At 42.5% G+C, this 72,089-nt stretch overlaps 1 protein-coding gene across 1 annotated transcript; it reads right to left on the bottom strand.

The window, feature by feature from the left end:
* Positions 1 to 26,560: 26,560 nt before the first annotated feature.
* Positions 26,561 to 65,605, bottom strand: pudp (pseudouridine 5'-phosphatase). The gene is made up of 4 exons (XM_024798749.2): positions 65,347 to 65,605; positions 64,648 to 64,866; positions 60,696 to 60,925; positions 26,561 to 27,861 (listed from the first exon to the last, which is right to left on the bottom strand). Exons 1-4 carry the CDS (start codon positions 65,408 to 65,410, stop codon positions 27,685 to 27,687), a joined length of 690 nt encoding a protein of 229 aa, XP_024654517.2. The 5' UTR covers positions 65,411 to 65,605; the 3' UTR covers positions 26,561 to 27,684.
* Between the last annotated feature and the right edge of the window lie 6,484 nt (positions 65,606 to 72,089).

Genomic DNA, 72,089 nt, shown 5'->3' with positions numbered 1-72,089 from the left:
AGATTTAAATAATCACAGTCAGAAGATAGGAGTTCAGTAAAATAATTGAGCTCATCTGGTCTCAGCCAAGTTTCCGTTAGGAGCATGAGATCCAAATTGCGGTAAGTAAAAAAGTCCTTTAAAATAAAGGTTTTATTAGCTAACGAGCGGACATTAGCAAGGCTAATCCTTAGTGAAGTCCAAGGCTTAGTAGTGGAAATAGGCGCCCGTTGAAGCGTCCGTAGGTTCTGGAAGTTTACTCCTCTCCGACGATGTCGCGGAGGTCGCAGGCATGGGTTTATTGTAGTAATCCCAGCGACAGGAACCAAACAGAGGTAGATTATGGTTGGGGAGGTCCAGTGTTTCACGTAGTCAAATCTGGCTGCCTAAAAGTATTGATCATTCCAGGGACGTAAGAAGGCAACCTTCAGTCTCACCAGTCGACCGCTTCGCCTTCCCTGGCGCCGGCAGCGCCTGGGTTGTAGGCCAAATTTTAATAATATGTATGCATTAAGTCCATAGTAACTACATAAATTGCAAAAAAGTGCAATGAAATACATATAAAATTGAAAATCGTTTTTGGTTTTTGTACATATATTAGAAATGTAAGAGGCTTATCCCTCAAAACTGTAAATACAAAAAAGTTTCATAAAATAGTTTCCAGCCACAGGAAATTTATTTTGAGTGTCTTCATAGTTTTATTTTTGAGATACACTAAGTTTTATATACTGCAGGGAAAACGAAAATAAATATTATAATGCAAACTTGCAAAAAAAGACAGCATGTGCATCAAAATAAACTATTTCCAGCAGTGCAATTTGAGTTCTAAGCATCCCAGAAACTATACAGAAAAGCATAAAGTCAAACATAACTTTTAAAAACACCTGTCCCCTCCAACTACTGACCAATAACCTGCGTCAGCACCACGTGGAAGCTCCTGTCAGGCATCATAGCGGCTAAGATGAACAGGCACATGGGTCAATACATGAGCGGGGCACAGAAAGGGATGGGCAAGAATACCAGAGGCACAAAACACCAGCTACTGGCAGACCAAGCAGTCAGCCTAGACTGCAAGACTAGGCTGACCAGCCTGTGCACTGCCTGGATTGATTACAAGAAGGCCTATGACTCAATGCCCCACAGCTGGATACTGGAATGCTTAGAATTGTACAAGATCAATGGGACCCTAAGAGCCTTCATCAGGAACTCAATGGGGATGTGGCGTACAACACTAGAGGCCAACCTCAAGCCCATAGCACAAGTCACCATCAAGTGCGGGATCTACCAAGGAGATGCTCTGTCCCCACTGCTGTTCTGCATAGGCCTGAACCCCCTCAGTGAGATCATTAACAAGACTGGCTACGGATACCGACTACAGAACGGAGCAGTTGTCAGCCACCTCCTGTACATGGATGACATCAAGCTGTATGCCAAGAGTGAACGAGACATCGATTCACTGATCCACACTACCAGGCTATACAGCAATGACATTGGAATGTCGTTCGGACTGGAGAAGTGTAGTCGGATGGTAACAAAGAGAGGGAAGGTAGTCAGAACAGAGGGGATTGAACTACCAGAAGGCAACATTGCAGACATAGAGGACAGTTACAAGTACCTGGGGATCCTGCAGGCGAATGGGAACCACGAAGAGGCCGCTAGGAAAGCTGCAACCACCAAGTACCTGCAGAGGGTCAGGCAAGTCCTGAGGAGTCAGCTGAACGGTAAGAACAAGATCCGGGCCATCAACACGTACGCTCTGCCCGTGATCAGGTACCCTGCTGGGGTAATAGGCTGGCCAAAGGAGGAGATAGAAGCCACTGACATAAAGACAAGAAAGCTCCTTACCATGCATGGAGGGTTTCACCCCAAGTCCAGCACCCTGAGGCTGTACGCTAAGCGGAAGGAAGGGGGCCGGGGACTGGTGAGTGTCAGCACCACAGTCCAGGATGAGACAACGAACATCCAAGAATACATTAGGAAGATGGCCCCAACTGACCGAGTGCTCAGTGAATACCTCAGGCAGCAGAAACCCAAGAAAGAGGAGGGAGACGAGGAACCATCATGGAAGGACAGGCCCCTGCACGGTATGTACCACCGGCAGATAGAGGAGGTGGCTGATATCCAGAAATCCTACCAGTAGCTGGACAAAGCTGGACTGAAAGACAGCACAGAGGCACTAATCATGGCAGCACAAGAACAAGCTCTGAGCACAAGATCCATAGAGGCTGGGGTCTATCACACCAGGCAAGACCCCAGGTGCAGGCTGTGTAAAGATGCCCCAGAGACAATCCAGCACATAACAGCAGGGTGCAAGATGCTAGCAGGCAAGGCATACATGGAACGCCATAACCAAGTGGCCGGCATAGTGTACAGGAACATCTGTGCCGAGTATAACCTGGAAGTCCCGAGGTCAAAATGGGAGATGCCCCCAAGGGTGGTGGAGAATGACCGAGCTAAGATCCTGTGGGACTTCCAGATACAGACGGACAAAATGGTGGTGGCTAACCAACCGGACATAGTGGTGGTAGACAAACAGAAGAAGACGGCCGTAGTGATCGATGTAGCGGTTCAAATGACAGCAACATCAGGAAGAAGGAACACGAGAAGCTGGAGAAATACCAAGGGCTCAGAGAAGAGCTCGAGAGGATGTGGAGGGTGAAGGTAACGGTGGTCCCCGTGGTAATCGGAGCACTAGGTGCGGTGACTCCCAAGCTAGGCGAGTGGCTCCAGCAGATCCCGGGAATAACATCGGAGATCTCTGTCCAGAAGAGCGCAGTCCTGGGAACAGCTAAGATACTGCGCAGGACCCTCAAGCTCCCAGGCCTCTGGTAGAGGACCCGAGCTTGAAGGATAAACCGCCCGCAGGGGCGTGCTGGGTGTTTTTTTTATATATATATATATATATATACACATATATAATGTGTATATAATATACTTTTTTTTTTTTTTTTTTTTAATAAATAGGACAGGGGGAATGAATGAGAGAAAGAGGGGGAGAGAAAGAAAGAAAACCAAAGGGGAGAAGAGACGGTGAGAAGGGGGGGGAAGAGAGAGAGAAAAAAAAAAAAACTCCTGGGTCACCTGTATGGAGAAGAAAAAACAAACAAACAAAAAAAACAAACAGAGGAGACAGCAAACAACAAAGAGCAACATAATAATAGAGAAAACAAAGCACCATCACAATAAACTAGCTAGTCATAGATATCAATATTTACTAAATAATAAACGATATTGTGCAGCACGCAAGACAGACAGCACACAGTGTGCTTTGAGGCAGCAGCCAAGAAAGCTTTAGTCCGCGTCTGTGAATACCCATGTGTGCATACCTGTGTGGATCAGCATGCTTGCATTCCAAAGGTTTCTCCATGTAATGATCTGCTAGGGAGTGTGGGGGGGCCACAGCCCCGTCCTCCAGGGTGTGAAGCGGGTATGGAGGAGATCAAAACTCCAGACATCCAGAGGCCCCCAGAACACAAGAGACCATGGAAGACCAACAGAGGGGCAGCCGCGCCACTGTTCCAGTAAGAGCTGAGGAGAGTCCCAGATGAGGGCTCGCCCAGCAGCCGCGGAGCAGAAGTCAGGGGGAGTTGCAGTGACGCGCCCGTGAGCTCCGCCGGCCCCCAGCTGTGCCTGAGTGACCAAGCCCCAGGCCGAGAGGCCGGGGGCACCCCACCTCCAATATACTTTTTTTTAACTAACCCTAATCCTTCAGCTGTCTAATTAAAATCCAGTCTGTGTAAATGCCCTGTCCTATATCAAGCCCTGTTTGGCACACAGGGGAGTGGGTGGGCATAAGCTTCCCAGTCTGTGCCAACTCCCAGAGGATTTGGTTTCTGTCATGGTCTCTTGGAAAGGCTTTAATTTGATGCTGTAATAATTCCTTTTAGTAAGGCTACCACGTACTTTACCTCCTCGGGGCATGCACAGGGATTTGTAATTGGCTGTCGTTCCACTACTATTCCACTGCTGCTCCACTATATTTAACCATGCATGCCAGGAAATGCTGAATAAATGCTTCAGTGATAACATTACAGCCTTAGGTTGAGTCTATTTCTGCTTTACATCAAGTTGAAATTAAATTTACAAAAGCGAATTAAATTCAATAACTATCATCAAGACAAAGATCCAAATGTATGTGAACATGTTCATAAAATAAAAGAATAATGTTTATGAGCTTGTTACATCTATCTGTGTGATAAGTCATATTTGTTATTATCAAGTTTATGCTTGTGAAAATGTAATAGAATATTTGACATGCTGTTTCTGATTTATAAACAGGGTTTTATTTATTATTCATTTATAATGAGGAACTCAGGAGAACATAACTATAAGAAGCTAATTTACAGGTGACGTAAACATGTATCACCAACAGCTAAATGTTATGGTGTTCATGTTATGAGATTCCACCAGCAGGTCTGCAGTTTGTAGTAGGCAGGTTTAATATCAGCAGTATTAGTATAAAAAATATTTTGGCAGCTCTACTGTCATGAAAATAAGAAGATGCTGAGAGACTTAGAAGATGCAATTCTTCATATGTATTTATAAAAGAGAAAAAATCAAGTTCTCAAACACACAACACATCAAACACCATACAGATGGACAGCAGAAGACCACACCGGGTTCTCCTTTTGTCAGCTAGAAAGAGACAACTGAGGTGGTCTGTTCCACGGACTCTAAAACAGTAGATTTTTTTACCCCTGTCCTGTTTGGCACTGTCACAAGCAGAGTTATCATTATTATTGTCTCAAGGCCAAGAAAAACACCAATATATACTATTCTTTTTATTATTAACCTTTATTTTACCAGGAAAAGTCCCATTGAGATTAAAAACCTCTTTTTCAAGGGAGTCCTGGCCAAGAGGCGACAACATGTTAAAATTACAAAGTTACATACATGTTATAAGTAACAATTACATATACATATATTCTGGTCATAGTTTATTAGTTATTACAACCAGGATGGACAGAACCTGGGAATGGGAGAAGAGATGGGAAATGGGAAAGAGAAAGAAGAAGGAAAGAGGAGTTAGGAAGAGAGTTAACAGAAGGAAAGGGAAATAGAGGAGAAGAGGGATAGAAAGAGAAAAGACTCTACCACCTGTTGGAAGAAAACAAGCAGAAAGAAAACAACACAGAAGGGAAACCACATAGCAACACACATAGATGTAAGTAATATTAATAATAAATATTGAAAGCTGCCGAGCAGCACACGCGATTAATAATGCATGATATGTTTGGAGGCAGCAGTCAGCCCAGACAGTGTGTGTCTGTGAGTACCTGTTTGTACACCTGTGTGAACACCTGAGTGTGTGTGTGTGTGTGTGTGCGTGTGTGTGCGCGCTTGTATTCACAAGGTTTCTCCATGTAAGGGTCTAATAGTGGGTCTGGTGAGCCATAGCCCCATCCCCCAGGACAGGAAACAGGGATGGAGGAGAGCCAGGCCCCAGACATCTAGAGGTCCCCTATAGCACGAGAGCCAAAGGAGGACCACAGGAGGGGCAATCATGCCACCCACCTGGAAAAGAGCTAAGGGGGGCCCCAGATGGGGGGTCACCCAGCAGCCACGATGCAGAAGCCACAGGGGGCTGGAGCAACAATCCCGCCTATGCCAGAGCAGATCAAGCCCGGGCTCAGAGACCTAAGATCTGAGGCCCCTCCACACCACGGAAGGGGCTTGACAGAGCCAGGGGTAAACAGCCACCAGGAGTGAGCCAGTACACATCTGAGCACCCATGGATGGTTCCCTTTACTCAGGGGTGGAGACAAGCAGACCGCCCCCAGTCCTGCAGCAGCAGGGAGGCCCACCAGCCCAGATCTTGACCAGACAGCCAGCTTCTCCTCCCAGCCCCCCACCCCAGATGGCAAACCGAGAACAGGTGTGTGTTGAAGACCCCGCGCCTCACTCCACCCACTCAAATGTGGTGTTGATGCTGTTCTAAAATAGTAGGTAAAAAAACTTCGGTACTTCAGTGGCCTCCTCACTCATTAGATTTTAGACCAGTAAAGCAATCTTGGAATTTTTCAAGGGGAAATTTGTATGAGCAGCAGACAAATTTGCAGTGTTTGCAGGTTTCAACCTTATAAACAGGACATTTGCATAATGACTGAAACCAGCCCACTGAAGGAACAATGGGCTTGCTTTCTTGCTTTCTTATTATTTATTGTCATTGTCAAGAACAATGAAATTGTGTTTGGGGCTTCCATACAACCCAAAAAAAGAAGAAAATAATAAATACCCCTTGCCATTGCCAGTGTGTGAATGTGTGTGTGAATGGGTGAATGACTGAATGTAGTGTGAAGCGCTTTGGGGTCCTTAGGGACTAGAAAAGCGCTATACAAATGCAGGCCATTTACCATTTACCATTTAAAACCCAAGTGTACATATTTAACCCAGTGTGACTCCAATGCAATAAGACAATCCTTAGCAATAATGTTCGTAGAAATTCAGACAAAGACCTGAGAAACATGACAAAATACAACAATGCAACCCATTCAATATTATTGTACTGTGAGATATGATATCAGATATGATAGTTATCTATTTAAGAAAGAGGGGGGGGGGGGGGGGGGCAGGAGGGGGAAGAGAATAAAGATATGATGCACCAATGCAGACCAGTTCATTGCTATTAAGAAGTTGGATATGGTTATTGTCCGTGAGAGGGGGGCAGAGAGTTCAGGAGCCTCACAGCCTGTGGATACAGGCTGTTGGCCAGTCTGGATGTTCTGGCCTGTATAGACCTGTACCTTCTCCCTGAGGGCAGCAGATGGAAAAGGTGGCGCGCAGGGTGATGTTGGTCCCGCAGGATACTGTGCACCCTCCTCAGACAGCGAGTGGGGAAGATATTACTGATCTCTGGCAGACTTGTTCCAATAATTCTGCCAGCTTCTTTCACCACCCGCTGGAGTGCTTGCTGATCGGGTGGGAGGTCAGTTCCTTAATCTTAATTATGCAAATTCTCATGACCATTGATCAACAACCACTGATCAACAACCATTGATCAATGGCCATGAGTAATCGGATCAGTATTTAAGGTTTGACTCTTATCATCCACTGGAGCATAAACTGGGTGTCATCAGGACGCTACAACACAGAGCGAACACCATCCCCACAGACAGCGGCCAGGGAAGCAGAAGAACATCACACCAAGAAGGCCCTGAGTAAATGTAAAACATTGATCAATAAGGACCAGAATCTCAGCACCTCGGCGAATTTATCCAACAAATAATTAACGCAGGTCTCAAGGCACCAGCAATGTGTACCTAATAAAGTGGTTGATGAGTGCATTTGTATAGTATATGCCTGTGTGCAATTAGCATTGCCAACTGAATGCTCATAATAAAGAGTCATTTTAATGTTACCACTGACAGTGTGCTACTGGCCTTGAAATACTGTCATTAAAAACATTAATGTAATGCTGGACAGTGTTCAGGAAAGTGAGAGAACTAGAGTCCTAACTGACAAATGTACAAACTATGAAATATGTATTATTGCATGATCTGTCTGAGAAGGAAAGACAAGTGTCGTGGGATCAGCTGCAGGGGTTGATAAGGAGACATCTCTGCCATCGCTCCACTACACCAAGATGTTCCAGGATTAATGGAGTGAAAAATCAATGAAGGGTGGCTCACGGCTGATGACCCTGCAGCTACCCTACTGACACCATCCGAGGTGCAACAGGCAACACCGTTTATCTAACACGCAGAAGCCAAGTTTCTCACCATACAATAGAAAGCACCGTTAGGTAACTGTGATACTGATTTGGTGCTACATAAGTATTGTATTGAACTGAATTCAAAATCCTGCTCCTCACATACGAGGTCTTAAATAATCAGGCCCCATCTTATCTTAATGACCTTGTAGTACCATATCACCCTATTAGAGCACTTCGCTCTCGCTCTGCAGGCCTACTTGTTGTTCCTAGAGTATTTAAAAGTAGAATGGGAGGCAGAGCCTTCAGTTTTCAGGCCCCTCTTCTGTGGAACCAGCTTCCAGTTTGGATTCAGGAGACAGACACTATCTCTACTTTCAAGATTAGGCTTCAAACTTTCCTTTTTGCTAAAGCATATAGTTAGGGCTGGACCAGGTGACCCTGAATCCTCCCTTAGTTATGCTGCAATAGACGTAGGCTGGGAAAGATGCACTGAGTGTGCACTCGCCCCTTTTCACTCACCATGTGTTATACACAGCTCTACATTTATTATTATTTATTGTTAATCTCTGGCTCTCTTCCACAGCATGGCTTTGTCCTCTCTCCCTCACCTTCACCCCTAATCATGGCCGATGACTGCCCCTCCTTGCCGGAGGCATTAACCTGTTAAAAGGGAGTTTTTTCTTCCCACTGTCACCATGTCCTTGCTGATGAGGGCTGATATGATTGTTGGGGCTTCTCTCGGCTATTGTAGAGGGTTTAGCTCGCAATATTAAAGGTATTGAGGTGACTGTTGTTGTTATTTGGCACTATAAATAAAATTGAATTGAAACTGTTTTCCACTGATCCCTCACGCGTTGCCTCTTGCTTTGGTATCATGTGTGTATTGTCCCAGTATTCTCTTGTCCATTGTCTTTGTTATCCCTGTCAGGTGTGTTCCTTGTTTTCATGGAAGAGTTCATGTTTCAGATTTTTGTTCCTCACCTGCTTTTCTTTATATTTTTGTAAAAGCTTATCAATAAATCTGTTTTAAGTAAATATTTTCTTGCATATTATACATTTTCTGCAGAGAGTGCCACAGAGTTGGTGTAAAGAATCATTATTTTAGGACCAACTAGAAAATGGCTATATGAAACTTTTTGTCCAGCATGAAGTCTTGAACTTCTTTAAATGTGTTATAGTAGAAGAGACCCTGGAGATTTGCTTCTATTTCTGTCTTCGTTTTATTTGTCACAAAGGAACATTTTTTTTAAAAATAATTCAAAGTCTGTGCCATCACTGAATCTCCCCGTCCTCGCTGGGGATAATCAGAGTCTGTATACATGAACAGCGTTTCTAGGCCAGAACCTCCTGCTGCTAGCAGGCTGTTTTCTGTGGGCCTCACACTGGTTTTCTCAACACCTACTAGCTTATGATAGCATTGATAATGTGCACTGATATCATCAAGGATGATACTCCAGGATGTTTCCAGATAAATCTACATTACACTGGCCTCATCACATCTCGTGACCTCAACTCACATTTAAACAAACTTGTCTCCATCTATTAACCCACTCTAGGCACAGACAATAACATTAGAGGCAAAACTATTGCTGAGTTATGGGGTTGACAGTCAACAGAGATGTCTTGGACACTAAAAAGGTGAATAATTGAATTTATATTAATAAATCTCAAAATGCTGTAAATGCTTATTGGACTTTGAGGTTATATTTGTAGAATATAACCTGAAGAATTGTCACAGGTTATGGTGAAAAACCTACACCACTGGCCAATGTTAAAGCTTTATAAACTTTAAGTGTTCACCAGCAGAGACGGGCAGTTGTAATCTGTAATCTGTTGGGCAGCAACAGACGTGTGCAGATCTGAAATATCTACTCATCCAGGAGAGAGTGCGACCACGCAGAGTTTAAAGCTTGGAAGTAATCACATTACTTTGAGTTTGATTCTGTACAAAGTGACAAAAACATTAGCATCCACTGTTCACTCTGCGTGGGGAGTAAACGTCTTTCTACAGAGAAAAATTAAACTTCAAATCTGAGCGAGCAGCGAGCACGCTGCCACGGGAATGTGACATTCACAGAGAAACCCCCACTGACATGACCGCTGTGGGCAAACCTCCACCCGGCCCACTCCTGCTAAACAGGTGACAGTAGCTTTAAGAGTGACAGGACTCAGTGCTGCTGAATCTTTGATGTTATTTATTTTCTGCTGTGTTTTACTTGCATCTATTTCAAAGAGTGAGTGTAAATACAAAACATTATTATATTTTATCTGCTGGAATGTGCAGACAATAGGTTTAAATGTTAAACACAGTCAGAGAACGTTGCGTATAGTTTAATTTTTGCTTGATGCATAAAGTTAAAAGATTAAAACTAATAAAACAAGTTTTTAAAAATAGACTTTTCCATTTGATTACATTTTATATGATCTATTATGCAGAAAATATAGAACTGGGCTGAAAGGTCTGTTGCTTTATTACGTATTCAGGTTGTGTATCGTGGTTTTTTAAAGTAACTAATTAAAATAGTAACTAATTACTTTTGAAAATAAGTAATCAATAAAGTAACGGGATTTCTGTCTTGGAGAAATAATCAGTAATTAGTAACTAATTACTATTTTCAAGTAACTTGACCAACACTGTTCATCAGTAAAAAGCTGAGATATCAAGTAACCATTTAATTGTTGTGCATTTAAAATGTTTATGAGCGAAGGAAAAGTTTATCAGTTCAATAAAAAGTTCTCAGCAGCGGGGGTGTTTTTGCGTCAGCAGTGTCAGCTGTGTCTTTTATCAGTTTTATGGTCAAAATTCAACCTTTGAGTTTGACATTGTGAGTCCCTCCTTTCTAGTCTATAAGCATCACCAGTTATTGTTTGTTATGCGAGAGTGCTTGAAGAATCATTTAGTATTTAAAGACAAATAAAGTTTACTTGTCTCATTTCCTCCGTCCAGCAGATCTGTTGCCCACCACTGATACTTCTGTCATGCACCCTGTGTGGACAGCTAGAGGCCACTCTACTGCATATTGACTTACTCTACAAACTCAGGCATTTAATTCTAAAGCTGTCACCTTTTCTTTGTTTCTCCCCTCCTGCCAAGTTCATAAAAGCATATAAGATGAATTTCAACTACCACTTTAACACCATAACACAAGGAGTTTAGTAGAAACAACTGAGTTGTGTAATACACTTGTTGCCATGGTTTGAGAGCTGTTGACCTCTCTGCAGATGAAGCCAAATGCTTCCATTGACCTGGACACTCCCCAAAGTACCCATCTGCTGCTGACTGCCTGGCCATCTAAACCTTTCATACAGAATGTCCAAAGAGCCTTTTCTAGCCACTCGGCACAATAATAACAGTATTAGTTGATCATATTCAGGCAGCTGGAGGTACTGAGGTAATAGGCTTGTTTCTGACTGAGATCTGTATGTATGAAATTCTTTGCTTTGCTCTGACACTACAAAGCACTCTGCACTGGACAAAGCAACTGTAATGCCTGCATGGCAGGTATAGTCTGTGTCTGGTATTGGGCAAACATTCTCTCCTTTGAGGCTCCACATTTAGATCTGTAATGTTGTGTTAAAATACTGGTATTACTGACATAGAAATAGGATGTGGGGCACTGTTCTAAAAATCTGGAGGGTAGAGTTACAGGCTGGAGCCTCTGCACCATTATTTAACTTCCTGAGACGTTGGCAGGATGCAATGGCTGCAGTTTTGTCCGCCTGTACTGTACCTCCTTCCGTCCAACCGCACACTTTGAGTTCGCTATGAGCCCTTTCTGCCTCAGAGACTCCAGCACCTCAGCCGCCCACTGCACATGCTCCATCCAGGTGTTACTGTAGATGACGTCATCCAAATAGACATCGGCATATACGGTGGGTGGCTGCACCACCTGACCCGTGAGATGCTGAAATGTTTCCAGGCTCCTAACAAGCCAAATAGAAGCTTGACAAATTGGTACAACCTGTATCTAGCGGAGAAGGCAGTGTTTTCCTTAGACTCTGGAAAGAAGGTGGTGTAGCTAGTAGCCCTTGGTCAAATCCAGTACAAGCAATGCCTAGCAACCCAGAGCATGGGGTAGGTATCAAACTGAAACCTCATTCACCTTGCAGCAATCCACACAGAACCGGATAGACTCATCTGAACTATAGAGCTATACCCAGCAACGTGGGGGTTCTATTACCCCAATTTCTAGCATGGCCGCCAATTCCCTCTAAAGTATTTGTTGCACATGTTCAGGCTATCTGTAGGACCAAGAGCACACCATCCCCTGGATACCCAATTCTATAATTATAGAATTATAAATTGATTCAGTATTTAATGAATCAATATCACATTACTCAAACTAAAATCGATTTGAATCGGGGAAATCGATTTTTTATACCTACCACAATCAAGCACCACTCTGTTGCCCTGATTTCTTTCCCAGGTCCCTCACCAGGGGATGTGCTTGTGTAAACTTGCTTATTCCAGGTAAAGCTGGACTGTGCATCACATGCTGCCCATGTTTTGATGCCATATTTGGCAGGTTTGCTCGGCATATATTGACAAAATAGACACCAGCCATGAAACACAAACAAGCATTGGTCAACAGTCACATGGAGGCCTAGATCGTACAGCAGGGGTAAACCCTGTATCCACTTGTCCCACATGACCCTTATTGTCATTCAAAGTACAATATTTTCAATCGATGGTGTCATGAAGAGCTAAAATGATGACTTGATGTCCTAAACATGGCTGACTGCGTATCTGGTGGGGTGTGGAACCATTCTGATCATATTTGCAGCACTCAGTTTTTGGAGTTGGGAAAGGGACCATATTACTGGAGGGGACTGTTTCTGCTGGTGGCTGAGAGACAACAGGAGGGTCAACACTCTCGTTCTCATCAGATGAGAACTGCAAGCCACACCGCGAGAAGCATCAAATTTCTCATGGGTGCAATGTCTTCAACATTTCACAAATTACCATGAGAGAAAGGCCTATGCACATAGACTTTGACCTCATCGTGTGTAGATCCCAAAGTAAAACTCGCACAAAGGCAGAAAAATGTATTATTTTGTCAAATTTATGAAGCCGTACATGGTCCTCTTTTGTAAATCTCAATGAATGCACTTTATGGATCATATTGTTGACTTCCAGACCGATCTTAAATGGATGTACACCCTTCCTTTTTCATGACTTATAAAATTGTTGTTTTCATGTCACATAAATAAATATATCTCTGAGAAACAGTGAGAACAAAGCACAATGTCACTGAGTGTGAAGAATAAAACACATGAGACGTAAATATGTACCTGTGCATCATGGGCAGAAGAAACATGACTAAATTTGGCTACCATGCTTTTGTTTTTGACTTTTATTTTATTTTATTGGTGATTATTATTGTTTTTATTTTAAAGAAAACAACAAAACAGTCATCCTGCTGTGCCCTCCGGATTATTTCATCTGAGCAGCTCCTTTGATAGAATTGAGCGCTACAGGTTGGTGGTAAATGGGCAGCAATGTGGTCATGTGGTCATCTGGACAAGGCATCTGGAACTGTGTTGTACTTTTCCCTCCTTTATTCCTTAAAGTGAATCCCTGTAGACATGCACTAGGTGTCTGGACATCAAGGACCCATAATAGTGTTGAATTATCTGTGAACACAGTGAAAAATTCCCATTCCAAGTATGTCCATCATTGCAGGGCCAATAACACAGCATAATAGTTACCTTCTCCACTATTCAGGATTCACCAGGACATCCTCCTTGTTCCTCTGTCTTCTTCAGGCCCATGTCACTAACATCAGTGTAAACCACAAAGGGCAGGTCAACGTTTACATGTTCTCGGATGGGTGGGGCGACCAGACAGTGCAGTGCAACACTCCTGTGTCCATTTCCATTTGCTGCTCGGCGTTTTAATGTATTCAGTCATTCAGCCATTTATGAGAAATTGGGGACAAACTGGCGCTACCATCTGGCCACGCATAGGAAAATTTGGAATGTCTTGATGATGCAACTGGGAATTCAGCCACTTTCTTAGTTTTATCCAGATCCACCTGAATACCTGCAGCTGACACAATGCGACCCAGGAATTTGAGGGATGTTAAGAAAAAGTTAGCTACAGTTTTTGAAAAATAAACGGCCTGGATGTCCTCCTTCTGCTCCTATGATAAAGAATTGATGATGTCATAGGTAAGAACCGGGTTGGAAGTGCATTTTTAGACTGTTAGCCATGAGCTTAAATTGGTATAATTTCCAGGCCACAGACCTTGATTTGGCTTTTCTATCATCCTTTTCAGCACAACCTCACGTGTCTGAATTTACAGTCATGTTACACCTTGCATGTTGCACCTTAGAACACACATGCATCAACACTACATATGAGCGGGTCGAGAGAGGTTTGGAGTCTTCACACACCCCCGTTCTCTGCTTGGAGCGGGGGGCTAGGAGGAGGAGTTGGCCGTCCGACTGCGGTCTGGAGTGTGGGGCCTCACTGCTGCTGCGGAGTCGGGGCGGTCTGCCTCTCCCCACCGCAGGGAAAAGGGAAACACCACCTGGGTCTGGGTGCAGTTCCCCCCTCCAGGGGCAAGGGTACCTAGACCCGGTTTGTAGAGTACGCTTGGGGAGTGTGATCGTGTGTACAGCGTCTCTTTATGTCTGTCTCCATGTTGGTTGAGTGTGGAGTAAGTGCATATGAGAGCATGAGGGTGGGAATGGATGTTTGTGTCTGTGTGTGCCTGTATGTCTGTGTCTATATGTCAGGTTGGGTGTCAGACGCCACCTCTCTGGGGACATCTCAGGCCTAAATTGTTGTTCTTGGCAGCACGGTGGCACGGTGGTTAGCACTGTTGCCGCACAGCAAGAAGGTCCTGAGTTCAATTCCACCATCAGGCCGGGGTCTTTCTGTGTGGAGTTTGCATGTTCTCTCCGTGTTTGCGTGGGTTCCCTCCGGGTACTCCGGCTTCCTCCCACCGTCCAAAGACATGCAGCTTGTGGGGATAGGTTAATTGGATAATCCAAATTGCCACTAGGTGTGAATGTGAGTGAATGTGAGTGCGAATGGTCGTCTGTCCCTGTGTGTTGGCCCTGCGACAGACTGGCGACCTGTCCAGGGTGTACCCCGCCTCTCGCCCTATGACAGCTGGGATTGGCTCCAGTGCCCCCCGCGACCCTGAAAAAGGATAAGCGGAAGCGAATGGATGGATGTTTGAATCTTCTAAACTGACTTTAACTGAGGTAACTGCCGTTCCTTAGATCTGCTGGGTTCTTTTGTGACTTCCTGGATGATGAACTCTTGGACTAATTTCTTCTGTTATTTCAGGTATTACATTACACTTGCTTTCTGATTAGTTAATTCCTTTAATTCTACCAATGCTAAGGGTAAAAATCATACAAAATATGCAATTTTTTTAATAATGTCTCAAGAGAATACACTGCTTAAAAAAACCCTAAGAGTTGCTTATTCCATACCTGTTGAAATTTGACATTGATAAATGCTATGAAGTAGTTTCCAGTCCAGATGAACTGCCATTCCTGGATAATGATACGTCCCGGATGTTATCTTCACTATCTGATTCTAAACAAATCTTTCTAATTGTCTCTGTGGGCTAATTTTCTCTTCCCACGTTGATTTCACCTTCCTCTGTCTCTTCTTCACTGTGTTGCTAGGACAGTGTTTCTACATCTGGTGCTGTAGAAACACTGTCACGTAAAGCAGTTTCACCCCAGTTCTTTTTATTCCTCAGGCCTCCAGAGACGACACCGGAACTCAGTAGTTACCTCACCAATCCTTTATTCATCTTCACTCATGCATCTTCTAGAAGGGAGATGTACATGACCCGGCAATGCCTCTGCAAATCTCAACTTCCTTGTCTGTTACAAACAGTTTTATAGAAGCGACCCCCCTCCTGCCGGTCATAAAAAAGGGCTCCCCTCACCCAAGCTACACCGAACTTCTTTACAAAACGTGGTTATCAGGGTACAAGCACTGAGACCCCCACCCACTTATCCCTGGAAACAGACATAAAGAGACGCTGTACACACGATCACACTCCCCAAGCGTACTCTAAGCCCCGGGTCTAGGTACCCTTGCCCCTGGAGGGGGGGAACTGCACCCAGACCCAGGTGGTGTTACCCTTTTCCCTGCGGTGGGGGGAGGCAGACCGCCCCGACTCCGCAGCAGCAGGGAGGCCCCACACTCCAGACCGCAGTCGGACGGCCAACTCCTCCTCCTAGCCCCCCGCTCCAGCAGGTCGCAGAGAACGGGGGTGAGAGAAGACTCCAAACACCGAACTTCTTTACAAAACGTGGTTATCAGGGTACAAGCACTGAGACCCCCACCAACTTAACCCTTTTGGAATTCCCCCTGAGCTATAGCTTCTCTTTGTTCTATTTTCACAGCCCAAGGTGGGGAAGGGTCTCCTAAAAGTCTACTCCTAACTTTATGACACGTTTAGGCCTTTACTACATCCAGGGCAGTGTCAGTGTCTCTACAGTACTCTACATTCTATCCAACACATTTCTAAATCCTAAAATGCGCTACAAATATCTTTCGATTTGAGTCTGTGTAGCTTCAGATCCGTATCAAGGTGAACATCTTTAGCCTTTCAACTCAAACAGTCCTAGCCAGAGCAATTAGCCATACTAAAACAGGCCCACAAAGACCTGCCCACAGTAACTTTAGCCCTGAGAGTAATTCAAATAAAGCTTACATTTCAACTGATATTGAAAGTGGGGGTTTTTCAGTGAAAATATGCTTTACTGCTAACAGAAAGTGCTACCGAATTTGAGATTACTTAATTAAAATCGCTAAATTTTGTTCTGTTCCATGTTGTACTCTAATATGATCTGTGATTACCTCCATTACATGTGACTATTCAGTCACATATGAATACACTGTCTTATTCAGTTTATGCCATGTTCATATCATGACTCTTTATGATTTCAACATGATGTCTTTTTAACTCTGTACCATAGGAATATGTTTTCTTACTTTCCTTCATGACTCTGGGATTGTCACAATATACTCAATATAAAGTCATACATACTAAAGTCAGACATTCTCTGGAAATTACTGTCTACTTAGTGTTTCACTCACTCTCCCCTCACAACCTCCTGCTCACACAGACACACATCATTTAGCATAAACAGGCCACTCTATAGTGTCGTGTAGGGGTGTGTGGCAGGCAGAGAGGACCCGAAATCCAGGATTTGGCAGACTGGCTTAACTGAACTCAAACTGCTTTATTGCTGGAGCTCAGGAACAAAATACCAAGCCACAAGACACAAGCCAAAACAAAAACACTAGAACTTACCAATTACATAAGTCAGCAAACTGACATGTGTGTGCGCACATACACACAAGGAGGGAATGACAACAACGTGAGAAAGAACTGAGGGAAACTGAGGACTTAAATAGACATGAGGTTATCAAGGAAATAGACACAGCAGGGGAAAACAAGGCACAAGCAAGAAGGAAGCAAAACTAAACACAACACACATAGGACATAAGACTATCAAAATAAAACAGGAAACAGAACTTGACAGGCCAAAGTAAACAGAAAGACAAAACGGATTAAACATGGGAGATATCACAGAAACACAGAGTAGGCATGGGGAACACAGGGGGGCAGGAACCAGTGAATAACTAACCAGAGCAGAGTGAGAACATAACCTAGGCAAAGATAATAGCCGAACTGAAAACTACAACAATGCCAGACCGAAAAAATCTAACAGACAACTGAGTCCAGAAAATGCTGGCTACAAAACCCAGGATCATGACACAGAGACTCTCAGTGACAGGCCTGCATTCAAATAACTTATTCATTACACTGGTTAAACTCATACTTTTATATTCTGATCAATATTAAATATGATTAACTATCAGCAAAATCACATGTAAATTATCCGTCAGTTTGGCTTCGACGAGGCGCCTCTTTCTCCCTCATCTTATCTTTCCTGTTTGGCTTCTCATGTCCTTGTTCTGAGGCAATGTGTCGTCCAACCTGGAAATATCGAGGTCTCTATTCATGCATGTTCTTCCACTTGTTTAATTGCAAGTAATTTAACACACACACATCCAAGACACTTTGCTTGTGTGCCAGGCAGAGTTAGGCAGTAATAGTAAACAGTAAAAATATCGCGTTACTGTAATTCAATTTCCTTTTTCCAGTAACGAGTAAAGGATTACTATTGGAAAGAAAGTAATTAGATTACTGTTACTTTCAAGTAAGCAGGCTGCGTTGCTAAAAGGTGATTTTGTTTGTGAGAGTGTCTCATCATGATAATATGAGCGTGGCACGTCCGTGGTAGCAACAAACACGTGTGTAGATCAGCAACAGATAACACGGAGCGCAGTGTCCGATTTCCACTGTAGGCTCAGAGTCATTGCGACGCATCGCAGACAAAATACCGACTAAAAGCGGTGCTACGACTGCGGCCGTAATGTTGTGTCATATGCAAATCTCAGTGTGCAGGCGCCTCCCTGACTGGTGGATCCAGAGGATGGACCATACGGACTGGCTAACCAACTGGAGACAGCTTATATGATGACAGCGCCATGGACGGCCAGCCATTCATCCTCAGGTTATCCCAACCAGCAGACCTTCTGTAACATGCCCAATGCTGTTCACCTGCTACAGGAGTAAGGGTGGACTGCCTTTTTGTTTGATAATAGTTTTCTCCTGTTTTTCATACTTAGGGAGGCAAGTTGCTGTCATTTGGTTTGATTCTTTTGATTAGGTAAGTTTGGTAAATCCTCGAGACAGGCTCCTTTTGTTTGTTGCTTTGGCGTTAGGTCCACCCCAAAACTTTAACCAGCTCCTTTTGTGTCAAATAATCTTACGAATCAACCTATTGTAAATAAATCATTATCAAACTTTACCAATTGTGTGATGTGGCTGCTCGGGGTCTGACGAGGATGGATCACCCTTATTTTGTGGTCTGGCCAACCCTAGATGGGCCATAACAAGCTGCCAGAGAAAGTCATTTGCAGGATATCTTGAGAGAGAATACGACATAATGAACTCTCAAAGAGGTGGACTTTGTTTCCACCACTGCTGACATCTGGACGGTGAATAATAAAAGTTTTATGGGTGTAACAGTTCACTGGATTAATTCCAATTTACAGCGCAACAAAGCCGCCCTAGCATGCAAGAGACTTGGAGGCAGCCACACCTGTGACGTAAGTGGAGCAAGGATTGAAGAAATCCATTCATCATATGGGCTGCACAGCAGAGTCGTTGCCACTGTATCGAATAATGCATCCAACTTTGCCAAAGCATTCAGAGTATGTCAGCCCTGTGATTTGGAGTCTGAATGTGGAACTGACTTTTACTGATGTCAAAGAAGCTCTTTCAGCCACATCTGTTGATGGACAGGTTAGCCTCCCTCCACACTACAGATGTGCATCGCACACAATTAACTGATTTCAACAAGCGATGTTGACACCAAGGCTGTATGTAGGAGTAGCATTGCAAAATGCTCTGTTCTTTGGACTAAAGCTAATCGATGGACATTAGCCTCTGAACAGGTGGAGGGAGCTAAGTGTACCCACATCCACAAGGTGGAATTCCCTGTACGAGGCCATTTCCAGAACCAACACATTTACCTTGAATGAACTTAATCCCCTGTGTGTAAAACTGGGAATCAAGTGCCTTAATTGATGGAAGTACCAATTCTTGAAAGAGTACTGCACTGTGACGAAGCCCCTGACAGCAGCTCTCGACATCTTACAAGAGGATAGGTGCACATATGGGGCTTTACCACCAACACTCACAAGCCTGATGTGACCTTGACCAACACTGGTGTCAGGTGACGCTTGGTTCAAATAAAGAGGAAATGTTTACAGATGTTTTTGGAGATGAAAACACTGTGGTCCATAGAGATTTTGTGCATTTTTGTGTGTGTACAGTACTATCGAAATGTAGTTGTGCAGAGCGGAGACATACTTATTTCAGGGATTCAGTTATGACCAGCTCTTCTGATGTGCTCGCCTCAAAGCTTGATGCTCTTTTTATGAGCCAAGAGAAACTTTTACTGCATCATCATTTGCTTCCCCTTAAACTACTCACAGCTGGGTACATGTATATTACATTGTGTTCGATCTCTGTGAGACAGAGGGCTGCTGGGCTCATGGCGCTCTACTGGAATGGAAGAAGTGGGGCATCTTCTTTTGGCTACATTCTACGAGCTTTACAAAAAAACCTTTAATGCATATAATTCACTCCTAAAATGAGGAGAGAGAAACCCAAAAAGAGACTCTGAGGGTCGTTGAAATGAGATGCTGATGTTCTGGGTAGTTTGTCACTGTTCTCCTTCACAGACACACCCATGTAAACCATTCATGGCTCTCTCTTCCCTTCATGCATCATTACTGACCCGTGAGCTTCCTACAGGAAATAATCTTAAAAAAACCCAATATTAATACAGCAAAATGTGATTCTGAAGCAGAATCATTTTTCCATGCCACTTTAACAGTAACTGTGCCATACAAGTGGAAACGAGTGGAAGGTGGAATAGGTGCGATTAAAAATGAAGTCAGGAATCAGTCTCTATCATAAATAATGAGCAGAGCAGTGCAGAACCAAATTAAAAGCACACAGTATTATTAATGTATCACAGAGCAAATTTACTCACAGAAACACAATTAGGTTCCTGGACAGTGTGGCAAAAACAAGACTAGAAGACCGTGATCACTCTGACATGCTACAGCGCTACATGCTACTGATGAGATTGCAACTCATCAGTAGCATCAAAAAAGGAAGCTTTGAAGATAACAAAGCCTGGATTTAGTTGGAAGACAAACATTAGCTTATTCTGCCGTTTGACTGAGCTGCATGTATGATAACGTTCCATCACACAGGGCTTGTCTCGTCCTCTTGTCTCGACTGTGAGCATCAGCATCTTGTTCCCCTCCAGTGTCCACTTCCCCTAACGACGTTGTGCGTTGTCCCCAACATGGGCGATCAGGATAAACATGGGCAATCGTGAGGATGGTTATGGTCTTTGCAGCATCCAGTAAAGTAGATTTCTTCCCCAGAATATGATCCCTATGAGTGCCACCGTCATGGTGCAGGGTCGATGACTCAGTGTTTCTAGTTTTCTTATGTTCTCGTTTTACTTTTGTTTAGCGTCCTTGTTCTTCCTGTTTAATCCTTTGTATTTCTGGTTGTGAGTTCTTGTTTATTTAGCCTGTTTCCATCTTTCCCTCCCTTAATAGGTCACCGTGTGTGTTTAGTTCTGTCTCCGTGGTCATTCCCCATTCTCCATGGCGCAGTTTGTTACTCTCTGTGCTCCACGTTCCCTCTTTCTCCCCAGTCAGTCATGTCTCAGACATGTGACAGTAACATGTTGCTCCATGTCTCAGCAACAAGTTGAACTCTTCGTGGTTCCCGTTTTACTTTGACAGTCTCCTGTCACGTGCTCAGTGCTTTTGCTTCCTCCCTGTCTCGTTTTGTCCCAGCTGTGTTTCCCTCCTGTTTTCCATCCCCTTATTACTCCCTTGTGTGTTTAAGCCCTGTCTTTTCCTCTGTCCATGGTCGTGTTGTACAGCACATGTCACTGTGTGTCTCCCTGTGCCTTTGAGTTTGTGCCACAGCGTAATAAAATTGCCTTCCTAAGTTCATCCCTCTAAGTCTCATAGTCCTGCATTTGGGTCCTTCATGCGGCCTGCCAAGGCACTAGCCCTGACAGCCACTTCCTCCAGAGTCATTACCACATGTGATTAAGGACATAGGACAGGAGATGACTGTTAATCTGGTGATGTATCACAGACTGATGAAGTAAAATTTTTAATTCCAGTAAATTATTTTATCACTAAAATCTCTGTGTTGCTGCCTGCTTTTTTTTTCTTTTTTCTTTTCCGCCTGTCCCGTTTGGCTCTTTTTCATCAGAATTATTGTCTAAAGGCAAAGAAAGATGCCCAACGGCTTTACTTTACCAAATGGACCATCCCAGCCTCGCCATATTGGTCCATTTGATTCACCTTTGCTTTTATTGTTTATTTTATTTTCATTTGCTGAACACAGGACAGACTTGACTGGGGAAAGAAAAGGGAGAAAGAAAGAGGGGAAAAAACAGCGAGGAAGAGGGACGGGATAAAGGGCAAAAACCAACAAAACAAACAGACAAAAAATACATCGATCGATCACCTGGATCACCTGTTGAGAAAGAACAAAGAGAAAACAAGCAAAAAAAAGAGAGCAACAGAATAAACAACATCACAATGATATATGGGAATATGACAGTAAATACTAAATATTAAACATTATTGTGCAGCACATAAGATCAACAGAACACAGTGTGCTTTGAGGTAGGAGCCAAAAAGGGTGTAGTTTGTGGGTGTGATCACCCGTGTGTACACCTGTGAGCATGAATGCGTTTGTTTTTAAAAGGTTCCTTCATGTAATGATCTGCTAGAGGGTGTGGGGGGGCCACAGCCCCGTCCTCCAGGGCATGAAGCAGGTATGGAGGAGATCAAAACTCCAGACATCCAGAGGCCCCCAGAACACAAGAGACCAAGGAAGACCAACAGAGGGGCAGCCGCGCCACTGTCCCAGAAAGAGCTGAGGAGAGTCCCAGATGAGGGCTCACTCAGCAGCCGCGGAGCAGAAGCCAGGTGGGGTTGCAGTGACGCGCCCGTGAGCTCTGCCGGCAGCCAGCTGTGCCTGAGTGACCGAGCCCCAGGCCGAGAGGCCGGGGGCACCCCACCTCCGAAGTGGCCCGAGCAGCCACCAAGGAGTGAGCCGGTGTGTACCTGGACGCCCATCCACGGACACAAAGAATCACCAACGATGTCTGAGGGCGTCTGCCACTGGCAGGGGGAGTGGTGGGGGGAGATAAGCCTCCAAACCTTGGAGGGCCTGAGATGTCCCCAGAGAGGTGGCGTCTGATACCCAACCTGACATATAGACACAGACATACAGGCACAGATACAAACATCCATTCCCACCCTCATGCCGTCTGCTTTTAAGGTGAGGGCTCCATTATAAACCTCTGAAAGGTTAGGCCGGATCTGTTTAAGCATTAAAGCTAACTGTCCTGTCTAATTGATGGAAATCACTGCAGTTTGTTGCAGATCAAAGTGAAATCAGTTTAAATGAACACGTATTCTTGGTACATTTTCTGCGTACCATGACAATCTCTGTGGAGCAACCAACTGAATGAAGCACAAACTGTGCACTGCATCATCACAAGAACAAAAATGAAGCAATTTGGTGATTTAGAAAATGTTGTTTTTACATGATTCTGATCTGAGTGTCATTTTTACACAGCTGGAAAAACAGGAACATACTAAGACTACCTGCTCAATCAGTCAAACTGATTTCACTTTGATTTGCCACAAACTGCAACAGTTTCTCAGGCTGTGGGACAGGAAGCTTTAACGTTTAAATGGATCCAGTTTAAAGTTTCATAGCTTAAAACAAACAGCAGCACTGAGAGCACTCTCAGTGATAAAATAATCAACTGGATTTAAAATGTTTGTTTTACCGCTTCATGCATTAAACCACCATGTAATGATTTCCTGTAGCATTAATCTCTCGTTTGCCACAATGTTGCATTTTACTGTTACATTTTTTATGGCCTTTAAAAATTTGTAATAAGCATTTTATCATCATGATAAAAATTAAATAAAAAGAACAGAAACCACAATGCATCCAATGAAGACATAAAAATGTGTATACACAATGTACAATACCAAAAACATTTAAAAGATCTTACAATGCCATCAGGTATTTCCATGACGAACTCTTAAAGAGGCGCTTTCATTATTAGCTGTAGTAACGACAACATGACCCTGAACTAAAACACATGAATCCATAAGAAATATAGAGAAAATATCAAAGTTATGTTACACTGTAATACTTGGAATTATAGAAAAAGAAGAATGTCCAGTTCTTCGTTAAGACCTGTTGGGGCCAAAATGTCCAGAGTGAAAATCCAAGAAAGTTCAGGCTCTAAAAGTAGAGCATTGATGTCCCCTCGTCTTTTTGGAAGTGTGCATGCTCAGTGCCAATACAACAAAGACAAGACAAACTGGGATTCATATGGTTAAAAAGGTTGGCAGCTAAACCTGACTGATGATTTCTAATATGACACCTATGTTCTGAAATTGTGCTTTTCAGAGACCTGATGTTTTACCAACGAACACCAACCCACAAGGACATTTAATCATATATATCACTGTGCTGGGTTTACATGAAATCATCCCCAGATTCCACAGCATTCAGCCACAGAAGATGGCGGCCATGACTTCAGTCAAAGTGGAACATTGAATGACACAAGTGATCTTAGTACTCGTGTTTGTGTTGTATCGAGTGCTTTTTAAAAATTCTAATTGTCAGTCAAAAGATTGTTTAACACTATTTGTCACGTCTTTTTATAAAGCTTTGTCCTAAATCTGCTGTTTGCTCTTTAAAGCCACTATTAAAACTACATATGTGGTGGAAATGAGACATGGGAAGACTTTTTAAAGATGTAGGACGATATGAAAGCCCATGTGAAGGTTTTCTGTACAAGGAAAAGTAGTACCCAAGAAGTCCTTACTACCATAATTGCCTATTATTAATTGTGCATTAAAAACATTTTTGCATTCATAAATCTTCTTCCCAAAATCACCTGCTCCTGTCATCAGTTGCATTGTTTCACGAGTTGAAGCTGAATAAAACATGAGCTATATTTGCATCACTGAGGAAACACTGAGTCCCATCTTATAACCAGGCAGAGTCCCTCTCACGGTCAGAGACCTTCAGTATCTTCATTTCCATAAAATCCCTTTTGGTTTGAGTACGGTTGCACATTTTGACAACAGAATACAAAATGACATCCAGCAGAGCCACTATTACTGGATGTTGGCATTCTTATGTGCGCTAGCCTTCTTGGCAGTTTAGCCACAGCCAGTTTGTTGATGATAGGCAGGCTTGAGAGACGCTTTGGCGTGGGGTGTTGAGGGTTAAAAACTAAAAGTTCTGCTTTCTCGCACAGAGTAGAGCTATTTGTTCTGTTCACATCTTTAAAAGTAGGCTTCCTCGAGGACTGTTAACAAAAGGACTTGGCAATGTACAGAAGTAGTGCAGTGTGCTTGGATGAAACCTTTTGGATTCTGATTACTTCTGGGACAAATGAATTTAAATATTTACACTACTGCTCCTTGAGTTGATGTCCAAGGCTCCCAAAGGTTACAGCCAGCACTTCTTCCACCAAGGTGGCAACTTCTTCTCTCTTCAAATCCCATTACAGAAATATGAGTTCTTTCCAAATCTTCCAGAAAAATGCATCCCTGCTTCTTCAAAGATATGACATTCAGTAACTAAGTCCTAAAATATAGGACGGCTTGCCGGCATAATCTGATGAGCCTGCCTATCCAGTACTTTCCATATTCAGTCACAGAGAGCGTCACTGCGTGGCACACACTAAGAAGAAAAATGTTTAAATGAGGTTATCTGTACAATGTCTCTCTGCTGTCCAGTGATTTGACTTTGCCTGTGGAGAAGCTGCTTGTCTAAGTGCTGATAAAATCCGCATATAAAACCTGACACTGAAGATGAATGTGTCCCACAGCCACGCCAGCCTATCAGTGGTGAGCACAGACGACAACACGGGCCTGGGAAACGTGTCAGCGAGCTATCTCTGCGCTTCTTCCAGGCTCTCTCCTGCCCTCTTCGCTCACAGGCAGAAATGAAGTCGAAAAGGTTTGTGGCAACGATAAAAGGCGAGGGTGACTGGAAGAGATGGGAAATAGTAGAAACTCACTTTGCTGTTTGCCTGTTTTCGCTTGTTTGTTTGTGCACTGCCTCGAGCGCTCATACAGACTTTATAACAGCACTCTGTAGCCAAAAGACCTAAAGATGGCTGTGTGACAAATGCTGGATCTGAAAAAGTATTAGTCCAGAGCAGAAAACCAGGATCTTCAAACATGTATTAGAATACAAAGGCATGCTCCTCAGAAAGGCGCTGTTGGAGGATTGGTGCCAGTCAGTGCGCACTGGCCATGGCAGGAAAGAACACCACAGCCATTTAATTATACTGTGGTCTGGTGATTCTTACATTCTCATCAATGCACCTGTGAGTAGTTTCGTTAGGATGAATGTGATCAGCTTTTCCATTGATTTGCATTCACCTTTTCTTCTTACGGGATAAAACCACGCAAAACACCCCACAACATCATAGAGCCACCAGATCCCCTCACTGATATCCATAAATCCAACTTCCACGGACTCTTTCTGCAATACCTAAAATCCAGAGTTCTCTAAAGTGGGTTTAAGTGCATCCTCTATGTCAGTCTTTTTGTAGAATGCTCTTCTTTAAAATTAAATGTGATGATTGAGACATTTAAACAAAGAGAGACAAATGCAGTACTAGTGCTACATTATGTAGGTAAGTGTGCGAGAGATGATATGTGGCGTGACGGGTAAACTGAACACTGCTGGACCTACAGACCCACAAACCCCGCTGCCCATTACAGTGGATGAAACACCACGGGCCTTTTTTATTATCACCTCTCAAAGCTGTTTAGCTTTGGCAGGTGGCAGCATCTCTCATCTCTACTTTTATAGAGCACAAATACTCTGTAGTTTCTTTCATCTTGGTCTCTTTGGTAAAATGTGGGTCGTTCATATGAAGCCGTAAACAGTAAGGAGCTTTGTCTTGTACTTAATCTCCTCCCTTCAGCAGCACCGCTCTAAATCCTGCAGTGATTGTGCACACTTGGTCCTCATGATTATCGTCAGCATTTCACACGTTAACTGATGCTATATGAAATGTTTTAAATGCCTAAATAAATTAGCAATGACGCACAGCTGCTATGTGTTCATGAACTCTATGCTCTGAAAAGCTGTGCTGAGAAATGTATGCAAGTCTGAAAATAACCAATTAACTAATTAAATCTGAAATCAAAGTCAAGAAGAAAATTATTAGGGATTAGGAACGAATGCAAACGTATTATCTTCTGGGTTTGTCATAGGATTTATTTATTCATTTAAGGAAGGTGGAGAAAATGAAGTCAGGTATTTTTTTCAGGCATAATTCTTTTGGAAACAAAATGTAAAAAAACACCTTTGCCTTGCTGGAAACAAGAAATGAAGACACACAGAAAATGAAACAATCACATTTCAGGCCCAGAGACAGTGACGACTCTGTAAGCAACAAGCACAGAAGAAAAAAACAGCTGAGACGACCTTGTTGTTGAGGATGTGAGGCTATGAAAGGGGAGTCGATGGGAGTAGACTGAGGAGCTGCGGCACCAGCCTCCTCCAGCCTGCTCCAGGGTTCCCCCATTAAAGCCTGCTCTGCAAGCAGATGGAGTCAGTTCAGGAGTGAGGACGACTCACAGCCTCTTCACTGGATCACACTGAGCAGAGGAGGATTGTCTCTGACATTTCAAAAAGGCATCTTAGACGAAGTGTATGACAAGAACAACTTCAACTTCGCGATGTGTCCACATCCAGACGACCACAAAAGGTGATACTGTGTTAGAATGACAGACCTGCATCTGAAGCTTTTCCAGTGACTCCTCCGAGAAGCTACAGTTCATAATATGAGGATATATACTTCGGGATAACAGCACCGACGCTAATATTAACCATTCATTATTAAATTAAATTATCAGATTAAAAAGTCACCTAACGAATGTAAGACAATTACTTGTGCGTGTGTGTTTGTATTGTGCATCATTGAATTAAGGGCCAATGTGCCTGCTACTCTGGGTATTTTACAGGTGACAGTGAAGAACCTGAACATGGCTCAACTCAAACTGCTGATGTTTTCTTTATTAGATTTTTGTACGGTTCAAATGAGCCTTTCGATAACAGGAGTACGATAATAAGACGAGTCACATGACGTAGTTTACATCACCACCACCCTAAGCTGAACGGTTCCCTTTGGAACAAAGATTAGAACCATCAGGTTCAACTTTTTAGTAAGTAAGATGTGTAGGTGTAATACAGATTTACATTTGCAGATTTACGGTGCCCATCCATTTACTAATAGTTTACTCATTTATGAAGTTATTGTTTAACAACCAATCAATTAACAATGGTTACTAGCTTCCTGAATTACGTGCTGGGGTATGAGCCATTTCAGTCATATGCTGGCAGGCCAAAGAGCTCCGGCTCAAACTCCTCCATACTCCTTAGTCGCAGCGTAGCCTCCTGGATAAGGCTGCGGTCCAGGTTGTCATCGGGAATCGCGACCACCTGCATTCCTGCTGCCAGTGCTGCCTTTACACCATTGGGAGCATCTTCAAACACCAAGCACTGGGCAAAGACAGGAGAAAAGAAAAACAGTGATATTATCCTATATACTCACCTGGATTTCACCTCCTCAGATGGCACAAACATGAGAGAAAATTATATAATTATATAAAAGTATAATTAATTTTTTCTCTGTAGCTTGACTCTGCTTAATCCTGTCAGGTAGAATATCCATTTATTTTAAGAATAATGACCCTGATGAGCCATAATGCAGGCCAAAACTTCAAACATACTGCAGCTGCCAGTGCTCCCCCTCAACCTCCCCGTAGATTCAGTTTTATTTAGATAGCGCCAAATCACAACAGCCACAAGGTGATTTTAAGTTACAGACTCTACAATAATTTATTGCTTTTATTTCATGTCACTAAGGATTACCCAGAAGTTCTTCATCTTTTCCTATTTTATGAAAATGTGATGGTTATACAACAATATCAGGGTCCATGACAGACTCAATGGTGCTCAAGTGGTTGAGAATCTGCCTGCTGTGCTACTGTCTGTCAGAATGACCACCTTCAAACTGTGAGGAAAACGACACCGTCAGGTGGGAGCCCAGTTTAGAGGTAGTGGTAAACAAAGATCGTGGGTTTTCACTGCACTGTGGGCAGCTGCATGATGACGTGTGATGCTCAGCAGCGGTTCTGCTGAGTTAATGCACTGTGGAATCCACTATGACCAAACTGCTCTGACAGCGTCATCAGTTTCACAGTAAAGCTGATGTTTGTGCATGTCCATGGTGCAACTGCAGAGCATATACAGTGGGGCAAAAAAGTATTTAGTCAGCCACCGATTGTGCAAGTTCCCCCACCTAAAATGATGACAGAGGTCAGTAATTTGCACCAGAGGTACACTTCAACTGTGAGAGACAGAATGTGAAAAAAAAATCCATGAATCCACATGGTAGGATTTGTAAAGAATTTATTCGTAAATCAGGGTGGAAAATAAGTATTTGGTCAATAACAAAAATACAACTCAATACTTTGTAACATAACCTTTGTTGGCAATAACAGAGGTCAAACGTTTACTATAGGTCTTTACCAGGTTTGCACACACAGTAGCTGGTATTTTGGCCCATTCCTCCATGCAGATCTTCTCGAGAGCAGTGATGTTTTGGGGCTGTCGCCGAGCAACACGGACTTTCAACTCCCGCCACAGATTTTCTATGGGGTTGAGGTCTGGAGACTGGCTAGGCCACTCCAGGACTTTCAAATGCTTCTTACGGAGCCACTCCTTTGTTGCCCGGGCGGTGTGTTTTGGATCATTGTCATGTTGGAAGACCCAGCCGCGTTTCATCTTCAAAGTTCTCACTGATGGAAGGAGGTTTTGGCTCAAAATCTCACGATACATGGCCCCATTCATTCTGTCCTTAACACGGATCAGTCGTCCTGTCCCCTTGGCAGAAAAACAGCCCCATAGCATGATGTTTCCACCCCCATGCTTCACAGTAGGTATGGTGTTCTTGGGATGCAACTCAGTATTCTTCTTCCTCCGAACACGACGAGTTGAGTTTATACCAAAAAGTTCTACTTTGGTTTCATCTGACCACATGACATTCTCCCAATCCTCTGCTGTATCATCCATGTGCTCTCTGGCAAACTTCAGACGGGCCTGGACATGCACTGGCTTCAGCAGCGGAACACGTCTGGCACTGCGGGATTTGATTCCCTGCCGTTGTAGTGTGTTACTGATGGTGACCTTTGTTACTTTGGTCCCAGCTCTCTGCAGGTCATTCACCAGGTCCCCCCGTGTGGTTCTGGGATCTTTGCTCACCGTTCTCATGATCATTTTGACCCCACGGGATGAGATCTTGCGTGGAGCCCCAGATCGAGGGAGATTATCAGTGGTCTTGTATGTCTTCCATTTTCTGATGATTGCTCCCACAGTTGATTTTTTCACACCAAGCTGCTTGCCTATTGTAGATTCACTTTTCCCAGTCTGGTGCAGGTCTACAATACTTTTCCTGGTGTCCTTCGAAAGCTCTTTGGTCTTGGCCATGGCGGAGTTTGGAGTCTGGCTGTTTGAGGCTGTGGACAGGTGTCTTTTATACAGATGATGAGTTCAAACAGGTGCCATTTATACAGGTAACGAGTGGGGGACAGAAAAGCTTCTTACAGAAGACGTTACAGGTTTGTGAGAGCCAGAGATTTTCCTTGTTTGAGGTGATCAAATACTTATTTTCCACCCTAATTTACGAATAAATTCTTTACAAATCCTACCATGTGGATTCATGGATTTTTTTTTTCACATTCTGTCTCTCACAGTTGAAGTGTACCTCTGGTGCAAATTACTGACCTCTGTCATCATTTTAAGTGGGGGAACTTGCACAATCGGTGGCTGACTAAATACTTTTTTGCCCCACTGTATGCAAGTGGTCCTGACAGGACTTCTAGGGTGGTATGTGAAAATACCAGCCGCACAGGAGTCAAGACAATCCTGTGTAAGTCAGTATATTTGTTTTAACGAATTGGACGCTATCAACACACAGCCCACAGGAGCAAATGCATCTATGATCACATCTCATAGAGCTAGAGGTTGAAATTTCTACTGTGGACACATTTTATTTTTAAGCAATATAAAAAAGACAAAATACAAACAAATAAATAAACTAGATCTTCTGAATCTACCACAGGAAATATATAAGAAACTTCTTTTTCCAAACAGTGGTAAGAGTGCAGCACTGTCAGGTTTAGGAGGAATATTTAATCCCAACTATTCAAAGAGATTTAGCTGGAAACAGAATGACATCTGTGCAGATGTAGACACAACAAACTACCTACTGCAGGGGTGGGCAACTCCAGGCCTCGGGGGCCGGTGCCCCTGCAGGTTTTAGATGTGTCCTTGAACCAACACAGCTGATTTAAATGGCTAAATTAGCTCCTCAACATGTCCTGAAGTTCTCCAGAGGCCTGGTCGTGTGATTCAGGTGTGTTGACCCAAGGTGAGATCTAAAACCTGCAGGACACCGGCCTTCGAGGCCTGGAGTTGCCCACCCCTGGCCTACTGCCATGCCAAAATATACGGTGATGTTGGAGGTGAACTATTTAAACGCAGCTGAAATTAAGCCCATGACACTTGACCAGTAAAGTGAACAGTAAACACAGACTTGCAGCAGAAAATCAGTACAATCAGCACAGTTAATTGATCTTGTTCAAGATTTATCTAAAACGTTGTCAGAATTAGAAAAAGAAGTGTTTTGTGTGAGGGTGCACTGATCTTCACCTTCAACTGTTAGTCCTTGACTCATCCAAATGAATATTTCTATAATCAAATTCCCTCAAGACTTTCTGTGTAACTCTTCGGAAAAAAGGGAATTCTGATAGCACGCAAACGGATCTGAGAAATTCATCCTTTAGTCAAAATAAATGTCAGCAACAACAGACAAAGTTTTCAGTTTGGCACAGAGATGCACTGTTTGCTCTTCTGCCTCCACACACATATGACATCCCATTTTTAATCCATAGGGTTTATTATGATGCTGGCCCACCCTTTGCAGCTATTACAGCTTAAAGTCTTCAAGTAAGGCTTTTCCACAATATTTAGGATGTATGGGTGTGTTTATGGGAATTGTTGAGTCACTTTGGAACAGGAAGGAGCCATCCCAAAACTGTTCCCACAAAGTTGGGAACAATAAATAGTTCAAAATGTCTTGGTATGCTGAAGACTTCCAGGGGAATAACATCGCTCTTTTGGACCATCCTGCGTGTTCCCCTGATCTAAATCCAACTGAGAGCCTTTGGGGATGGATGGTGAGGGAAGTTTACAAAAATGGACAACAGTTCCAGACAGAAGATGCCCTTCGTGTAGCTGTCTTCACCACTTGGAGAAATGTTCCCACTCACCTCATGGAAAGGCTTGCATTGAGCATGCCACAACGGATTTTTGAAGTGATCAACAATAACGGTGGAGCTCCTCATTACTGAGTTCATGTTTGGAACTTTGATTTCTGTTTTGGGGAAAAGTATTGTTGTTTTTGATCAGCTGTAAAACTATAATGCACAAAATGTTTTCAGGAGTGGCCAGACTATAAAAAATCCTCCAAAAGCACACTGACAACTCATCCAGGAGGTCACAAAAGGACTCAGAACTCTAGAAATATCGGGCTGGCTGTAACTCAGGAGGTAGACCAGATTATCTAGTTATGGATCCCTGGCTGGTGCAGTGTGCATGCCAAATATCTTTGGCCAAGATACTAACCCTAAGTTGCTCTCCACTTCTTCTTTCCTGGGTCTTTTCACGTGTGTTATGAACAAATCTTTTTTTCGGTACCGGTACCGGTTTTATTTTGTTGTATTTATCCGCGACACCTTAAAGGCCGGTCCTGGAAAATATTGTCGGGCATAAACTGGTCCGTGGCGCAAAAAAGGTTGGGGACCGCTGCGGTAGAGCTCAAAGTGGAAATACACTATTTTAAAGGGCTGTACACACCCTGTATGCATAAGCAGAGTATATTATCATGCATCAGTGACAGCTAGTCAGTGACAGCTAGATACGATTCCTTTTTTGGTGATTTTCTACAATTAACTGCCTCTCGCCCCGCTGTTTCCTGTTGTTCTCTTTCAGCAGCATAAAAATAGACGATGTCTATTATGCATCAGTATGAATGTGTGTGAATGTTAGATAGAAAGCACTTGTGTAGGAAAAGCATAAAAAAGTGCTCCTGGTTTAAGTGAATAGTAACATTCATTCACTAAAGTCAAACATTTGGTCTCCTCCGTTCCCAGAGAATGGACCACTGTTTAATGAAGAGTGGGTGCCTCACAATGACATCGCGCTGTTGTGTTTTTGTTTTTCATCTCCAAATGCTCTGTTTAAACTGAGTTTTGTTGTTTTATGCGTTTTATCCTGAAATAGGGGTTATGATTTATTCACACAGTGCTTCTACATTTTGGCTTAGTCTTTGATGAATAAACAAATATAGCGAAATGCGACGAGTTGTTTTTCAGGTTGTATTACCTTCATTCTAACACCTGGTATGGGCTGGACAGTTCTTTATTATATCTTTACAACTGACAGAGGGTGTACTTTCTTTTTTCTCTTTATCACAAATTTCTCTTTCAATTCCATTTTTTCTTTTTTGTGGCTTATGGCTCCAAACAGCACTTGAGTGTGAATAAAGGAAGTTGCAGTTTAATGAATCTTAAGCTCTACAGGAGTCACCAAACGCTAAGCTTTACTGAAGCCTTAAAAACGCTTGTTCATTTCAAGTCTAATGCTCAGGCTGAACAAAGGGGCATCCTCAAGCCTCTTTAAAACATAATTGACTTCTGTGATGTCACTAATCCTGAAACTGAAGGATCTTGAACAATGGTGGTGGAAACACTCAGAGTCCAGAGCACTCTTGCTAATTCCCTTGATTGAGAGCAATTAAAAACGGTAATTATCCAATGAGCTCGTGCAATGACCTTTAAATCTGCTTCCTGATTGTGCTGAACTGGATGAAAACAGACACAGATGCACAGCAGACTAATAGCTTGGGTGGATTACAAAAGTCAAAAGTTAAAGAAATGAACTAAAAATTTCTAGAGCTGCACAAAACAAATCTGTGGATCAACAGAAATAGCAAAAAGAAAAAAGAACCACTGAAAGGATTATATGCATGTTAGATACACTACTGGTCAAAGGTTTTGGACCACCCCAGTGTTTCCAGTTATTTATTGAAGTTCAAGTTGATCAAGTCCAAATGGTACAAAGGTGAGTGGTGAACTCCCAGAGGTTAAAAAAAGGAAAAACAATGTACATTATACATAATTACACACGAAGGCCATCTTCAGGGAATCCAAATTCAAAGCTTCCAACTGACTCCGCCCAGCCTCCTGACTTAAGATCCCCATGAGCAGAGTTATGAGGAGACACAGCGCCCACTGGTCCTGCTCTTCAAAAGGTACTATGTAAGATTTACAACCTGTCCTGGGGCCTGCTCCCAAACACGCAAGAACCAGCAGAACCAACACAATCTGGATTCACTGTGTACTCGAGTACACACTGCTGAACGAGTCAAGACAAAGTACAGTGAGGCAGAGCTGTGTGTTTGCTGTGGGCAGATTCATACACAGACATTTGTTACAGGCTCACACACATTTGGCCCTCTAATGCAAACACATTGCCCCTTTAGAGGAGCATGGTGCAATAATGTGACAGCAGCAAATGCCTGCATGCTGTGATTTGGAGGCAACTTGACTGGCTACAGTCTATGCTGCTGGCTATGGACAACAGTTCAGTAAACAAGGCTCTCATCTACAAGATTAATGCGACTGAGGTGAACAGTGCGTACAACCTGAAATATAATTTCTTTCTACCCAGAGATTAATAATAAATAATAATAATGGATTGCATTTATACAGCGCTTTTCAGGACCCTCAAAGCGCTGTACAATTCCACTATTCATTCACTCTCACATTCACACAGGTGGAGGCAGCTACAGATTAGCCGTCATTTACCCTCAAGAACGCTGCACAATTACGATCGTGGCTCAAGAGTTGGGAGTTCGCCTTGTAATCGGAAGGTTGCCGGTTCGAGCCCCGGCTTGGACAGTCTCGGTCGTTGTGTCCTTGGGCAAGACACTTCACCCGTTGCCTACTGGTGGTGGTCAGAGGGCCCGGTGGCGCCAGTGTCCGGCAGCCTCGCCTCTGTCAGTGCGCCCCAGGGTGGCTGTGGCTACAATGTAGCTGCCATCACCAGTGTGTGAATGTGTGTGTGAATGGTTGTGTAAAGCGCTTTACGGACTAGAAAAGCGCTGTACAAATACAGGCCATTTACCATTTTTACTCTGCACAATTATTTCCCCGAAATCAGAGAAAAGTCAAGATTCTAATGCAACAAAAACAATAGCATCTTTGCAGTTTTAATTAAAAAAAAAATCAAGCAATTTAAATAACATAGGACTGCACTGCTGCCATTTGGGTGACTCTAACCCTCATCAACACTGCTACTGTGTAATCAGCATCTAGCTAGCACTCCAGAAAAGGAAAGAGGACTAACATTTCTACATGACATAATGTTTCTACAACATGTCCTGTCATGTCAACCTGTCATGTTTCGGTAGGTTTGAGAATTGCTGACAAACTAAAACTGGTAGGAGTTTTGTATTAAAGCTTTATAATAAAGAGGTCAGAGTAGGGAAACACGGCAGACACAAGAACATAATAATATGGTAATTTCTATGTTATTACTATGCAATTAGCAAAGTAAAACCACTTAATACCCATTAATATCAAGGTAGCAACAGCGGTTACAGCTGAGTAATACTGCCCTGAAATTTATGTAATAGAATAATGAGAACCCACAAACTGGGGGTAATAATATGGAAATACAACTCCATAATAAATTGTTAATAATAGGGTAACAAGGGAGGAACAAGAAGATAATACAGTGTTATTACCACTGAAATACCTGAGCTGCAAAATGCAAAACTGCCTGTTTCTATTTAATAACACATTAATAACCAAATAATAACCTTTTAAAACAAACCTAAAAAATAGTAATGACACCTGTGCATAGTTTCTGTGTAATAAGGAGCAATTTAATACCACGGTCATGATAGCTGATTAAAACAAGCATCAGGAAGTCCTGATGACCTGTGGTTAGTTTTGGGTTAGCAGAGTGTAGCAGAGTTAATTTACATTTATACAGACGACACAGATTAATTCACTGAATTTGTTATACCAACTGTATCTGCTCTAGTATGAAGACAATATACGGTAAACTGGAAATGAAACATCTGCTTTCATCGTGTTGAATTCAATTCAATTCAGAGCCACTACAACTGATCTGAGGATTTTCCCCACTTGCTGAATCTCACTTTCACCCCTGACTGCTCTCATGTCTGTTTAGGTGTAGAGGATAAGTCACCCTCTACCATGTTGGCAACATAACTCTCTTTTACTGCTTGTGTCCTAAATAATATTCAAACTGAATGCATTCATTAGAATTAGAGTACTTTGTATTAGATTATTAGTATTAGAGTACTTTTTCCACTTTTACTAGAGTAAAGAAGTTGAATCAGTACTTCAACTTGTTCTGGAGCATTTCAAACACAAGTATAGAAATATAACATATAAGACGTTCTTCAAGAAAACACGATTAAAGGCCAAAGGTAAAATTATTATATACATTATATAAAATATATTACACTGCAGCAGCAGTTTTAGCCGTTAACACAGAGGTTCATTTTTAACATTATGAGTTTAAGGTGTGTAAGCCTGCCATGGGGTCTCACGAGTGGAATAATGTGCGAACAGCTCTCGCCTGTGATAAAATGGAGATGTAATGATGGAAGAAATATGGAACAATATATTTTGCAATACCTTAAAACAAAAGACCATAATGTGAAATCATAGATATTTTTAGTTTGTCATTTAATACAGATCATCACCTATATTGCACAGCAGGTTACTGAGCTGTGAGGAACATCCTCAATTACCTGCTGTGCAACGGAGCACCCGTCTCATCTTAATGACCTTACAGTACCGCATCACCCCAACAGAGCACTTGAGTGTTTCCTCTTTTATACACCTCTCTGTGTTCAGTTATTACTTATTATTAATCCCTCGCGCTCTTCCACAGCGTGTCGTTGTCCTGTCTTTGTATCCTCATCCCCAACCTGTTGCAGCAGATGGCCCCGCCCCTCCTGAACCTGGCACTGCAGAAGGTTTCTTCCTGTTAAAAGGGAGTTTTTCTTTCCTACTGTCGCCACATGTTTGCTCATAGGGGGTCATATGACTGTTGTGATTTTCTCTGTATTATTGTATTGTTGTTGTATTTCGGTGCTATATAAACACAACTGAATTGAACTGAAATTGCATGTTTAGATTCAAAGCAAAGAGATAGTAGAAATAGTGGGAAGGCGATACACTGTACTGCAAACCTAATACGCTTTATGAATATAGAATCAAGCTTTATATCACTTTCATGTCTTCATGTTTCAAACAATAATGCCAGTATATAATATATTATGTAACTTGTATGTCTGAAATTTAAACATCAACAGGTGCTATGTGCAAAAAATGCCAAAACAATATAGAAACCATGAGCCATAAAGAAGGCATTCAATAGGTGCTGATCTGTGTGAGAAACCTACTTTTCTCCTGCTTGTCTGGAAAATCTATTTTTGGAAAGTGTTATTTTAAGTTAAATAGGACTAATTAAAAAGTGCCGCCTGTAAACCAGCACATATGATGACGCACACATACACAAACATTTGACAGGATATCAACCAAAACTCCAGATAAAACACATTTATTTCCACGGCATTAGTGAAATAAGTATTCGATCGCTGAGCGAAATATGACAGTACTTGGTAGTAGGGCTGCAGGATTTTGCATAAAATGAGAATCACGATTTTTTTGCTTAGAATTGAGATCACGATTTTCTAACGATTAATCGTGCAGCCCTACTTGGTAGAGAAACGCTTGTTGGCAGTTAGCGAGAAGATGTTTCTTGTAGTTGGTCACCAGGTTTGCACATATCTCAGGAGGGATTTTGGTCGTCTCCTCTTTACAGAAACTCTTAAATCCTTTTGTTTTCTTGGCTGCTGCTTGGCATCTCGAAGCTTCAGCTCCTTCCACAGGTTTCCTATAGGACCGAGGTCTGGACACTGGCGCTCTCCATGACCTTAATGTGCTTCTTAAGTCACTCCTTGGTTGCCATAGCAGTATCTGCTATCTCCAGTGTTCTGGCTGAGGGAAATCGATTGCCATCTTGACTGCCTTTAGATCATTAAACAGCTCCCTCTGTGTAGTTTTGGGCTGATCCCCATCTTCCTCACTCCATGAGGCAAGATCGTGCATGGAGCTCCAGACCAAGGACGACTGATGGTCATTGTATATTTCTTCCATTCCCATTACTAACCGTTCTCACGAAACTTGTGCTGATGATTTTATATCCAATCAACCTTGTGCAGCTTTTGGCACTGAAGTCCTTCCACAGCTCCTGTCTTTGTGATTTATGACTTCCACATAATCACATTATGTGATGTGGCTACTTCTGATGTTTTTTGTTGAAAACAGTTATTTCTATAATCCAACTTATGATGCCAGATATATCCTGGCTGCACTGCAGAGTACCACATCAGTTCGATCTACAGTAATAGCAGTGTTTTTGTTCCTAAGCAGGGTCCTGACCTCTGGTTGGCATACACCCAGATGTTTTTGTCAGTGTTATGTCTGTGAAGTGCTAGGAAAGTACAGATGTAGCCTACTCCTCCAGCTTTGTAGCTTTGAAGAGAGACCATCAAACCAAATTTACAGCTACACACACCAACACCAAACCCTATTCCAATGAGGGCACATGTGATCTTCCTCTTAGTCAATAGGAATGAACACAAAGCCGATAGCACAAAGCAAAGATGAAAACCAGCACAAAAAGAAAGTGATTGTGATTCTACTGTAGAAACATGAACAGGCTGCAGCCTGACTGCTCATCAGTTTGTTACCTGTTGAAGTTCAGCAGCTTCACTGCAAATCACAGCTCCCTTTATCACAGTGCTGGGGTCAGCATTTACTCAGCTTTAACATCACTCTGGGTTCTTGGCTAGCTTAGTGTTAGCATGCTGTCTGTGCAGGTGCAAGTTGTGTCAACAGTGTGATGCAGTTGTTACTGTCCTGGAGCAGTCTCCACTTTACCATCACGCTCTCATCCTTTTGTGCAATAATAATAAAACTAATGTCCACGCTGCAGACTGCGTCACTATTTTCCTCCTCTGATTAACTGAAATCAGCTGATTGTAGCGAGAGTGCAAGAACCGATAAGCGGGATCGATAGGCAGGCAAACTAATGAATCCAAGGAATTGGACTACTGGGAAGCGGTTCTCTACAAGAACCAGTTCTCGATCCTCATCCCTTCCTGTATCCCTATTTGATTTTGGAGTAGACTTTATCCAGTAGGTTTTTCCTGTGTGTAGCACAGTTCATATGCTGGTGGAATTTCAGCAGCACTGCTTTGACTCAACATGATGAAAGTCCAGCGCTATTATGTGTGCTGCCTCTGGATATTTATGAATTTAGTGCTAATGACACTAGAAAGCTAAGGGCTGAGCCAGGTTTAGCATCAAGGGCTATATAGAGAACCAAGCCTATTCATTTATGTCCTCTTTAATGGATATTTGTTTTTGGTTTACATCTTTTGACTTGTTTGAGCTACCCTACTAAGTCCTGATGTACTAAATGGAGGACATCCCGGGCTCTCCACTGACACGTCATGTGTTTGAGTGTCCTCTTTTAGCTCCAAAGAGGCAGGAAAAAAAATTCAATGACAGGATTCTTTTTTCCTCAGTTCTCTGGAGGATATACACAGGCGTGATCAGAACAGCGGTGGATGGAAATAGAATAGAATAGAATAGGCTTTTATTGTCATTGCACATGTACAACAAAAATGTAGGAGAGCAGGAATAAATGACAAACAGGAGAAATGTATATGAGTTAGGGCTGCCACGATTTGTCGACTAGTCACGATTACGTCGACTATCAAAATCGTCGACGACTGATTTAATAGTCGAAGCGTCGTTTGAAGCTTTGTAAGATCCTGAAAGACGCAGGAATAAGTAGCAGGATTTAAGAGTGTAATAACGGACTGAAACAGAAGATGGCAGCACTGCATGTACAAGGATGCCAGCTGCCGTTAAACCCCGAAGAAGAAGAAGAAGAAGCAGCTGTGTCCCAGAATTCATAGCGCGGCCCAGCTCAGTTTCCAACAATGGCGGCAGCTAGTTAGTTTTAATGTTACTCTTATTATTCTTTCTGGGTCACAAAATAAACGTTTAACATATTTTCAGGCGAGAATGTAGCTGTGTAAACCTCAAATATCTGCTCAGTTTATCAGGACACCACATATTTTCAAAAGCGCTCCGACGTTTTCGGAGACGTCTGTTACCCACTAGCTCGATAGCGAGCCGGGGGCTAGGTCACTAGCGCGGTGAGAACACCGGACTCCCGGCAAATTGTTTTCAAACCCACCGCCGTCTTTCGCTACTCAGGTTAAATATATATGAGTCACTTAGATAACTTAAAATGTTATTGTTTGGCTTTTTTTTTTTTAGTATTTTATTTGTTCCTGAGTAAATCAGTTTGTCTGAGATTAAAGTTATAGCTTTTACACAGCTGAATAAACGTCAAGCAGACAGCTGATTATCAGAAGTGTGAGATGCTCCAGAATATACTCCAGTGTCCTGTTATATTTTAGATAGCAAGGAGTTTATTAAACTTCACCGAAACAATCTGCAAATTTCATTAAAATTGAATAAACTATCATCTTGTCTTTATTTTTAGTTAGCACCTTAAACACTTCAAGCTGTAAGCTAATGATAGTTATATAAGAGCAGATGCTGCTGGTGCAATAAGCTGTACGTTTTACGTCCAGTGGATGATGATCTGATTAGTCGACTAATCGCATAAATAATCGGTGACTAGTCGACTATCAAAATAATCGTTTGTGGCAGCCCTAATATGAGTCCATGTGTGAGTGGCCTGAATGATGAGGGTCAGATTGGTGAGTGGCTGGGCAGGGGTGGGATGTGGGGGGATAGGGTTTGTTAACCCTTTAAGACCTACCATAGAACCAAGTCCGCCAGAGCTTATTTTATATTTTTACATGCTGTGGAGCCATTTTTTGGGAGCATTTCAAGTTGTTATACATCAATATACCCATTATAGTCCAAATTTTAATAATATGTTTGCATTAAGTGCATAGTAATTACATAAATTGCAAAAAAGTGCAATAAACTACATATAAAATTGAAAATCGTTTTTGTTTTTTTAACATATATTTCTAGTTAGAGAAATTTAAGAGGTTTATCCCTCAAAACTGCAAATACAAAAAAGTTGCACAAAATAGTTCCCCACCACAGGAAATTTATTTTGAGTGTCTTCATAGTTTTATTTTTGAAATACACTAATTTTTATATACTGCAGGAAAAACGAAAATAAATATTATACTGCAAATTTGCAAAAAAACAGCATATGCATCAAAATAAACTATTTCCAGCAGTGCAATATGAGTCCTCAGCATCCCAGAAACGACACAGAAAGTCATAAAGTCAAACATAACTTTTAAAAACACAAGTATAGGCTCATAAGGCCCTGAAGATAAAAAAAAAAACAAAACTACATTTCCTCAAAATGACATCACTTCTGGTTTCAGGCCAACCCGTTCTCACTCCCAAAGCGTAACATTTTACGCTAGGTGACAAATCGTCACCATATTACGTTTTCGGCTACCCACCACGTTCCTAAATGACGACCTCGGAAAAAGAGGAAATATGAGAACCGTCTGGACTGAACCTACACATGTTCGCTCTTTTTCTTCAAATCACTTAGAAACACGCTATTTAACATCATTAAAGTCCTGGTTAAGGTCAGGAATAAGGTTATGGTCAGGGCTAGGGATAAGGTTAGGTTTAGGGCTGGAATACAGGGCTGGAACATCTACTACCGCGGGAGCGTCATTGCACTGGATTCCAGCCATAACCCACCGCGTACCATAAGAACGCCGAAGGTCTCCTTTCGCGTTCCTCAGGAACGCCGCGGGACGTGACAAAACGTCGACATGTTACGCCTCGGGAGTGAGAACGCTCTGTTCAGGCAGGTCATGGCGGACATGCGATAGTTCGCGCTGATGGGCGTAGGAAGTGTTACGAACAGCTGATCAGATCGGCAAAGCGTGTTTCTGGAATATTATGTTTTTGTTGCTGCAAGTGCTTTTTATGCAGTTTTTGCAAAGCTTTATGTGGAAGGAAACTGTGACCGAGGACAAGCTGATGGCATAAGATGTAAGTACAACTCCTCCGGTTTCATATGCAAAAAAATTATTGCGCTACCTTAAGTAGTTGCAGAGCTACCGGGATTTAAAAATAGTTACGCAAAACTGAGTGTTAAAGGGTTAACAGTCCAAATGGCCGAGGGGAGGAAAATGTTTTTGTCTGGACGTGTGAGACACAACTGGTCTGAGGCGCCTCCGGAGGGCAGGTGATGGGCAGAATGCAAGGGGTCAATCAATCAATCAATCAATCAATCAATCAATCAATCAATCAATCAATCAAGGCTTTATTCGCCACGTGCAGGTTGCCCTGCAGTGAAATAGGACCCCCTCCCCCCGTGCGACCTTACACCCACGACACAGACACCACATGGGGATACAGGTCGGAGATCGGTAGCGTTACAGAAAAACACTGAAATATACACTACAATGGGAAAGTACAAGAGGAAAAAAGAGACCTCTACTCATGCTGGGCTCCTGGGAGGACAGCATGAGAACAGGAAACAAAAAAACTCCTCTGCACAAAAAAGCAGATAAATGTCCACAGCACAACATTATAGAGCACGTGACCAGCCACAGGGTCGGGTGGGGGGTGAGGAGTAATCCGAAGCAAACACAGCAGCCATCCTGCCCAGCGCTACCATTCCAGCGCGGGCTCTGACCCGCCGTGTTCCCAGGAGGGAACAAGCATCGAAGGCGTTTGGAAAGGGAGGGGGATGAGTGTGTGCATATCAGTATATGTATGTGTGTGTGCGTGTCCAGAGTTCAGCTGAGACAGTGTCCTTCGCCCTGCCAGGCTAAGTAAACAGTCTGCCAGCCAACCCAGGTGGCCTTGCATGGAACGGGAAGGAACAGACTCAACACAGTCGTTATCAGGCCACCTGTGATGGTCCTGGTTTTCCTGAGACAGAAGTTCTGGCTAACTCTCGAGCTAACAGGCAAACGGGCATCGCTGGGTGAAGACACGAGTCTGACACGACCAGAGACGGTCAGCAGTCCCCAATGAGTCACCTGTCTTCCAGCTGTAGCTTGCAGCCAACCAGCTGGAAATCAATCTATTATGTTTATTATACTTATTATATTAAGCATATGTGATGTATCTCCATGATAACATGCTACGTTAGTATTTTCAGGTAATTCACTTTTAAACAACATACTGTAAAGATAAAATGTTAGGATTACCTTCTAGTTTTCAAAGCTTCTGGCATCTAGACACTCAGTATTACCAGTGTAATGACGTATGTGCTATCCTTTTCATGTTACTGTTATACATTTTCAGAAACATAATGAGGAATACAACAGGCCTCATGGAAAGACTTTTTTAACCCTAATCTAATTCTGTTGTAATTGTCCCTGTTTATAAGGATGATGAGAGGTGTTGTGTTTTTCTCAAGAGGCGTGTCAAGTCAAGTCAAGTCAAGTCAAGTTTATTTATAGAGCACATTTAAAAACAACCAAGGCTGACCAAAGTGCTGTACAGTAAATACAGATAAAAATACAATAGAACACAATTTCGTAATAACACCTCGCTGATAAAAATAAAATAAAAATATATAAAACAAATAAATTAAACCTTTCTAAAAGCCAATGAAAAGAGGTGAGTTTTAAGAGCGGTTTTAAAAGTTTCTAGGCTTTTGGAGAATCTGACGTGAGGAGGTAAACTGTTCCACAGTCTGGGTGCAGCCACAGCAAACGCCCTCTCTCCCTTTGTCTTTAATTTATACCTGGGAACATCTAAAAGCATCAGGTCGGCTGACCTCAAAGATCTCCTGGGGCGATAAGTTCTAAGGAGTTCTGACAGGTAAGAAGGTGCAGTGCCATTTAAAACCTTAAAAGCCAGCAATAAGATTTTAAAATCAATCCTAAAGGCAACTGGGAGCCAGTGGAGAGAGCAGAGAACCGGAGTGATGTGGTCTCTTTTTTTTGAACCGGTCAACAGGCAAGCGGCAGCGTTCTGCACCAGTTGAAGGCGATGTAGACAGGAACGATCTAGGCCAGCATAGAGGGAATTACAGTAGTCTAGCCGTGAAGTAATAAAAGCATGGACCACTCTTTCTAGATCGTTCCCGCAAAGGTAAGACTTGACTTTGGCTAAAATCCGCAAATGATAAAAAGATCCCTTAACTACAGAGCTGATTTGTTTATCAAGTTTAAAAGCATTGTCAAAAATAACACCAAGACTCTTAATGGAAGAAGTGCAATCGGAGGTTAGGGGTCCCAAAAAGTCAAGAGAGAAGTTGGGATCTTTAGGAAGCCCAAACACAATGACTTCAGTTTTGCTTTCATTAAGGTGTAAGAAGTTAAGAGTCATCCAAGTCTTAATGTCAGACAAGCAGGAGAGTAGCGGCTGCAAAGAAACATTGCAGTTCAACCTCAGAGGGAGGTAGATCTGAATATCATCGGCAAAGATGTGGAAGGACACATTATGTTTACGGAGCACATCGCCCAGAGGGAGCAAGTACAGAATAAACAACAGGGGGCCTGGTATGGACCCCTGAGGTACGCCACAGGTTAAAGGAGCTCTGGGAGATGACAGTTCACCAAGGTGAACAGAAAAACTCCTATTATTCAAATAGGACTGGAAAAACTTTAAGACAGTGCCCTTTAAACCGACACAATGTTGAAGGCGGGATAGCAGTATGTTGTGATCAACAGTGTCGAAGGCTGCTGTCAGGTCCAGGGTTACTAAGACAGCAGCACAACCAGAGTCAACAGTTAAAAGCAAATCATTAAAAACTCTCAGAAGGGCGGTTTCTGTGCTATGCCGAGCTCTAAAACCAGACTGGAACTTCTCATAGAGATTGTTATTGTCAAGAAATAGCTGGAGCTGCGTGAGGGCGGCTCGTTCCAGTACTTTAGACAGAAAAGGGAGGTTGGAAATGGGCCTATAGTTAGAGAGTAGGGATGGATCTAGATTAGGCTTTTTAAGGAGAGGTTGAACAACAGCGTGCTTGAAGGGTGTTGGAAAACAACCAGAACTGAGGCAGGCATTGATCAGGACCAGAAGGAAAGGTCCGACTGAGTCCAGAACCTGCTTCAGAAGCCGAGAGGGGATAGCATCGGTGGAACAGTTGGTAGTCTTAACCTTGCAGACTATTTCATGCAGCTGAGAGAGAGAGATTGGTTCGAACTGATTAAAGGCAGAATGGCACAAAGACAAAACACAGGGATTGGAAGGTGAAGATGGAATGACAGACTGCAGGGAGGAAATCTTGTTTACAAAGAACTTTAGAAAGTCATTACAGAGGGTGGCAGAAGGTGTGAGGCTGGTGGATGTGTAAGGATTTACAATGGAATTTAAAACACGAAACAGAGTCTGAGGTTTATGGACACTACTGCTAACCAGGTTTGATATGTAGGAGGACTTGGCCTCTTTAACGGCTTTCTGATAGGTTGAAAGAGAGTCTCTGAGGATATTAAAAGAAATGTGCAGCTTGTCCTTTTTCCATTTTCTCTCAGCACACCTACAGGTGCGCCTGAGAGCACGAACAGAGTCTGTAATCCAGGGTTCAGCGTGAGCTTTGGGACGGAGTGTTTTTAGGGGAGCGATGAGGTCCAGAATAGAAGTACATGTTGAGTTGAAAAGAGCAGTTAAATCTTCTGCACACAAGGAATCAATCCAGTCCACCGTGGAGAGCTCAGAGTTGCTAAAAGCAGCAGAAAACTGAGATGGTACATGGGTATTGATGATCCGGTGACGGCGTGAAGGAGGTTTAACTGCAGCATCAGAACAATGTGCAGTGGCAGAAAATAGAACAGGAAAATGATCGGAGATACACGCACTCTCACAAATTTCAGAGATGTGGATACCCAAGCCGTGAGACATGACAAGGTCCAAAGTGTGACCCTTCTCATGTGTGGAGCCAGACACACACTGAGTAAGGTTGAAGGAATCCAACAGTGAAACAAAGTCTCTAACCAGGGGTTTAGATGGACAGCACACATGAATATTCAGGTCACCAACAATAAGAAAATGATCGAAATCTACTGAAAGCCCTGAAAGGAATTCCCCAAACTCACTGATAAAGTCCTTGTTAAATTTGGGAGGACGATATACCACTGCAATCAGTAACGGAGTGGATGAGTTTAGTTTAAAAAGCTGTAGTTCAAAGCTGGAAAAAGAGGAAAAAGAAATCTGATGGCAGTCATAAACAGATTTAAAAACACAGGCGAGGCCTCCGCCTTTGCCAGAGGACCTGGGAGTGTTTAAAAAACAACAGCCTGGAGGAAGAAGCTCAGAGAAAGCCACAGTCTCACCAGCGCGTAACCAGGTCTCCGTCAGGAACATAAAATCCAAGTCGTAAGAAGAGAAAAAATCCTTGAGCAGAAACGTCTTATTGGAGAGGGATCGAGTGTTGATCAAAGCCATAGATAAGGTGAGATCAGTAGCTGTCATCGGGGTTGATATGCGGGTGAGTGGGCGTAGGTTAGAGTTTGTAGCACCAAATCTGCGGATCCGTGGCTGTAGGAGAGCCGATGACCGAGGACCCGGAGCGGAAACAGCGAGCGACGGACCCGGAGAGTCACGCAGGAAGGGAGCAAACACCAGGCGTGGGCCGGAGATGGCAGAGAGTCGCCTACCAGAGGAGAACGCCGCCGCCGGCATGGCGAGGAGTGAGCCAGATGACCGAGGGAGGCGCGGGCCAAGAAGCGGGCCTACCGGTAAAGCCGGAGCAACAGCAGGCGGAGTTGGAGAGACGGTTTTCACCCAGGGTCCTCTGGGCTGGAGTGAGCCCCTCACCGCAGCAGAGTAGCAGAAACCCATCTGAGCGAGGGGAGGATCAGCCAGGCAGGAGAGTGATAGAAATGCCTTTGTGCGAGCCAGGAGACCACTTCGCTTCCCTCGTCTTCTCCAACGTTTTTTCCGGTGTAGCTTGGGAGGGAGGAACCAGGTGCGACGTAGGTAAGGTGGAATACCATCGAACAGTGGAGGCACACCGCTTGTTTGTCCATCAAAGACAGAGGACAAAGGTGCTGACACTGCTGAGTCTCGAATAATAAAGAGAGTTTGCCGGTCATAAGTCCGGAGCGAGTTGATTTCCACAGTTAAGGCAAAGAACAGCAAACAAAAAACCAAAAAACAGGAGGAGGAGTGACGGCGAGCCGAACATACTGGCGCCATCTCATGTTTATATCATCATGGTACGATATCCTTTGAGGAGCACTTTGAGGAGCGTGTGATAGTAAGACATATACAACATGACAGTGGTGTTAAAAACACGTGAAACAAGGTGACACACTTACATATAGATTACAAATAGATATATGAACGCGTTCCAGCAACATACAGGACCTATACGAGTGTGTGTGTTTGTATGCTGCCTGCAGTGGCGAGTGAATAAGTGACAGTGATAGATTGCCCATTGAATCTTTCAAATGATGATGAAGCCTAGAGCAATATGAGCCAAGGATGCTTACCATTTCATCATTTCTGTTAAGGAGAGCAGAAATAAAGCCAGTGCTGATGATGGACAGATACGCACAATGGCACACAAGACCAAGTGCAAATGCATGTTTTAGCATTGTGTCTCAAATGTCACACTGATTGGTCCAAAGGTTGATCCGAGGATCCTGCCTCCCTGAGGCCAAGTTTGAATGATTGTTTGGGTAAAAAACAACGTCGATGGCAGAAACAGCCTCCAAGGAAAATAACCATAATGTACATTTATGCAGTCTGACCACATTATTAAAATACAGGAAGCTGCTTGATAATCCTAATACAGTGCAGTGGGTATGGACATAACCCAAAAGACACACAGCAAGAGATCACAAGTAAACAAAGCGGCTTGAGGCGACTGTTGTTGATGCTGTACAAATAAATTAAACAACTTGAAATAGCAGAATGTTTTCCCCTCACAAACAAAACCTAAGGGTTCATTCATAGATCACTTCCAAACAACAGGAATATCCATACCTCATGATGGAAAAACTCCTCTTAACCTGACATGTATAACATGAGGTTATACACACACAATACGGTAACATTATGTTGAAGCACAGTACGTATCACTCCGAGAGGCTCCGCCTACGACAGCCGTAATGCTCCGACAATCCATCAAGCGGTGCGGCTTCGTAGTTTAGCAAAGTCGTACTGAAACATTTGACACAACCAGAGTTCATACATAAGGCACACGGGATTATAAGGGGCTCTGTCGACTTTCAGAAAAATCAAAGGATGATTTTAAGTGCGCCGTATTTTCCAAACAACACGGTAATAACGACGGCCCGCTAGCATGCGCTGCCAAAAATGTTGTTGTGTATCTGACGGACGAAAGCTAAACCAGTTCCACACCACTGAGGTTGCAGCATTTTTACGAACCAGTTCAGGTTCATCGTTTCATTCAACGATCCGCTTTCATCCTTCTCATTCTGCGTCGCCGCCATGCTTTTTCTGCCATGTGCGTATGAAAACAAAGGCACTGCGCACGCGCGTTTTACCCATATTCTATTTTACCCATAACGTTGCCCAACATTATACCGGCATTACTGTATTGATATGGCCCAGCCCTAATGTTCATACTTCATACTTCATTTACATTTTGCATTTTTCAACTAAGGTAATGCATGCAGCGACGTAAACCAGCTACCTAAACTGTTGAGCCATGTGTTCTATTAACTTTAACTAGTAATTACTTTATGAATTTCTTCACAAATAAAATGTTACCAATTTGAAAAAACATATTGACAGCTTTCCAATTGGAATATGATTAAGAACAGCAGTTTTAATTGCTCTCCTCTCTTTATAGCCCAGAAACAGCATTAGTGAAGGTCACCCATGACGTTCTCATGGCCTTTAACAGTGAAGTCATCCCTATGCTTGCCCTCAGTGCAACAGCAGTCAATACTGTTGGCCACAATATTTTACTACAGAGATTCAAACATGCCATGGGAATAACAGGAATCGTGCTGCAGTGCTTTGAAGTGTATATGTTTAATAGACTCCAGTTTGTATATCTAAATGGGAATGCCTCTCACGCAAAAGTTAGTTATGGAGTTGCACTGGGTTCTGTGTTACGAGCAGTACTCGTGCTTGCTTTAGGCAATATGATTAGAAAACAAATTTCATTGCTATGTAGCTTCATTTATCCACGAGGCCAGATGTTACAAATCAATTTAAACTGTAAATTAAGAAGATAAAGCATCAGAGAAAAAATCCACTTGACCCATGGCAACAAGGGGAGAACAAAAACTAGGAAGAATTTCTATTAAAATGCAGATCGTTACGATCATGGATTTGCATTCCTGTGTGAAGAGATCATGGCTGACAAGGTAAAATACAACTTAAAAACAAGGTCAGACAATATTTCAAATAAAAATATGAAATTATTATTTCACTGTTTTTCTGTTTGCCATTCAAAACTACAGTGGGGCAAAAAAGTATTTAGTCAGCCACCGATTGTGCAAGTTCCCCCACCTAAAATGATGACAGAGGTCAGTAATTTGCACCAGAGGTACACTTCAACTGTGAGAGACAGAATGTGAAAAAAAAATCCATGAATCCACATGGTAGGATTTGTAAAGAATTTATTCGTAAATCAGGGTGGAAAATAAGTATTTGGTCACCTCAAACAAGGAAAATCTCTGGCTCTCACAGACCTGTAACGTCTTCTGTAAGAAGCTTTTCTGTCCCCCACTCGTTACCTGTATGAATGGCACCTGTTTGAACTCATCATCTGTATAAAAGACACCTGTCCACAGCCTCAAACAGTCAGACTCCAAACTCCGCCATGGCCAAGACCAAAGAGCTTTCGAAGGACACCAGGAAAAGTATTGTAGACCTGCACCAGACTGGGAAGAGTGAATCTACAATAAGCAAGCAGCTTGGTGTGAAAAAATCAACTGTGGGAGCAATCATCAGAAAATGGAAGACATACAAGTCCACCGATAATCTCCCTCGATCTGGGGCTCCACGCAAGATCTCATCCCATGGGGTCAAAATGATCATGAGAACGGTGAGCAAAGATCCCAGAACCACACGGGGGGACCTGGTGAATGACCTGCAGAGAGCTGGGACCAAAGTAACAAAGGTCACCATCAGTAACACACTACAACGGCAGGGAATCAAATCCCGCAGTGCCAGACGTGTTCCGCTGCTGAAGCCAGCGCATGTCCAGGCCCGTCTGAAGTTTGCCAGAGAGCACATGGATGATACAGCAGAGGATTGGGAGAATGTCATGTGGTCAGATGAAACCAAAGTAGAACTTTTTGGTATAAACTCAACTCGTCGTGTTTGGAGGAAGAAGAATACTGAGTTGCATCCCAAGAACACCATACCTACTGTGAAGCATGTGGGTGGAAACATCATGCTATGGGGCTGTTTTTCTGCCAAGGGGACAGGACGACTGATCCGTGTTAAGGACAGAATGAATGGGGCCATGTATCGTGAGATTTTGAGCCAAAACCTCCTTCCATCAGTGAGAACTTTGAAGATGAAGCGAGGCTGGGTCTTCCAACATGACAATGATCCAAAACACACCGCCCGGGCAACAAAGGAGTGGCTCCGTAAGGAGCATTTGAAAGTCCTGGAGTGGCCTAGCCAGTCTCCAGACCTCAACCCCATAGAAAATCTGTGGCGGGAGTTGAAAGTCCGTGTTGCTCGGCGACAGCCCCAAAACATCACTGCTCTCGAGAAGATCTGCATGGAGGAATGGGCCAAAATACCAGCTACTGTGTGTGCAAACCTGGTAAAGACCTATAGTAAACGTTTGACCTCTGTTATTGCCAACAAAGGTTATGTTACAAAGTATTGAGTTGTATTTTTGTTATTGACCAAATACTTATTTTCCACCCTAATTTACGAATAAATTCTTTACAAATCCTACCATGTGGATTCATGGATTTTTTTTTCACATTCTGTCTCTCACAGTTGAAGTGTACCTCTGGTGCAAATTACTGACCTCTGTCATCATTTTAAGTGGGGGAACTTGCACAATCGGTGGCTGACTAAATACTTTTTTGCCCCACTGTATTTCTTTTGATGTTTCACGCAGTAGTCATCATATATTTGTGCTGTAACAGTTTGCAGCTGTGTGTCTGAATGCTCTTCACTAACAAGTGGTATGAAAACCTTTGAATCCAAGTGTGCGTTCCTGCACGTGTCAGCGGTTAATGCCTTTCCCTGACCACTGTAACTGCAGGGAGCTCAGTGACTACAGACGCTGGCTTCATAAGCTAAGGATGTCTCAGCTGTCAAACTTTCATAGGTTGAGTTTTATATTCAAAATCAATGTTTTAGAGAAACCATTTCGTTAAACTCGTTAAATGAACTGCTGATGTTTTCTGAACAGATGCCTGTTTTAAAGCATTTGAACCTTTTTTGTTTTTGTAGGCTGCTAGTTTATACTTTATTGTAGAGAGAGAAGATGTCATGGCCTTTTTGACTTAACAGAAAAGTATGGATGTGTAGAAGCAGTACTACAGTTTTATTGCAATCCTTCTGAAAGAGTAGGATTATGGGCATGACTGGGCATTAAAGTACCAGTTTAACAGGTTCTCTGTGAAACTGGTGTGCAAAAAAAGACACATTAATTAAGACAATTTTGAAAGCAGAGGACTTACTACTGTGCTGAATTTAAAGAGATTGCAAATGGGAAAGAAACGTCTTTGGACAGTCCACAGATTAAATCAAGAAACCATCACTAAGCAAACATGGGTGCCTGAAAATGTCAAAGCCACCCTTCCAGGGCAGGCTGGTGTATCCAGGTGTAGTTAAGCAAATCATGTATTATAATAGATAAGAGAAATGCAAAGGGCTGCGGCGTGGGCTCGGCCGTCACAGCACTTTACGCCATGAACTGACATAATATTTGTATTTTATTCCAAAAACTTACAATTTGATTATAGCAAGTAGAAAAAAACCATCTAAGCATGAGCACTGAAGTTTACTATGGACAGTGAAGGCATCACTATAACATCACACCTTCTCTATCAAAACACACTCATCTGTTTTATAAGTGAACCTGATCATGGGGCCAAGTCAAATTCAAACAAGAGACAAATAAATTACGTGATGAATGAACAGCTGGAAATCCACATCTTACGCTCCTCACTGTGGATCACAGCGCTGATCCTTTATGTGAATCCCTGCAAAGCCCTGATGGTTTCTGAGGAGTGAAAGCCAATAAAAGTATGGAGGTGAGACTCCAATCATAGTTGCTGTGTTGTTGCAGCATCATTATCTACACATCCAAAGCTCCTCTGGCCAAAAGGGAATTCACCAAAGAACCGTACCTGACTCTCTTTTCTCAGACCAAGCCTTCCTAAAATCACACTGCACTGTTTGGTATCACAGTGGTATCACAATAGCCAGGAAAATGTATGTTGTTTGGAAATTATTACAATGTACTTTAATGCAATTGTACTTGTTATGTTTTATTACTTTTTATTTTCAGTTTGGGATTTATAAAGGAATTCGAACACAACACACGACGTTGATGAAAAGGAAAAGCCTCTATTCAATGGCCCGTCCAGATCAGCGTTGGTTAGAAGTAACAATTCACCCCAGTTCCAAACAATCTGGTCTCCAATGGGAAATGTAAATGAAACCATAATGCAATGATTTACAAATCTCATAGTCCCATATTTCTTTTGCAATAGAAAAAAAACGAGTATTTAATATTTAGACATTTTAATGTTTTATGATAAATATTAGCTCATTTTGAATTTGATGGCAACAATATGTCTCAAAAACTTTGAGGGGGGAAGGAAATGTTGTAAAAGGGAGTGGTAAAAGAAAGAAACAGCTGGGTTATAATATCACAAATGTCAACTAACATAATCATCCTGCTGCAACCAGGTTTCTGTAAGGCAGAGCAAATCAATCTGTTGATCAATTATTAAGTCATGTACTAACAGAGACTTGGAGGAGAGAGACCTAATATTTAATAATCCACATTTCACTGTTTTACTCTTTGGTTCAGATGTGGATACTGTATTGTTCTTTCTTTGTAATTGTTTATGTTTAAGTTGTTTGTTGTTGGTTTTTAGTTTGTTTTTTGTCTGTTTGGGAGCTGACACAGTCTCTATGGAGATGGGTTTTTGGGGGGGTAGCAGGAGGAGAGAAGCTGCAGAGAGGCGTGTAAGACTGCAGCTCTGCTTCCTGGTCCCAACTCTGGATAGTCATATTTTGGGGGGTTTAATAAATTTGTCCATATTTCTAGAAATGAGAGCTGCTCCATCCAAAGTGGGATGGATGCCGTCTCTCCTAACAAGACCAGGTTTCCTCCAGAAGGTTTGCCAATTATCTATGAAGCCCACATCGTTTCTGGGACACCACTCAGACAGCCAGCAATTTAAGGAGAACATGCGGCTAAACATGTCACTCCTGGTCTGATTGGGGAGGGGACCAGAGAAAACTACAGAGTCCGACATTGTTTTAGCAAAGTTGCACACCGATTCAATATTGATTTTAGTGACCTGCGATTGGCGTAACCGGGTGTCATTACTGCCGACGTGAATTATGATCTTACTGAATTTACGTTTACCCTTAGCCAGCAGTTTTAAATTTCCTTCAATGTCGCCTGCTCTGGCCCCTGGAAGACAACTGACTATGGTTGCCGGTGTCTCTAGCTTCACATGTCTGAGAACAGAATCACCAATTACCAGAGTTTGACCCCCGGCGGGTGTGTCGCCGAGTGTAGTCTTCATTTAGCCCAGAATGGCTAAATGAAGCAATCCCATCCAACTAGCAGCCAATAGCCTGTCTCAGCACAACACGAAAGCTCGCGTCAGCCTGACTTCAAGAACCTCAAGGGCGAACCCATCCAAGCTTTTTAGTAGATACACCCAGGGTATCAATTTGAGCTTCCTATGTCACCTCGTTCTTCAGTTACCACATTCACAAACTTAGGTGTCCACGCCACCCGCCCGTTAGCCCAACGTTGTCACCACAGTACTCCATCAGCTTGACCAACCAGGGAAAAACCGTGCTGGGAAAAAGCATCTGACTGATTTTGTTTTTGCTTTCAGCACATTTTCCAAGCGTATCAATCAAAATTGTAATATTCTGTTTTGTTTTGAATTTTAAAGACAATCTGAGTAAATACAAAATGCTGTTTAATTGATCAAGAGGAAAATCTAACCTGCGTAGTGCAATGTGCAAAAGCATTCTCCCTGTTTATTTTATTTATTTATTTTTAACGTTCTGTGATGTTTACCTGTTGCTAAACAGACAGGAACTCATATAAGCAGCATTCTACTCAATCTAAGAACTCTACCCACGTTCATTCACCCAATCACACATTCATACAGTGCTTTTATCTAACATTCTTACATATACTCACACTCTGTTGATCATATCATGAATAAATAAATCAGAATATTGTTTTTACATGTCATATTTCACACTGGGAGATGAATTAAAGTAAAGGATGAAAGACGGCTGCAGTGAGAAACACACAGACTGAATTACAAGTGAGTTCTCGGAGCATCAGTTGTGTTACCTGTCACCCACTGACAGGTAACACAACTGTGGAACACATGGGATGTCGTACTGAGCAAGAATGTGCCATTTGGCTAATATAGTATGTGCTGCCTTCATTCCTCTGCAATCACACTTCATCCTGTCTGCCTAATATTTTAAATCAGGGGTGTGCAGCTCCAGTCCTGCAGCTTTTAGACGCATCCCTACTCCAACACAGCTGAATCCGATGGTTGGATTCCCTCCTCAGCAGCCATCACGTTTGGCCTGATAACAAACCATTCATTAGATTCAGGTGTGTCGGAACAAGGATGCATCTACACTGTACACGGTTTTTGCTTTTCTATGTTTTCAGAAATAATCTTTGTAGTAAAAATGAAAAGTGAACACAAAAGCTGATAAAGTGGCCTCAGAATGTCAGAAAGTCAGTAGTTTATTTAGTCGCTTATTCGTCACTGATTGTTCTTTTAAAGATTTTTACACCAGGGATGAGACAATACTGCTAAGGACTGACACTAAAAGACAAAACATGCATGTATGATGTACAGATGGCTGACAAAGGAACGACCAACATGTTGGAGCCCTACAGTGATGGCTCTGTTACGCTGCGTGGTTCTTTTCGCTGGTGTAGTTTGCAGCAACCTGTCTCCTTAAAGAAAGATATCGTCAAATCAACAGAAGTTTTATTTCTGAGCGATAACCTGTAAATAAACATTTCTACCTGGGAACCTGAACACTGATCCAAAGATCTAATGTTACCTCAGGGAAATCTGTCCATCTTCAGTTTAACTGAAGGGTGAAGAAAAGCATCATAATCAAGCTTGGATAAGTAGTGGGTCCAAGTCCATGACACTTCAGTTCAATGTAATTACATTTTTTTATAGACCACCAAATCTTTCGCTTCAAGGCATGTGCAGAGAAGACAGCCCTTATTTATTCTTTTAACAGGTTTTCTTGGAGCTGTGTTCAGGCTTCACTATTGCTCTACAGCAGGATGAAAACACGATCGGAGCATTTCTCCAGGAAAAGTGTTCAACTACAGGGTAACAAAGACCTTCTTTATCCTTGTGAGACGGTGCAGATCAGTTGTTGTTCTCTTCACCCTGATGACGTTTCGCTTCAATCTCACCGATACAAAAATCCACCTGACCAGCGCAACCAGAATCTACAACCCCAAAAACAGGAGGCTGGATGACACGCACACTGTTGAATCAACAGTAAAATCTACAATGCTTTGGGACTGCACGCTCTGACTGCAGAAACAATGAGCACTTAGCAATTTAAAAATGACCTTGCTACTGAAGCACATTTTCATGCCACCCTTCTACAGAGAACGATGTGCTGGTATAACGGGTGAACGCTAAGCTTTGCCAAAGTAGTAATGAACCAACTGTCCAGATAAAAAAGTTTATGTCTTAACTGAACCCGGTCTGATTATCTGGATGACAAAGCCTCCCCTGAACGATTAATAATTTTCTATCTGTGTGAGCTAAACTAGCTCACGTTCACGTTTCATCAGCTTGCGGCTGCCGAGCACACCTTTGGTAACATCTCCTGTTTCATCAGCCGTGTTACTTCACAGCTGTGAAAAATGTTTCTGTTTCCATCGAAAACAGAGCGCAGCTTTTTCTTTTACTTTGGTGACCTCAGACACGACACCACGTTACTCAGCTGTGAGCTACAGTGTTCACCGTGAGGGGGCGTGAGGCTTTCTCTGCCTCCGGTGTTGGGAATATCCCATTAAACTCCACTGTAGGACATGTTTTAAAAATCATTCTGAACAGGACTACAGCTTTTTTACTCCCATATTGAAACAGTGAGAACAGTTACCCACCACGTTACTGACTAAACATTATATGCCTATAACTCTATATGAGGAACTAGACCGTTGTCCTTTATCTAGCATGTATCTCAGAGGATTGGAAACACATACAACAGCTGATAAACCAAATGTCTATATTACCAAGTCCGTATCTGTCCACGTGTTTGATAGAGATCTTGCTTTTTGTCCGATTTTCCCATTTTACAGCGCCCTAAAAGGAACGTGCTTTTTCCATCAGAGCTGAGAGGAGGGCAGAAAGAGCTGATAATTGGATGTGTGCTATTACCATACCGCTGCTGCTTGTGTTTACCTCCTACTCTCTCCCTCTGTCTCATGTCTCTGCCGCTAACCCCTCCTCCTCTCCTCTGTCACGGAGTGGGAGCCAGGGAGTGACGCATCATCATTCGTTATTCCACTGAACACTCTGTCGATTCCCCTCTGAGCCGCAGTTTCATATCTCATCAAGAAAAATGCCAGCTCTAACAGTGGCTGGCTCCAGATTAAAAAAATCAGGTGCACCATGCCACAGGCAGGCCTATTTGCAGCAAAATGCTTTAAAGGGAGAAGAGTTAGCGATGCATCTATTGGAAGCCACAAATTTCCCTTTAAAATTAGACCGTAAATCCCATTATTGCTACCTTTCTGAAAGGTTTCTGTTTTGTCTACACTGTAGTTTTCATATTATCCACAACCTAATTATACATGTAGGGTGTGTTGTTAAAATGGCTGCGACGTTTTATTAAAGCTAAGAGTTATACCTTCATGGATGATGCACCTGCAGAACGTGAACATCTGATGTGTGACGTGGAAAACTAGTTTACAACCTCCGTTTACACACAAGTGCTAATAAATAAGTGTCTTACTTCAGCACGTGAATAGCCAATTAGACTGGCAAACTACACATTTCCTAAATAAATATTGTATAATTTATGGAATAAGCACATTTCATTAATTTACTGCATCATTTCTTCTTCTGCAGCAACTTCTGGAAACTGTTTACTCCTTGCAGTGGGAATGTGTGAGGCTCCTATTGGAATAAAGCAAAGACAAAAGCAATGCAACTAGATATCACTGTTCAGTGAAAACTGGGTCATGAGGAGAAATGCTGATTAAATAAAAGCAGGAAACGATATGATTTGCAGAGTGAAACAACACAAACACTGTTAACACTTATGCTGGGCACAGCTGCGGGTTTGAAATTCTGTCTGACAACATAAGATAAAAACTTTTGATGAAGGCAATAAAGCTGCCACATTAATCCAAAGTAATTCTGTTTTATTTTTAATATAAATCATGTCAGAAACGGTGACGTCAAGTAATAAACTGTAACACAAAAGTGATTGCATCAAAATACATTTCAAAACCAAATCAGGCAACAGCAGCCAATGTGCAGCCACGTCTGGATCGCACATGTAATCGGCTACATGTGTCCGAATGAGAGTCGTGTGCCTTTGAGATGATTCGGGGCTTTAATGCCCTCCATCCTGGAGGCGTCTACACGGTGACCATAGTGCTCTGGTACAATCACTCAAAGGAGCGTGGCACGCTCATTTTACATGTTGCCTATTCCATCCCCATCAGCTATTTTTAGAACTGGTTGAATAACAATGTCACTGACTCACTGCTAGAAGTTTGTTATTTACTCTCCACTTTCCTCCTACCTGCTGCCAACGTTGCTGCAAACGTAACACAAACTAAATGCTCACAGCAAAGCTCTTGTTGACGTTCATTATCAATACACTATTCATCTCTTCTACACAAATCAACAACGCGAACATGATAAAAACACTGCATGTAATTTTGACCCCATTTACTCTCAAACTGACACAGACTGACACTCATTGCTGGCTTATTGCAACTGACTGCAAACAGTTGCAGACCTGGTTCATTCTTCAAAGCAGGGAGCAACAACATCACAAGCTGATTGCACACCACAGTTGTAAAATCTTCATATATATAAACTACAGGACATGTATGCACACAGTTCAGGTTTTCATAGTAGAATATGTAGCGGAAGTGAGTGGTTACAAGTGGCTACAGGTTACAGTAGCCAACCAACAAATGCATAAAGTGCACCCACATTTCACTTCATAGAATGAAAATGTTTGTTTTGTTGTTGCTTTCGTTTCATTTGCACTTTTCATGTTTCCAAGCCAACGGTGTCATTTATTGGTCATTTCTATAAAGCCAGGAAAATCATTCAAATGGAGAATTATTTGCATTAGTGTTGAATGTGATGAGTAATGCGTGTGGGCATCTGTTAATAAGAAATATTTCACATAAAAGATTCTTTCCACATTAAAATGCAGTAACCTCTTCAGGCTTTATGTTCCAAGGATATGTTGCCAGTTCAACGTTTGTTCCTGGCTGTCCTGACCAAAAGTGAAGACAGTAAATGTGCTAGTTGAAGGCAGGGCTTAGAAAAGGGCAACATCCTTGGTCTGATTCACGACAGTCAAAGCAAAAATCTGAATAAAATCCATTCACAAGCAAAGGACAACTCCGTTTAGACTCAGCTTTAAAGTGTAGCAGCAGAATTACCACTGAGTATCCTCGCGTACAGCATGGGAGCGATTTTAGAAGAAACAAGTGAAGAACAGCATCGTGCAGATGCTGACAAAGGGTAGTAATTTCAACATGATAAATGAAAACTTGTGACAGAAATCTAGATGCTATTACACAGCCTCCCCAACCAGGAAATTCAACCCAGCAAAAAAGACAAGACTCCTGTTTCCACAGGGAAAAACTGAAGTAAACTAAAAGTTGGAAGAGCATTTCCTCAGTGCTGAAAGCTCCAGGGTTCAAAGGTGACATTCAGCTCGCATTACTTCCACCAGTGTTCCCTCCAGTCAGCAGTTACAGAGTCCAGTATTCTGGGTAAGTCTTTGTAATAGGGTTTTTGTTCCATATGGACTCCGTGTGTAAAGGCCTGGCATGTTCCTGCATCTCTGAAAGTGTTGGAGTGATTGTTTTGGCTGTGGTCACCTCTCTGATCAAGGTTCCACCTCTGGTGGCTCCTGGTACTCCAACACCTCTTCTATTTTACAGAGGTGACTGTGTCTCTGGGACCAGTCAAAGCAGTAGGAACAGTCTCTGTCTATTTGTCCAAAACCAGTGCTAATCAGAGAGGAGACACAGAACCATCTGATTGGTCGAGTTAGCTAATACAAACAGCAAAAGCCTTCATGTAACCTCGAGGTTATCTGCTACTCCAGCAGTGTCTGTAAGTCAATGCACGCTTCAGCTGAGCACATATTCTGTGATCATTATCATGCGCCTTTCTGAGAAGGATTAAAAGTGCTGCTTAGGTTTACTCTCCAAGATAAATTTTTATGAATATGTACGTAATATTGTACCTACATGAAATGAAGGGTTCATAGCTACAATGAACATCCCTGAACACATATTGAATCGGTGTAATAATCAGCAGCAGATTTAACGTGTGGTCTAGAGTGAGAGTGTTATCATAAAGTAGGTCAGCTCTCACTGTTATTTGGTTCTTTTAGGGAGATATTTGGCAGCTATTTTTGACTGACTCAACGCTGCAAATGGCTTCCAGAGTGCCTGAAAATATATCTTAAACAGCCCATGAACCCTGAAAGCTTCCCACTTTTGATCAAAGTGCTGCAGAAGATGTGTGTGCCTGTCAGTGCAGAGAGCGGCTGACATTAGGTCCTGTCTGCATTACTGCAAATGGAACACATTAGCTGCAAATAAAAAGCTCCTGGCTGACACACTGGCAGTTAAATACAACTAGATAAAAGACTCACATTGTGTGACTTACTGTTGACTGCAGTTCTACTGCAGTACTGAAGATGCATCTTTCATCTCTGGGATCATATTTTCTACATATGACTTTCATCCAGTGTGTGGAATCAGCTCAGCGTTAGTGGACTGTGCCGAGCACACACGTCCTGTGCCAACGTCTCCTCAGTAGCACCATTCATTTTTAGCATTTTTCAACTCAATTGAATTTAACTGTATTTACATGGCACCGAATCACAACAGCAGTGTCCTCACACAAAGGTGTTGCAGGAAGGAGGCTTGAAAATATCAGTTCTCCCTGTTTCAGCATTTGATGTGATCCTTTGTAAATTCTTTTTGCAAAGCAGCCCAACAGTGCTTTCTGTTGATAACCACTGTGGTTTCTGTTGATAACCACTGTTTATTCATTTATTTATTTAGTTTGTCTCTCAGTTTGAATTTGAGAACTTGCAGTACAGGAAATCCTCTGATGTGACGACGTTTCAGTGGACTGTTCTCGCTCGTTACCGTGTTCTACATCCTGAAATAACTCTTTATGAGACACAAAGATATTTGTGCCAGAAACATCTTTAAAGATCATTAAAGAGAAGAATAGCGAGTTAGTGAGTATCAGTGCCTGTCTGTGTGTTTTCAGTGTATTAGCAGCACTGCGGACACACACACACACACACACACACACACACACACACACTATATAAACGCACTGGATCAAACATTTCGAGGCAAAGCAGACAAGAATGTTTTTCTAACTGTAAAGATTTTGTTCCACCTGCTGATAATAAATATCGTTCACCTGCACACAAAAATCATCTCATTAATAGAAAATCATGTTGCTATTATCTATTACATGAAAATCTAAGACAACTAAAAATTATAATAAGAGGACAAAAAAAACTCTATTTTTTGAAACATTGTTTTAATATTAATTATTTTAAATAATATTTCACTATCTAATTATAAACGTAAAGAACTTTTGGTTCCTATTTTTGAAGAGTTTTGTGAAAAAACAAAAACAAATGTTACAAAATAGATTTTTGTTACTTTGATCTCGAATGCTGCGAATGACGAACAGACGGTGCACTCCTCACCTTCTCCGGAGGAGCTGGGGGATTGAACCGGCCGGCACACACCAGGAAGGAGTCCGGCTGAGGTTTGCCATTCTTCACATCTGGATCGTCACCCAGGACAATGTGATCAAAGACAGCGAAGAACTCTTTGTGTTGACTCGTCTTCAATTTGAACGTCACGCCGGCTGAGCTGGTTGCCACTGCAGTGGGGATTTTGTGCTTCTGCAGATGACGCACAAGTTTCTCCACACCTGGTGGTACATGCGTTGCAGAATTAGTCTTAATGTAGGAATAATATACTGGTTCACCAATTTACAGGATAACATTAAAACATTAATTAACAAAGTGTTTTGTTAATTAAGAAATATTCCCAACATGTATTCCCCTGCAGAGCATAACAGTCATTTTTTCTTTTTAAGTTTGAAATTTGGACTTCAGGTTGTGCAGGGGAAGAAATGTGTCTGTTTGATGGTTACTGAGTGGTGATTTAATGCGTTTCACATGGATAATTTTTACCTGTGACCTATAAAAAGTGCTGCCTTCAAGAGCACATGAATTTATTTATACTGTTTTCCAGTTACTGAGAGATGTTTCCTGCCCCCTGATGTCATATACAGGGATGCAACAGGGACAGACGCTGATGTGGAAATATTCAGAGACCTTGTTGGACGAAGCAGTGTGGTGCTGACTGTCACAGTGAGCTTCAAAGGCAGGTGTAACCAGGCCCTCTGCATCCCAACATTAACAGTTATTCTGATTGTTTTTCTATTCCTTCAGAATTTTCCGATTGCTCCTCGTCTCCTGAGGCTCTGGGATGTCGCACTCGAGCTTCAGCTCAAGTGCATCAACTATAATCATAGACGAGGTTCCTAACAAGACACAACGAACTGAGGGTGCACGTGACGCAACATCAGCTAAACAGCTTGTAAGAAAGATGGTTTTTCATGAAGTTCCCAACATTTCACTCAGAAAAGCTTTTAACACCATGTTTTTGTTGCTAGTTGAATCTGTGCTAGGAGGTGGCGGTGAAGGAGTACTACAGGAGTACAACTGGAGTACTACAGGAGTACTACAGGAGTACAACTGGAGTACTACAGGAGTACCAAACAACACATGGCACAAGAAGACAAATGGTTACCATCCTGGTGGCTCACCTGGTTGATAATCGTGTGTGTATGTTTCAGGGTTTTGTTTTCATATTTGTGCCGCTGCACAGCCTTTGCCTACATTTGCCTACATCTCAGACCCAGCTGAAACAACACTGGGAGTGAGAATGACAACAGGTGAAAGCAGAAATCCAGTACTTATGATCAAGCACCTGTAAGGGATACTTTTATACAGACTTTTATATATGTATTTTATATATGTATAAAATACATATATATGTATATATGTATTTCAGAAAGACTGAGGTTCATGTGCAGAAATCCAGACATCTGTGTGCTCTTAAAGGCGTGTAGATCAGAGCCTGACTTTTCTGATGCACGTTATTTTAAAACTCCGCTTTAGTTTTCAGTCAAAACACACACATTACAAATTCAGCTACACTATGATGACTGAGAAACAATCCCCTTGGCTCCAGACGTCTTTATTTTATTGTACAAAACTTGCCCCAAAATTTCATTTGGTTTTGAATAACATTCATCTGGTATCACTTTTCCACACGCGAGATCTGCACAGAGCCGAGGGCTAAGGTATATGGCACACTCTCACAGCTCACTGGAGATCATCTAGGAATGGACCTAATTCCTGGTTTTAATGAGTCGTGCAGTAAACATCATTTCTGTCGTTTGATTGAGAGCAGTGATTCTCAAACAGTAGGATGAGCCTAAGAGGATCATGCATTTCTCCAAGAAACAATTCAAGTCTTTATATTGTTTAAAAAGAAATATTAAAAGTATGTCCGTGTTTGTAATAACGACTGATCTGATATAATGCATGATCAAACTGCTTTTTGAATATCTCACACAACACAGAACAGGACTTAGTTTGGAGAGAGCTGGTAATGGTTTGTGTCATGTGGGGAACATCCCACTGTGTCTGGTGACATTATTCCTGCAGCAGACGAAAACTGGAATTTGTTGGTGTTGTTACTTCAAATAATGAACGTCGTTTTCTCCCCGTCTCCGACTGCAGGTATGTCAGTAGATTTATAGCATTTGATTGCTGAGCACCAAAACTATTGAAACACTTGTAACCACATAGAAACTTGATACCTAAGCATTCTTGAATGATCCATTACCCGTGTGCTGTTGGCCCTGATTCCACATTAGTCCTTATTTTCAAGAGAGACCTGGCACATGTGGACTGTGTGAGGTCTGAAGTCTTTTAAAAACAGAAACAGATCACGTGCTGAAAAGCATCAGACGGCCAAAGCTTATCACTGGGAAACCTTCACCATCAAACGAAATGAATGCCAGATCAAACGAGCTGTTCTCAGCTAGTCGAGTTAAAGTTGATAGTTTTGATTATAACGCTGCCTCGCTGCAGTCTTGACTCTTTTCTGCCAAATACTTTTGGGAAAAAATCTTTTTTCTTGTGACAAACTGCTCAGAGAAAAGGTTGATGACCATGGTCATGCACTCAGTACAAAGTGAGGAAAGTCGTATGATTCAAAATATTTGAGTTTAAATTTCACAAACCATTTGATATTCAAACAGTGTTCAGGTGAAACTTTGTATTTTATACCTTCGTTTACGGTGTTTTCATTCAGCTGTATTAATGACTGCAGGCAAAAATACACTTTTATTTGGAAATTTATTTGTTTATTGGAATTCTTATTCATTTTAACAGTTTTCAGTGTTGACACTTGGGGGAGTGAAACTAGCAAGAAAGTAGCTCTGAGCGCAGTTATTTGTCTTCTTTTAGTGTTATTTTAACACATTTTTGTGAGTTAAATAACAAACTGGCATTGTGTTAAATATTTAACTATTCTGAACATGTCCGTTTACATCTGGCTCTGTAAACCCTGAAAAAGTGTTGAAACCAACTCTGTGAGAGTTAATTCAACACTGAAACAAAAATGCATTAAAGCTCTTGTGTAACATGGGCAGTGTGATAGGCTCCGGTCTAAGAAAACACGGGAGAAGTCATCCACTGGTCAGAGTCTGTTTGGCTGTGATTCAAGCCTCTCGTGCCCAGTAATGGATATCATGTTTAATCCACACAAAGCAGAAAACATGTGATCAAAGTTCTTCTTGTGTCACTGTGGGGTCACATATACAGTTGGCAGACCTAAACTGGAGTCCACTCAAACTAAACTACTTACTGACATGTATAAAAAGCTCCAAGATTAGCAGAGTCCCTGCTGTTCATCCACTCATGAACATCTGTCATGTGTTGACCTGCAGCTGGACTAAGCTCTGCCCACTAAAGCGATGTTTCCCTGTTTAACAATGACCGTCAGCAGCACCAGCCTGTAAGAGCAGACAAGGAGCGTCTGTGAAAGGTTTCACTAAGCCTGTGTTTAGTAGCATTAGCAGCACAAATGAAATCCTGTCTGCAATAATGTAATTATGACACGGCTTTCTGGATGAAATCCAGGGAGTTGTTGGTGTATGTGATTATGAACTGCCAGTGTAATGTAACACAAATGGACACGTGATGGATGCGCGTCTGTGTCTGACTTCTAATGTTCATGCAGGTGTTTACAGGTGTCCAGCAGCTATCACACTGGATGAGAGGAGCCTTCGGTCACAACACTTCCACACACTGGTATGATTCACACACAGAACGAGCAGCACTCCTACCTGAAGATCCACAGCCTACACAATACCCAATGAAAGGCAGTTTAAATTACGTGTGTTTTTACTGTTTGCTATTGTCCCGTTTGGACGCTCAGTTTCCTCCTACAGGAGACAATAAAGTAGCCTTAGCTTAGCACAAACAGCTGCATCTTACTGCTGTTTGTCTGCTCAGAGAAAGCTGGAAAACACAGTAACTGATGTCAAATGTCAGGGTAAGTCAGATTTACCTGGCATGAGTTTAGCAGAGGGAAAGATCTTTTCTTGTATTTGTCTGCTTTCAGCAAGCAGCTCCTCAGCTGTCATGGGGAGCTGCAGCCTATCACGGATCATCTGGGCAGCATCCAGAGCCTTCTTCCCCATCACTGACGTCTTCACGTCCCATGTGTACTGCTTTCCAAACCGGTCACATATTTCCTGGAAGGACACGGTGTAAAGTCGCTCGGTGTCTACAATGAGGAAATAAACAGCTTTTACTTAAATGTCACTGAACATTGTGTTCACCACAAACCTACAGGTACACAAACAAACGAGCACATCTGACCTGATGACATTATCAGTGTTTAACATTCATTAAAACCCATTTAAAACAGGCCAAACGCCGGTATCATCTTAGGCAGAATCATTTGCCAGGTATAAGTAACTTAGTTACAGAGTCTGCGTTTAGTGGTAACACAAGTTTACTTACACTCGTGTAAAGACTGGTTTGTTTTATGGTAAACAAGTTGATAGCACAGACTGGTGGTTTAGATTTGTGCCGAATTCAACATCACATATATAAAAACTTTACACGACACATCAGTAATGTTTTTCCACGGGCTGCGGTGGACCGGGTCTTCACCAGACTCGAACACGACTCGAGTGAATGAATGGATTTCAGCACTTAAAACACAACATCACCAGAAGAAGATAAAAATGCGTTTCAGGACCTAATAACAATCCATCCATGTCAAAAATGACACGGTCCACAGGTTTGTAGCTGCCGTGGGACATGTTTCACTTGTGACTGTAGTTCCGCGTGGCCGGAGCAGGACAACCAAAACTCAGCCAGATGTTCGCGTCACGAAACAAATAGCGGCCAAACGCGCGTTTCCACCAACGTCCCCTCACAGACAGCTGCCACACGGTTCCTTATTGTAAACATCTGGTTATAAATAACAAGCCTTTCTGCATTGCTCTCTAAATAAAATGTTCGGTCTTCTCATGAATACTTTTTCGATGACCCAGAGCAATGGATTGTGGGAAATGAAGTCCACACGAACCTTTTACAGCACGGATGTAAAATTGATGCCAAAATTGGGACACTATGTTAAAAGTGAGGGACTTTTAACTAATATTGACTATATATGAGATTTACAGCTTTTCCCACTGATATAAACCTGCCACGACTCATTCAAAAGTAATAGATAACAGACAGAAATCTTTCTGTTTTTCACTTTTCATCAGTTTGTTATTTTCAGTTTGAGCTCAAACAGCATGGTAACAGACTCCTGTTGGGATTGCACTTCCTTTTATTCTTCTCCCAGACTGAAAGGCGAGTTTCACTCATCCAGCCCGCTTAGAATGAAAGTACGTGCTCAACCCGATATCCTGACACAGTGTGTAATAGACACGCTTGTCCACAGTGTCCGTTCACGCTTTGCCTCTTGAAAACATGAAATGTAGAAGTTGCAGTTTGTTGCAGTAATCTGACCCTGGAGTGTACTAATATGTTTTTGCTCAATACCGACTTCGTGGCTTTAAATATATTATTTCCTCCTGCTGGTAGCGCAACTTCTGCACGCCTGTCCATTTCACACTTCACGGTGGACCGGTGTCACATTTTGCTGTGATACTGGGTTGATGTGGTCCAGTGGCGGAGCGTGGGGGTGGCTTACTGGGCTTAAGCCCGGGTTGTTTTGTCAGAAGCCCGGGGTCTTTTGGAGTGTAATTTTTTCATAGTTAGATGCCTGGCTGACAACTGTATAAAACAAAAAGTACACACAATAGTCGAAGCACATAGTGCACACTGTGGGAATTTACGACTGTGCGTGAATCCCCCCTGATATTGGTATGATCCGAGCTCAGGCACTAAGCGACTGAGCGAGGGGGCGGGGCAGCTGCCGCCTGTGAGTGCGCTGTTGGAGAGACCGAGCCAGCCATACTAAGGAGAGCTTAAGTTTGACCAGGTACCAAAGAAAATCATTCATACCGTACAAATAATGTAAATATGACGGTGCATCACGAAAGATTGATATCAAACTGATCACTTGACCAATATTACGTTATTGCTCTTCAAGTGAATCAACAAATGGCAAAATGAAAAGCCGAACAACAACAATGCTGTTTCTTTAGAGAGTCTCAGCTTACGTGTGTATTCACAGCTGAAACCAGATATTTACACTTTATGGAAAACACAAGAACATTTTTTTACTGTACAACGTCATTTAGAGTAAACTTGTTTTGTTTTGGATAAATATTGAAATATCTTTTGAATTAGTTAAATGTCAGAATAAAGAGAGACAGAGCTTCTGTTTATCATCACTTTCATCAAATGTAGGAGTACATGTACACTAAGTTTATTGTTAATTAATAAGAAACTCCAGACGATTCCATTCTGAGCTGAAGAAGCTTCTGATTGGTTCGTAGAGTCCATGTGAGTAAACTGGTGGCACAGCTGTGGATGCATATAAGGCAAAACACAGAGCCTGTTTCTGTGACATGGGAACATCAAGAGATGTCAACCAAAACACCAGGAACAGAACTGTGGAGCTCCATAAGTGTGGCTCAGTTTGAATACAATTTGGTGCCATTTACAATTAAGAAATACAGATAGTTTCTCTCTTTACTCTTAAAGTTAACAAATATGTTTTTTTATATTTATCAATCTAAAAAAAATAAACTTTTAGTCTGATTTGATGTTACAATTAAAAAAGTGTTTTTATCTGAAGAGTAAATATGTGGTTTCAACTGTATATTTGATGATTGTCAGCACAAAGAGAGAGAGAGGAGCAGAGAGGGAGAGAGAGAGGAGCAGAGAGGGAGAGAGAATGAGGACAGAACAGATGAACAAGAGCAGGTGAGACTCACATGTTAGTCAAATGGTTGTTTACCAAAAGTATCACCGTATCACAGGTCCTCATGTATCTCATGTTTCTTTTTAGGTTTGTTACTTTTCAAATTCTACATTTATTAAGTTTTGCAGCTTGTTTGCACAACAAGGATAAATAATTATATAAACTTTTCTCAATCTAAATATTGGACTTTGGTAGAATTAAAAAATAAGTGTAGTGCAGGTCTATGATGATTTTTAGTGCTACTATCATCTAGTTCTGATTCTGGTTCTGTCTTGGTTAAGTCCTCAGTAGTCCTGATTTTGAACTGTTGTAGTCCTGTTTTAATTCTGGATCAGTTCTGGGTCTGGTTGAATTGGGGTTTAGTCCTCATGTCTTGATACAGCCCTGACTGTGTTCTGCCTCGCTGCTTAATTAAAAAACTAGTTTAAGGTGTCCTGCATATGTGATATTTATTTTTCCCTAACTCAAAACAGAGCCAATTAATTTTTCAGTCATTTCTAAACACCCCCCCCCCCCCCCCCCCCCCCCAAAAAAAAATAAAAAATAAAATAAAAAATCCCACATGCATACTACCCTTTAGGGCTAAGCCCCGGGTGTTTCAAATGTCTGGCTCCGCCTCTGATGTGGTCCACCAGGTAAAAAGAGTTTGACTTCACTGTGTTCCTGTTCCCTCAGAAGTCACGTGTCTGAACTCAGAACTGACATCACTTCTGAGTGAAGCGTGCTCCAATCATAAGGACTGAAAGGAAAACGGGATTTATTTTGCTTCCTTGCGAGGTAGAGTCATTCATGCATCACTAGCAATACCGAGCAATTCAGCACAGTACTTGTTTTTTGTGCTTAAAACCTCGGCTGCAGACCAATCATAGAAAGAGCCTGATCCATGCATAGTTTATTTAGTGTGTCAGGAAGACACCACAGAGGCACAACAGATTAAACGTTGTACAGTTACTGTTTACTTCCTGCCTTCTTGGATTGCTAACTTGGAGTTTTTGAGGCTGCCCCAATTTTCCGAGTTGGAAATCAGACAATCCCGTTTAAAATGCCGACTTTCAGCTTAATCTGGAACGCTTTCCTCACTGATCTGACTGAATGCAACAGATTTCCCCACTGATTGTGAGGCTCATGCTCAGTTTTTTTTGTGTAATGTATAAAAAATAACAACTATGACTAAGAAAACAACAGAAATAATAAGATTTTATTACTGCCTGTGTTGGAGGCTCCTTCTGGATCAGAGGTTTGACATGGCTGTATCCCATTTCAATTCAATTCAATTCAATTTTATTTATATAGCGCCAAATCACAACATAAGTCGCCTCAAGGCGCTTCATAGATACAGAGAAAAACCCAACAATCATATGACCCCCTATGAGCAGCACTTTGGCAACAGTGGGAAGGAAAAACTCCCTTTTAACAGGAAGAAACCTCCAGCAGAACCAGGCTCAGGGAGGGGCGGGGCCATCTGCTGTGATTGGTTGGGGTGAGAGAAGGAAGACAGGATAAAGACATGCTGTGGAAGAGAGACAGAGATTAATAACAGATATGATTCAATGCAGAGAGGTCTGTTAATACATAGTGAGTGAGAAAGGTGACTGGAAAGGAAAAACTCAATGCATCATGGGAATCCCCGGCAGCCTACGTCTATTGCAGCATAACTAAGGGAGGATTCAGGGTCACCTGGTCCAGCCCTAACTATATGCTTTAGCAAAAAGGAAAGTTTGAAGCCTAATCTTGAAAGTAGAGATAGTGTCTGTCTCCTGAATCCAAACTGGAAGCTGGTTCCACAGAAGAGGGGCCTGAAAACTGAAGGCTCTGCCTCCCATTCTACTTTTAAATACTCTAGGAACAACAAGTAAGCCTGCAGAGCGAGAGCCAAGTGCTCTAATAGGGTGATATGGTACTACAAGGTCATTAAGATAAGATGGGGCCTGATTATTTAAGACCTTGTATGTGAGGAGCAGGATTTTGAATTCTGGATTTAACAGGAAGCCAAAACAGGAGAAATCTGCTCTCTCTTTCTAGTCCCTGTCAGGGTGTCTCACCTGCTCTTGTTCAGGCTCTGCAGCCTTAAAGGCCGCATTTTAAGGCCGATTACATCACAGCGAAGCGACGAAGGCTGTCCCAATTCAAAGGCTGCTCGAAATGCGGCCCTCAAATGCGTCCTTCATTTCCCTGAATTTTAAGGCTGTGGCGGTGTAGACTTCGTGGCCCAACATATCCCAGAATGCATAGCCTGGCGGTGGGTGTGGATAAATTTGCCGGAAAAAAAAACGGCGGATGAGGGGCCCCCGAAGAGTAAACTTTAAGTAAGTACTGAATATTATGTCACTTATTTATGTGCAAATGTTTAATAACGAAGAACATTAAACATTACTGTTGGCCACATGTCGGCAAAGTTATGTGACATTAGTGACGTTTGTACTAACTTGGTTTTAAAGCCTTTACTTTAAAATATACGCCGTTCAATAGCTGAGCTTAATCTTACAGAGAATGATCAAAGCTCATGTAGAAACAAACAAATGAACAGAAGATTTTCTCCTTCATTTCTGTCACACAAAGCTGTATGACATGTTTCCAGCTGTTAGTATCATGGTTGCTAGGCAACCTGGGCAGCGCAACGGAGGCTAGACCGTCCCATTTCACAAGCCTCGCACTTCCGGCCTTAGCGGTCTTTGAGTACGCGGCCCTTGTGGGCCATTAAGGCTGCAGACCCTGAATTGGGATACAGCCAGACTCTCCTACCTGAGTTACCTCACTGAGCCACCTCGTCCCCAGACTCAGCTACATCTACAAAGGGCGTGTCAGTGGGACTCAGGAAATGCTCAGTACTGCTCAGTATTCCTTCCAGCCTCCACCTACATCCCCAGTCGAGATCATATGGAGTCATATGCACAATGTAAGTACAAGCTGTCATTGTCCATATCAGTATGTAAACAATGTGGGAAGAAAACTGCTTCCCCTTTCCAAGTTCCTTGCCTGGTTTTCCAGAACCTTTAAGGTCCTTGCTTTATGGTAACAAAGAACTCCTCTTAAGCTCCAGGTTTCTGCTTCAGCTCCTGTCACATCTGCGCTCCGCTTTACGCGACAGTACATCTCGGCTAGTTCTTCAATCATTCACCTGTGGCCCAAAGTTGCCATTGGGCCAAGTGTGCTTTGGAGCCCCTGATGTTCAAGCACAGTGTTTGTTATGAACTCTGTCTAGTACAGAAATCCAGCTGAACAGCACTCAGGTGCAGACTGAGAAGGCCATTACCTGTTTCCCCAGGTTTCACTGTCACTGCTAGCATAACTGTTTAAGTTCCCCCACATGGAGTGGGACCTCCCACCAAGTCCTTAAGCCACTGTAGGCAGCAAGGCTTCTTTAGACATGACACCTCAGAAGATATTCAATTCAATTCAACGTTAGAGGTTCACAACAGTAGTTGAACATCAATAGCTGAAAATACTCCCCCAATGGTCACGTGACCAACAGCTTCTTTCACAGAGTCGTGCTCTCTGTCATAGGTAAAGGTGTAAAAGTCACTAAAGGTCCATTGCAGGGATTAACTTAAATACCCTGACTTACACCTGATATGATGCTCTTTAACATGATGAATAACAACTGTTTCTATTAAGTAAGAATTCAGCCTTACATGTCAGCGTTTCACAAAGAAGGACTGCTGCAAATTACTGACAAAAGGCTGTTCGCTGCAGTGTTACCAGCACTGCCACATCGTTCGCAATAATTGGAAGCTCTGCATTAACAGAGTTTGTCTTGTTAGTGTGAAAGAGACGGCAGGGAAATGAGATAACTCTGTAACCTGGGTGATCTAATGAGCCTGTGGATTTCCGGTCTAATTGGGGGATGGTGAGAGTGAAATGAGAATCGGGGTCTTGTTGCGTGTGCTTTGTGCCAAACTGCACAGTTAGGGGAATCGGTCAAAACGACCCAGAGCTAGGAATGTCGTGTAGGAGCGCGACCCGTGTGTTCATCTGGAGGAGCGCTAAAGAAAAGTACAATTTCATGATAAAACTTTTTTTTTTTAAATGTAAATATAACGACACCAGCAAAACAAAGAAGTTGAGTATTTTTATTTTCTTGCAGCGAGAGCGTGAGCAGAGGAAACAGCACAGAAAAACAGGATAAGCCTGATGATGCTTCCAATCCCACAAATCAATCCAACAACACGAAGATGACAGTCTGAGAGAAGTAGCGGAAGATTGCTATGAAGCTAGCCTGGAGCGACACTTTGCTGTCTGACTGAAACACCGTGTCTGTAGATATAAATAGTGGAGTGGTAAAATCACAGCCAGAAACACAGTTACTTAGTTTTCTCATCTCTCTCTGGAGTGAGACTGCTGCAGAGACTCTGCTACAATTAGACTGAGAGATGCTTGTATCCACTGTTTTATGATTAAAGAGAAAACCGTCGTTCTGGCTTTAATTATAACTTCCACATAAACACTCAGGACTGCCCAGCTGTTATATGATGGGTGATACACTGTTTACTTAATTCAATTAAAATGGGTCGCGATTGACCTCTACGACCATAAAGCATCATTTCCGTTGTTCTCACACTATCATATACACTAAATATCCTGTGCATGTGCATGATGCAATAACAGGGCAGCCCCGT

This window comes from Maylandia zebra, linkage group LG23, assembly GCF_041146795.1.
Source record: "Maylandia zebra isolate NMK-2024a linkage group LG23, Mzebra_GT3a, whole genome shotgun sequence".
NCBI classification, from domain to species: Eukaryota; Metazoa; Chordata; class Actinopteri; order Cichliformes; family Cichlidae; genus Maylandia; species Maylandia zebra.
Note: the sequence above shows the minus strand (reverse complement) of the source record. Positions and strands in the feature narration are given on the sequence as shown.

Excerpts from the sequence above, each read along its gene's own strand:
- pudp (XM_024798749.2), bottom strand. The coding sequence starts at position 65,410 with ATGTCCCACGGCAGCTACAAACCTGTGGACCGTGTCATTTTTGACATG. Across the intron at positions 60,926-64,647 it reads CTCTGCTAAACTCATGCCAG|GTGTGGAGAAACTTGTGCGT; the intron begins GTAAATCTGACT and ends ATGTACCACCAG. Across the intron at positions 27,862-60,695 it reads CCCCAGCTCCTCCGGAGAAG|TGCTTGGTGTTTGAAGATGC; the intron begins GTGAGGAGTGCA and ends GTCTTTGCCCAG.